Source organism: Heloderma suspectum, chromosome 7, assembly GCF_057233095.1.
Source record: "Heloderma suspectum isolate Gila_16-S chromosome 7, 16-S_ref, whole genome shotgun sequence".
NCBI lineage: Eukaryota > Metazoa > Chordata > Lepidosauria > Squamata > Helodermatidae > Heloderma > Heloderma suspectum.
The window spans coordinates 74,665,489-74,737,577 of record NC_139464.1 but is presented as its reverse complement, the minus strand read 5'-3'; the positions used below and the strand labels follow the sequence as shown (position 1 = coordinate 74,737,577).

The 72,089-nt window shown below is 42.4% G+C and overlaps 2 protein-coding genes across 11 annotated transcripts; one reads left to right on the top strand and one right to left on the bottom strand.

Annotated features, from left to right (window-relative positions):
- Positions 1–17,732: 17,732 nt before the first annotated feature.
- RPAP3 (RNA polymerase II associated protein 3) lies at positions 17,733–42,869 on the bottom strand. Of its 10 annotated transcripts, none has more exons than XM_084810623.1 (18): positions 40,855–41,190; positions 40,023–40,133; positions 39,580–39,732; positions 37,019–37,159; positions 35,452–35,559; positions 32,763–32,890; positions 30,960–31,081; positions 30,014–30,084; positions 29,793–29,924; positions 29,132–29,259; positions 27,952–28,073; positions 27,058–27,128; positions 26,808–26,924; positions 25,776–26,005; positions 24,098–24,302; positions 23,115–23,212; positions 19,560–19,660; positions 17,733–18,360 (listed from the first exon to the last, which is right to left on the bottom strand). In XM_084810623.1, exons 3-18 carry the CDS (start codon positions 39,730–39,732, stop codon positions 18,275–18,277), a joined length of 2,013 nt encoding a protein of 670 aa, XP_084666749.1. In that variant the 5' UTR covers positions 40,023–40,133; positions 40,855–41,190; the 3' UTR covers positions 17,733–18,274. The 10 variants fall into 10 exon arrangements, with proteins under 10 accessions (XP_084666749.1, XP_084666752.1, XP_084666747.1 ...); XM_084810626.1 differs by having other exon boundaries at positions 41,055–41,190; XM_084810621.1 differs by having other exon boundaries at positions 41,106–41,190.
- Positions 42,466–49,972, top strand: ATP23 (ATP23 metallopeptidase and ATP synthase assembly factor homolog). The gene is made up of 6 exons (XM_084810630.1): positions 42,466–42,731; positions 43,917–43,962; positions 44,067–44,148; positions 46,024–46,161; positions 48,482–48,565; positions 49,491–49,972. The coding sequence occupies exons 1-6, from the start codon at positions 42,545–42,547 to the stop codon at positions 49,692–49,694; spliced, it is 741 nt and encodes a 246-aa protein (XP_084666756.1). The 5' UTR covers positions 42,466–42,544; the 3' UTR covers positions 49,695–49,972.
- Positions 49,973–72,089: the final 22,117 nt, after the last annotated feature.

The following is a 72,089-nucleotide window of genomic DNA, read 5'->3' as shown; positions in this document are numbered from 1 at the left end:
CTGGCCATGGAGGATTCTGGGGGGGAGGAACGGATTGCCTCCCCCCCGTCGAGGATTCCGGGGGGAGGGACGGAACACCTCCCCCCCCATCAACATAATCCGCGAAAGGTAAGTGACTTTCGTACATCCCTAGATAAATCCTACATCTTCAACACTGGGGGAACCAACCACTGAAGTTTGAGTGCTGTGTGGGATGTGGTTGTTACTGTGAATATCAAAGGCATCGATTGCTAGTTTCCATGACATCACTAATAACGAACAACACAACCCCTTGCCTCAAGCTTGCCGCGCTGTAACTCTAACGTCATGTATTAGTGCTGTACCAAAAGTTTCTCCAACATATTTTTCGACCATTCTCATTCAATTTGCTAGAAAAGAAATTGCTTTCAAAAAGAACTGCAAAGGAGAAGAAATGTTGGAGAAATTCTCATGGGTTTGGTTCAGGGTTCTTGTGCTGACCTTACTTATGAGGTGGCCAAAGAGTGTGCGCAAGTGTTCTGTCTTTCATTGTACAATAATCTCTCTGGCAGCCTGTAGCTGCTTTGGCTTTCCACACTTCCCGCTCAGGGGAAGACATCCTGTGGTAATTCCTCCCATAGGGCTTTTTCAGTTCAGGAAGTGCAGGCTGCCTGGGAGACTGTAGATTAATGGAGAGATGTGTAACTGAAAGAAAAACACAGTACCCTCGGCCACCTCACAATGGTTAGGTAAGGTCACCACCAAAAGAAATTCAAAATAAATTATAAAATGCCCTGAGAATGAGGGAGAACAATGGAAGACTCTTTCATGGGGGAAGGAAACTTTCAGGCACTAGCTCAGAGCTCCAGGTCTTCCGTGGAGCTGGATGCAACATTGCCTCCCCTCACACGCACTACAGGGCTTTCAGGGAAGGAGCCGTATTACCAGCACCTGCAATAGAGACAATATATATCTATAATCACCCTTCAGAAATTTAACATTTGGAAGACCCTGGGGAAGATGCTGAACCCTGAAGAATGACAACTAAAGCTGAACCAAAATTTCTCAGGAGACGTTTTTCTCAGAAAAGTCCTGAGATTTTTCATTTCTTACCCCCACTTCTGCCACTTTGCAGAAGTTTCTCCCAATTTTCTTCACCATTATTTTTTGTGGTGGCCGCATTCCCCTCCCCACTTGCCAGTGCCTTGGAATGATGCTAGGTATGGGGTATTGTGGAGGATGCAAAATGGGGACCAGTCTGCCAATGCAGCTGATGCTGTTGCCACTTGCAGTAAAGTGCAAAACAACAACAACAACAAACCCTTAGGAAAAAGAGAAAAAGCTGTGCTACAACCCTTCCCAATGGCGAGCTCCACCTGTGAGAAAGTGTAGGAAGCTGAGAAGGCCACAGGCGGCCAGAGAGATGATTCTACAATGAAAACCAGGACACTTGTGCTCACTCCTTGGCCACCTCCCAAGTAAGGTAAGCCCAAGAAACCCAAACCCAACCCTTGAGAATTAATCCAAAATTTCTTCACCACAGAATTTCTTTTTGGAAGCAATTCTCTTCTATCATATTGAATGAGAATGCTGGGAAAAAATGTGGGAGAAATTTTCAGCACAACACTCATCAAGACAAGTGAGACCTGCAACAAGAGGAGCCCTCCTGCTTAGGCTTCCAGCTAATCCTCCTCCAGGATTCTGTAGGGCAGAGGTGGGGAGCCTTTTTCAGCCCAAGGGCTGGTTTGCCGCTGGAACCTGGAGCTCACATAGTTCATTTCTCCGTAGTTAACTGAAACTAGTGGGGGAAGGAATTTAAAAAGACAGAACTGCTGGAGCAAAGAGTGGCAGATTGTCGCAACAGTCCTCAAGCCCACCAGCCCTGTTAGCAGTGCTCTGTCTTGCTGCCAAATGACCATGCTCCCTTGCCCTCTCTGCCAACAACACAGTAACTCCTGGCAATGTCTAAAAATGCCTGCCTGTCAAGTGTAGAGCATTTATGTCTCTCCAGCAAGCCGCTGAGAAAAACACAGGGTTGGCTGACATGTCTCAGCTAAGCGTTCTAGGAGCTTGAAATTTTTGAAGTGGCTGGGTGTCAGATAAGGTGTCACAATGCCAATTTTCTAATCACCTCCATCTGTTTTTGAACCCAGCAGTCTTTGGCTGAAAGGAACTAAGGTAAGTGAGAGTAAAGGGGCCCAGAGGACAACATGTCAGATGAGGCCTTGGCTCAGTTTCTAGCGTGGGCAAGCAATTCTTGTCACTTTCAGCCCATCCTTATAATTGGAATAGTGACCCAACCATCTAATAAACTTTTTACAAGGATAAAGAATGCCTTCCAGACTGTTTTTTAAACTTTGTCTCAGAGCTTTAAAAATCCCCCCCTCTACATATCTGACATAATATATGGAAGGAAAAGGGGGCAATCCTAGTACTCAGATTTCATAATATCCACCATCCGTGATTTGCTATATAAAACATCATAAAAATAGATCAATAACATCAGCAGACAGGTCCTAAGACACTGAAAGCAAAAGAACCTCACAATCTCAATAAAAGCCCCCAACACCTCTTAAAAAGCTTGAGAGAATAGAAGTCTTTGCCTTGCACTGAAAAGAATGCAAAATAGGCCCCATGGCCACATGTCCTCTTTCACAGGGGGCAGTCCTCTGTTTGAAGGGCTGCCAGAGGGCTGTCCTCTATTTTGAAGACATCTTCTATTTGAAAGGCTGTCTGGTTCAAGTCCAATTTAAAGATAAAGCAGACTGATCGGGCACACAGGTCACCTGGTCACAGTCTTCCAGCCTATTGTGAGATGTATTTCTACTTAAATTATAATGTCTAAATTTGCCTTTATACATATAAATTAGCATATGAAAATCTGTGTCCTTCCTTTTTGGTGTTTATTTCCTCTTTTGTGATGATTCATAAGTGGCCACCCTACATACAACACATTATAGCAACCTAAACACAAGTTTAGCAGAGCACGCATAATTGGAGCCAGGCTATCCGTGGCTGGGAGGGATCGCCGTTGGTTTATCAGCCAGATACGATAAAAGGCACTCCTAGCCACCAAGCTGGCTCTGTTAAATAAGAACCCCCCAAACAAGTATCTCCTCCAAACATATGCCAAAGTTTTGTGCTAGTTCTGTGCTCTTTTGTGCCACAAATCCTGTTTTGTCCTGCCACCAAAAGTGGGAAAATGACATACAGTTGGTGGGGCATGGTGAATGCTAAAAAATGCCACATTCCCATATCTCCCCTGAACCTACGCTAAAGTTTTGTGCTGACAAAACTGGCACAAAACATTGGGATATATTTGGAGGAGTTACTAGTTTGGGGGGTTCATAGTTAACAGAGCCCACTGAGACCCCCTGTGCCTTTAGTGACCAAGTGTGACACATTAAAGGCAAACAGCATTGGCTTTCATTGCCTAGAGCCCACTTTATGTAATGCATGAAGTGTATTCATAATAGGAATATATCTGTATCTCTACACACTCTCTCACACACACATTAAAAAGTGGGGCCAAAAGGACATTGAACACAACCACCAAAGCCTGTAACATTCCTGTGCCAAACTCAAATAAGATAAATATAGGGATTATTCTCAACAGTAGTAACTGGCGATAACTTGATCTTCCAGTGTTAGATAAAAAGTTCTTGCTTCTGGTTTAGAAGAAAAGGATGCCAGGCAGGCAGCAGTGGATCCAACACTATTTTATTGAAACGTTTTGCAAAATGGGTGCAGAGCACTCTGGACCCCGAGACACGTGTGCAAAAGCCTTTTATACCATTTTGTTGTTCAGTCGTTCAGTCGTGTCCGACTCTTCGTGACCCCATGGACCATAGCACGCCAGGCCTTCCTGTCCTGCGCTCTCTCCCGGATCGTGCTCAAGTTCATATTCATTGCATCGGTGATGCTATCTAGCCATCTCATCCTCATACCACTTCTATTGTTCTTGCCAGTAACCAATGAAACAGTCAGTACATCAGCTTACCAAGTCAATAGCCAATAAACAGTCAGTATCAGCTTACCAAGCCGTTAGTCATGAGCGCGTCATTATGGTTCTCCTTTTGGCTCCGCCCACATTTTTCCCGCCACTCGGGCTCCTATGTAACTGAGGCGCCAACAGTTATGGAGTCTCTTTTTCTAACAATTCCCTCCTTTAAGTCTTTACTCACGTCTTAAAGCGTTTAAAATGGAGCCTCTTTATTGGTACAATAAAGCAAGAGCATCTGTTTTGACAGAGCGGTTTCTATCGATCGCTGGGATAAGCCTCTAACACAGGGGATAATGCAGCAACCAAATAATACCAGAACTCCTACTATCACTACAAGCGAGATAAGGATTGAGGCTGCTAGGTGTTTCCATTTTCCAAACCACTTTTCTAACCAGGCGGTCACGGGGTTGTTAATTTCTGAATTCTCAGCTAACTCCTCGGATAAGGCGGTGAGGCCCCGCAAGGACCTTGTTACTGTGCCGTCTGGAGCAGTGTTGTTAGGGATGAAGGTGCAACGTCGCCCACCTAGCATAACACATACCCCTCCTTTTTCTGCTAACATCATATCAAGAACACGCCGATTTTCCTAGGCCATTTGGCTAGTGGCATCTAGTTGCTCAGCCAATCCCTTTACAGCATCACGGGTATAGTTTATTGAGAGTCTGGCACTCCTCTTCTCCCCATGCGTTAGGGTGCTGGAACAAACGGATCACACAGGTGAGGAGGGAGGGAGTGTCCCATCCCAGAGGAAAAGGCAGTACCCTTGCTACCGATCTTCCTGCAGCACAAATAAAACAGTCAGACTTATTTAAGGAATTCACGGTGTACTTTACCCATTCTAGCCACACGTTATCAGTTTCTTCTGTTATTGGGACCCCTAATCTGGCTTTCCAGGGATGCTTTTCCACCTCAGGAATTTGCACCAAAGGTGGTTTGGGAGACTCAGGTGGTCAAGGGTCTCTTTTGATGGGGATTAGTTTACCTTCTTTTTCTTTTGCCTTCCGTATTAGCTGATTGATGGTTTGGTGAACCTGTGATGGACTCCACTCACCTAACCCCCATTGAGGAATAGTCCTCACACTCCCTGGTTCTGGTAGCTCCCCTCTGCGGAGGCAAACTCTGCTACTTACTGGTAGAGTGCCTCTCTTTTCACCAGTGTAAAGTGGCTTAATCAATTGTACTTCATAAACCCCTATCCCATTACAAGTGGTGGATTTCTTGGACTTATAGTACTCCGCTCCCAAAAAGGACCTATAGAATGCCTCTCCCCAGTGCCCATTTTCTTGGCAACAGTTCCTTGTTGCCCCAGCTGTTATGCAGGAGAGCAACATCAGGATCCATAGCCACTTTATTTTAACAATAGTGGTTATGTTATCAAGCCCGATTGAGTCGGATCCTGGCCTTTCTTAGGTGTTGAGATTTATAAACAAGAGGCGATTGTGGCTCCTGGATGGCTTCTTCGCCTGTGTCCCTGGCAGCTTCCGGTGGGGTGCCAGGGAGCAGAGGACCGTTGCCCGTGTCCTCCTGTTCTCTCCGGGTGACAGGAGGAGGCAGGGGTCGTCTAAATGGCTGTAATCGACTGCAATGTGTCTATTTGCTAGAACCTACAAGTTTTATACATGAATGGCTGGTTGGTCCCACTAGGTAGGGCCCTTCCCACCCTTCCTTTAAAGCTTCTTTATTTTACTTTTTCAGCAATGCTTCATCTCCCAGTTGGAAGAGATGAATGGGGGCATGCAGCGGCAATCTCTGGAACGGGACAGAGTAGGCTCGTAGCTGTGAAAGAACAGACTGTAGAGAAGTCAACTGGCCCCTTAACATTTGATCTCCCATCTCCCATTTGACCTCCTCCCTCTTTCTGTAGTGTACCCGAGGCGGGAATCCAAACATTCGCTCAAAGGGGGACAGCTTTATGTCTTTTCTTGGCATTTTTCGAAACTTTGTTAGGGCTATTGGCAGAGCCTCAACCCAAGTGAGTCTTACCCCTTGCTGGAACTTGGTTAGAGTTTCCTTGAGACTCTGATTGGTTCTTTCAACCTGCCCACTCGCCTGGGGTCTCCAGGGGCAGTGTAAGTGCCACTCTACCCCCAGGGCTCGTGCCAACCCTTGCGTAACAGCTGAGGTGAAATGTGAGCCCTGGTCGGATTCTATAACTTCAGGCAAGGAGAACCAGGGCACCACCTCCTGTAACAACTTAGCAACTACAGTTTTTGCTTGACAGTTTCTGCATGGGAACGCTTCTACCCACCCCGTCACTATTACAAGCAAATACCTGTAACCCCTACACGGTGACATTTCAGCAAAATCAATCTGTACCCTCTGGAAGGGATAGTACGCCCATGGTCACCCTCCTTTTGGTGGAGAGGGTACCCTGGGTGAGTTAGTTTTCTGGCAGACCTCACAGGTTGCGGCTAGTCGATAGGCGCGTACAGTTAGGCCAGGAGAGACAAATAGCCTCTTGCAATAGTCCATCATGGCTGATGCCCCAGGGTGTCTAAGAGAATGATGCACTTGTTCTAGGATAGCTCCCTGCAGGGTCTGCGGGAGAAGCAGTCTTCCATCCGTCATCTGGATCCATTCATCGTTGCGGGGACTCACTTTGTGTTCTTGTGCCATTTGCAACTCAGAGGGGGAGTATGTGGGGCGCTCTTCCCTTCTGGGTAAGACAAGGAATGTCCCTTGGATTCCTTCCTTGGCTGCTCTCTTTGCGGCCTCATCTGCCCTTTGATTTCCCCACTTCCACTTTTCTTCTCTCTCACTTCCATGGGCTCGGACATGGATAACAGCTACTTGCAAGGGTAGTTGGAGGGCATCTAGAAGGTCCACTATTAAGCCGCCATTGGCTACCGGGGATCCATTTGCTGTAAGGAATCCCCTCTCCTTCTACAGTTGCCTGCACAACGGCAAAGGCGTTTTTGCTGTTGGTGTACTCGCTTCCCTTTGCCTGCCTGCAGGGCTCTTGTTAAGGCTACCAACTCAGCGGATTGGGCGGAGAAATGAGGAGGCAGTCGTTCTTCGTGTACACTCTCGTCTTGGGTAACGACAGCCGCTCCTGTGTAACGCTTTCCATCTAACATGTAACTAGACCCGCCTACAAACAGATCTTCGGCTCCCTCTATTGGTTCATCTTCAAGATCTGGCCGGCCTTTGGTGTCTAGGTCTAGTACTTCAAGGCAATCATGATCTGGGAGCCCCGGTCTACTTGTGCCCTGTATTGTCAGCAGCAGTGTGGCGATATCGACTTGGATTTGGTATGGCCAGGGCAGGTGGTGACACAAGGGCAGCTTTGAGACTGAGGAAAGACTTATTTATTTCTTTTTAGTCCATTTTCATTTATTTAATTTATCTTTTTGCAGCACCTCATATAGCAGTCGCGCCGTCTCCCCATCCATGTAGACAAGAGGGTGGGCAGCTGGCTGGGGTTGAGGCACATGGAGATCCACCCAGGAGGAGATTTTACATCTCACAGAGTTGCGTCAGGGCAGGGCCCCTAGAGGTCTTCATCACCAATGCCCTCAAAGGCGTAGTTGCCATGGAAGTTGTTGGCCCCAATGTCAGCAGAAGAGCTGGAATGGCTGATGGCACGCAGACTGACGGAGCCCAGTTTGCTCGAGACCTTTGCAATAGACTCCCTGCTTGCATCAGGAGAATCCAAAAGAGATAAATAAAAAGTAAAAAAAAACACGCCCCCGTGATAGGCTACGTGACGATTAACGTAGCCTATCACAGCTAGAACTGCAAAGTCAGCCGTGATAGGCTACGTAACCTTTACGTAGACTACAGCGACCAAATAAGGAACGTGAATGGCGGCTCCCTATGGGGGCCGCCATTAGCTGTATGCGCTTTTTTTTTTTTAAAGTCGCCCGTGATAGGCTACGTGACGATTTACGCAGCCTATCATGGCTGACTTTGCAAATCTAGCCGTGATAGGCTACGTTAATCATCACGTAGCCTATCACGGGGGCGGGGTTTTTTAAAAAACTTTTATTGGAATGGCGGCGGCGGCAGCCGGTCAAAAGACCGGCTGCCGCCTCTGCCCCTGTCGAAGACCTGACAACCCGCCGCCGGGACCCGCCGCCGGGAGGGACATTCAGGAAAGGTAAGTCCCATCCCGGGGGGGGGGGGTTCGGAGAATTTCTCCCCGAAACTACTTTGGGGGGCCAAACACGTTGACACTCGGCCCCCCAAAGTTTCGGGGAGAAATTCTCCCCCATCCGTACGTGAGAATCCTTAAATTATTTGGGTCATTCAAGTCAACATCAGTATATTTGGCGAAGGCTTCCCTTAGCCTTCAGAGGAACACGGCAGGAGACTCGTTTTTGTCTTGTTTTAAAGTCAGAACTTTTTGCAAATTGGGGGCCCTCCACGCGGCTTGTCTCATGCCTGCTAAAATGAGCCGAAAATACGGCATGCCTCTGCCTTTGTGCAGCGGTGGCTAGTCTCCGATCAGGCTGTCTTAAAGGCAACACCGCTGCTATCTCATCTTCGGTCACAAGGGGGAGCTCCTCCCTAAGCTTGGCGCGTGCGCCGGCAAGAATAGTCGGTTTCTGACTAAGGAAACAAGTGTTTAACAACATCTGTGTGTCGTCCCAGGTAGGATTGTTTGTGAGCCTCACATTTTCTATTAAGGACAACAATGGACCGGGGTCCTCCTCAAAGGGAGGATTGAACTGTTTCCAATTGTACAGATCAGACATCGTAAAGGGGACGTAAACAAACATTGCCCCCTGAGGGTGTTGGGCAGTAGGATCGGGGACCTCTCTAATAGGGAAGGTCAATTTTACTGGTGGCTGAGGGTCCTTTCGTAAATTGTAATTAGGTCCTCCTTTGGTTTCCCCCTCTTTATCAGGCGCCTTTTCCTGGGTTCGAGGCCCCCAAGCACCCTTCATCTCTTTAAAATCTTTCTCGAGGGTGTCCAAACGATCTTGGAGAGTGTCCTCGAACTCAGTCATAGACCCAATCTCGGGAATTTTTAACGGTTGCAACTCTTGGGCAGGCTCCCTTGGGGGAAATGGAGGCTGGGACGGGCATGGTCCCCTCCCGACAGCTGTCCTGTAGGGAGGAGGAAGCAACGGATCCTCGGGGGCCGTAGCTACCACCCTAGGTGTTCCCTTCCTTGTCAATTTTTTTCTCAGTTATCACAGGGAGGGCCAAAGACATACATTTAACTACCCACGGGGCGGGTCTGCCGCCGAGGGGTACGCAAGTTGCCCATGAATCAATATAGGGGAACTGATCCCAACTTCCCCTCTGTGTTACTATTATACGCACAGCAGATACCAGGGTTGGGTCAAAAGACCCCTCGGGTGGCCATTTGGGTTCTAATACCGGCCATTCCCGGGCGCAAAGAAGGACAAGTTGATCCTTCGTCATCTTAGTTCCATAATCCTGCTTAAAATGTGACCAGTTGCACAAACAACACTCCAAGGGCGTATGGGACTCTTCCGTGAGCCTGGATTGGGACCCGCCCATGATGGTGGGATGTCACTCAACAAATCTCGTGCTTCGCCCTCCTCTGACCCAGCCCGTCGCCAAGACAAGGAAATGCAGATCGGGGCTCCTCACTCGCTTTGCCCGTAGGCGTCTCACACAATCACAAACACACCACCGTCCCGCGTGTATCCCCTAAAGTAAGCTGTTTCACTTACCCCGAGGCCTCCTCTGTCCCACCCGCAGCCGCGTCCAGCTGCCTATTGATCCACTGCCGGTGCCAAAAAGGAGTGATCACATCTCCCTCTCCCTCTGGCGTTGGTCCCCAAGCGCCTCCACCGCCGCCGTCGTGAGGAGAAGGCAGTGTAAAACAACCGCCTGTGGCCATTTCTCCTCCGCGGCCCCTCGGCTCAGTGCGAAGGGGACGCGCCCCGAAGCAGGATCCGAGTCACGGCACCAAATTGTTAGATAAAAACTTCTTGCTTCCGGTTTAGAAGAAAAGGATGCCAGGCAGGCAGCAGTGGATCCAACACTATTTTATTGAAATGTTTTGCAAAACGGGTGCAGAGCAGTCTGGACCCTGAGACACGTGTGCAAAAGCCTTTTATACCATATCACTTCTATTGTTCTTGCCAGTAACCAATGAAACAGTCAGTACGTCAGCTTACCAAGTCAATAGCCAATAAACAGTCAGTATCAGCTTACCAAGCCGTTAGTCATGAGCGCGTCATTATGGTTCTCCTTTTGGCTCCGCCCACATTTTTCCCGCCACTCAGGCTCCTACGTAACTGAGGCGCCAACGGTTATGGAGTCTCTTTTTCTAACACCAGCAATAGCACAATTCTTATTATCAATTAGTGTTCTCTCTCTCTCTGCTGTGGATCCTGGGGTGAGGGTGAGGAAGAAGTCCTTGAATATCATAAGGGACAGTGTAGATTTGGGCCTTAAGCCTAGGCAGCCATTAGTGCGGATAAATAAAAAATATTTATGCCAGGTCATTTCCATCCCCCACCCCCATGAGAACAGATTGTTCTGACTGGACAGGTTAGAAAAGGGTATAAATTATGAAACACAAAAGTCAGGGAGGGTGCAATCCTATTGGGATAGGTGGCCACCTCCAAACTCAGACGCGACTGCCTATCCAATGCAGGGCAGGAGCAGCGGAGGGGATTGTCCCCTCCACGCTTCAGCCACACTGCATTTGCTGCTAGACATCCAATTTCAGGGAAGGCTGAGCATGGGAAACGGCTGCCAGATGACACATTCGATATGTCATACAGGCATTTCTGCCTTCCTTGCCCTGGAACACCCCATTTTTGCCGCTCCTTGCTCTTCTTCTGAGCGTGGAGCCGTTCCGAGATGCCTGCGAGGCAGCACGCGGGGTGGGGGGAGGTCGGTTCTCAGGGAACCAACCTTGGAACATGGGCTCTGGGGTCGGTTCCCTGGAAACCAATGTATCCTATGGCTGTCTAGCCGCTGACTAGCGGCCACAGGATTGTCAAATTATCTAGTAAACAGAACTGAAGTTTGGGGCTAGACCACTGTACTGTACCACACCCTGATATTAAGAGAGGGGTGAAAACTTGATGAATCTGTATATCTGCTGAGTGTTGTGCTGATTTTTTTAAAAAAACAGATTCCCTGTACCTCATCCTGATTCTACCTGAATGGGAATCTAGGGGCCTTATTGAAACTCTGGGTCCCATGAAGCAGGACAGAAGTCTTTAGGGCACAGATGCATCAGTGGTGTTATGAGCTCACATTGGTGTCTTGTGGTGTCCACATTGGTTTTGACTGCGCAATACAGAGTGGGGCCCTCTCTGCTACACCCACTCAGTGCAGGACCTTATTGCGATAATATTTAACTTCCAGCAAGCGGCTGCAAATTGCCAGCAGAAGTTGGGAGCCAATGTCCTATGTGGGCATTCTGCCTACACAAGTGAGGGTGGAAAGTGTGGTGGGGGCAAAGGTATGCACCCAAAGCCTGTCCCTGACATCCCCACACTGCCTTGTCCATAGATATTTCATGGACTGCCCAGTCCAGGTCTGGTTTCAAGTCAAAGAACCACAAGCAGGGGCCGTGAAGTTTCCCACCCACAGTTGGCACCGGGGCAGCAAACTGGGCAGGGACACAAGTCAGCTGGTCAGCCCTCCCCACTATGGTGGGATATCTTTTATTTCTATTGAAATTATCATTATGTCTACATTTGCACCTATGCATATACATTTGCATATACAAATTGGTATCTTTTATCCTCCTTTTTTTGGCAATGCATACACGGCCACCCTAGCCTGGGGACGTGTGCAGCCTCACTCCCACTCCACTTTTAGCCTTCACATGCGCAGGCCAAATGCCTGCCCAGGGATTTCACATACAGCCCAGAGCAGGGGCCTCCAACCTTTTTGGGCCCGTGGGCCCATTTGGCATTTTGAAAGCTCCGTTATTGCTCCTTTGGCTTGTTTAGGGGGTGAAAAAGTCCCTGCGCTAAGAATCAGCTGGAGCGGGAGGAGGCCCATCCCGCACCAAGGGTCCTGTTGCCTCAATGGTCCTTGGTGGGGGATACACTTCAGCCCCTCCAGCCATCCGTCTGCAAGGACCTCATCCCGCCACTCCCCTGTACAAGTGAACAGAGAAATTGCTCCTCTCACTTGAAGCGGGGGGAAACAGCTTGATGGGTGCCTCAGCCCGGCCTTGCAGATGGCAGTGGACCCCCGTGGGGTGCAGCACTGGTGACCCCTGGCCCTGAGCCTATGGGACACTTTCCAACATAGCCCAGCACTTGCGTTTAGAAGTTTCCCAGGAGGCCAAAGAGCCCAAGTGCTGCTTTGAAGGACAAAACGTCCCTCTGTCCAATCTCTTTCCAATGCCAACATGTTTTTTTTTCAAATACTTTTTACCACTTAGGATTTTTAATACAATTTTTATGCTAGAAAGACAGAAAAATGTTAAAAAAATCACACCACCTAAACAATTATCTGAAGAGTGGTATGAACCACTTTTTAATTCTCTGGCTCTACAAAACAAACAACCCCCTAAATGGAACTTAGGCTACTATAGCAACCCTAATGTGCGTGAGCATTCAAGGATTAATGTCAAGTCTTATGATGTTGATATACAGGGGCTAAAAGAATTTTATAGTTTTGCCATTATTTTATTCCTTACTTTTTCTTTTTCTTTTGCTATAGAACATTTACCTCATTCTGTGTCTAGGTTGTATTGTACTTGCTGCAATGAAGCTTCTGACACAGATCAGCTGAGCATGGATTCCCTGAGCTTGTTCAGGGAATTGAAACAGTCTGCAGTCCATCTTCCATTTAGGTTGAGCATGTAATAATTACATGATGTTCAGGCAACCCCTGTCTAATGTATTGAAAGAACATGTGAAGGGGTTGCAGGGCTGCACAGGCCAGCCACACCTCAGTTCACACTGTGGCCACACACACCGCCGTCCACGCATCTGGCCAACATGAGAAGATGTACTACACATTTCTCTACATTAATACGTCTTGCACATATATTGTTTCTGTACAGAGGAAATTAGATGCCTGCAGCCAGTGTTTTGGCTGGTAAATTCCAATAAGTAATCTTCATTGCTAAGGTCCTAATCAATGGAATTTAGGGACATATTTTCTCTCCATCTTGTCTCTCCTCTCCTTTGCATGCAATTGCTCAGTGTCATCCATCCCTTTCTGTTCTCCACCCAACCTTCTTTCCTGTGTCTGACTCACGTGCACACACTATCTAAAAGAACATAAATATCTATCTAATCTAGCATCCTATTTCCAACAGTGGCCAGATAGATGCTTCCAGGAAGCCACCAAGCAGGGCGTAAAGGTGACAATCCCCTCTTGTATTACTCTGACCTGCATATTGTGTGCCTTGTATCTCTTCTTTGTCTTCCCATGCAACACTGTCTCTTGGATTACCAGTTTCTCTCTGGCCCAGGGATAGGACAAGGACACCTTTTGGGGCTGCAGGCACATTTCGCAATTTGAGAAACTGTCCTAGGCACCACAACAAAATGGCTGCCATGGCAAAGGTCAAGTAATCTGGCAAAAAGACCTAGTACAAAGCAGAAGTGGGATCTCAGCTCCAATGCACTAAGCAACTCCTTTGAACCCAGTTTTAAGCATCAACAGAAACCTATTTCACAGCAATCCCAGCTGCTAAGAAAATGGGTTAATTAAAAAGAAGTGGGAGGGTTAGGGCACCTTGGTAGACACGAAGTGTCCGGGGGCGCGTTGGTGCCCGCAGGTACCACATTGCCTACCCCTACTCTAGCCTTATTCAGGCATTCAATCTGGTTAGAAAATAAGCTTGTAAGAAGGAGCCCTCTAGCCCCAACCCCTCCTTGCACATTTCCATTGCCCTCCACAAGTAAAGGGCAGCGTGAAACACGTGAAGGGATGGGGCTGGTCTGGTGCACCCCCTCTCCTTGCATGTTTACTTTCTAACCAGACTGAATGCCTGAATAGGGCTTCTGTCTAGTGCCACTATCTCCTTACCTCCCCACCAGTCTGTGGCTCTCTTTATCTTAAGACTGATATATGCATTGCTCATAGCAAGACTTCACAGCCCCAGGCACAATACAGTATAAAATCATGAAGGCCTGCCATAGCTTGAGTTCCAAGCAAGTCTCCTATTAGTTATGTGAAGCCTAAAAACATGTCATTCAGGAATAAATGCTGGCCCATCCAAGACAGGTATTTTCTTAACCCGTCATCTGTCCATCAGCATAACAGATCAGTGAGTTTCTATTCATCTGACTAGGGATGGATGAATCTGTCAAGCTCAATTCCACTGGTTCTCATTTTTACAACATTAAGTTTGTTCTGCCATTTCTGCACTTTTTTCTAGAGTCAGCATGAAAATTCCTAGATATTTTTGTGTGCATTTCTTCTAATATATGCATTTTTTTTCCAAATATTGATATTTTCCACAAACAATTTTCCCCAATCTAATGTGGATTTTGCATTAATATATACACATTTTGGGGTGAACGTCCCTCTAATATATGCATTTTGTGTGAACTTTTCTTGTAATAACTGCTGTGCCTTAGATTATATGTACCAATACCCACATTTCTAGCTCATGAGGAAGATGGTCTAACAATAAATCAGAGTAACTGATGTCAATAGCAAACATTCCTGCTCATTTGAATGGATCTGGATTACATCCAATGTGTTTGGAAGAGTCAAACCAAACTTAAACATGATTGTCAACAAGGACACAATACAGTTTAATTATTGGCAAGTTACCCTCAGCACATGGAATGTAAACTTAGAAATAGTGTAAATAAAGCTTTGAAACCAGTGTCCATATGAGCCAAGGGAGCAACAATTTACTCTTATCTACTCCAGGCACAGTTTGTCTATTTAAGCATTTACTGAACTATATAGCTGACATTTTCAAATATACATTTATATTTACAGTCAGCCAACATGAACAGCTGTGATTTTGAATGTCAAATGTATTTTGCTTGACTGAAGATATATTGCTTTATGCAAAAATTCCCAATAATTTAAATTGCTCATTTTTCTGCATTCGTATAACTGATGTTCATGCTCATTTTAGCATTTATACCAGTGTTGGATTGGATGATAGTCTGAAAATTACTATTCTGGAGATAAGTCTGCGATATTAATAAAATAGCAATGAAAATGAATCACTGCACCTAAAAACCTGAGTTCTCATGAAGGAAAAAACATCTTTAATGAGTTACCACTGGTCCATTGCTGCAGCCTTACAATCTTGAGTAACCAAAAAGCTAAACATTGACTTTCAGAGGACCAATTTTAGCCAGTTGTTGAATCCAGTTGTGCTTACTTCTGAGCATTCATGTACAAGGTCGCAGTCATTCTGTTGTCAGAGTTTGAAATGGGGTCTGTAAAAATTTTATGCCACAACTCCTATGAGAGCACAAGGCACAAATTAGTTAGACCTTTGTTACCACAGGACTGTGTTGTTTTTACGGTAACACAAAATATAGAGACATTTCTCTACTCTAAAACACCTGCTTAGCAACAAGGGTGGACTGCTCAAGAAGGAAACAGGCAAAGTGATATCTTGTTATATCTTGGGCAGAGTACTTGCACCCGCTGAGATGGTCCAATAGAAGTAGAAACAGAAACCATGGAACAGTATATTATGCTGTTACTACCACTACTACTAAAAAAATGCAACTTTCAAGTTACATGTTCTTTGCTCAGCATTAGAATTCAGAACAAAAATGAAACAAGTTGTTAAGTGACTGCCTATTCTGTGAGATGAAGGTAGAACATCTACTATTAATACTATCTTAACTGTATTCAGACTTCTCCTTTCGGCTATTGAATCATTGGCCCATTATGATGAATTTGTCACGTCTTGCAAATCGAATTGCTCATATTCAGTTCAACATAGTTTAACTAAACTAAAAAACTGAAGTATTAGCGGTGCAGTGTCTATAAGGTATCTGTTTTGTGGATTTTATCCATTGTTATGAGGATTTGCTTAAGGTTGGTGTGATAGTGACATGAGTATGACTATTTGCTTGATGATATTTCATATTATGAAACTGACATAAAAGAAGCTGGGTCCATTGCTGGCTGAGATTATCAACACCTCCTTTAGTGAGGAGACAGAATAGCCCCAAAGCTGCACTGTAGGAAAAATAATCTTGATGCATAACTTGCCTTTAGTAATAATGCCCTCCTTAGCCATCCCTTAGGGCAGGGGTGGGGAACCTATAGTCTTAACAACATCTGGAGGGCCACAATTCCCCTGCCTATTGACCATGCTGGCCAGGGCTAATAGAGCCTGTAGTCCAACAATTAGAGGACCACCGGATCCACAACCCTGCCTTAGGGAAAGGTCATTGAGAAAGTAGCCACACTGTATCTTTAAGCTGTTCCTCCTAGTCAGTTTCTTGGATCCTGGTAGTGCACTGACACCAATTCTGTTTCATCTCTTTCTACCTGACTTCAACCCTATAATCTCAAGGCTTTCCTTGAGAATGGGACTGAACACAGGAGAACATACTGAAGCTGGAGCCTGACATGATCCTGGATCTTAAGGTGCAATAGACAACACTTTTTGCCAACTCCACCAGCTGAGAAAGATAAAGCTCATTCTTATACCCCCCCTCCCCTCCCCAAGGCTTCATAGCTGCCGTTTATGCATTAATAATGTCAAGGTTAAATCAATGTAATGTGCTGTATATATGGTTTGCTGTTTGGAATTTCAGCTGGTACAGAATGCAGTGACCCACATCTTATGGCTTGTCAGATGCCCCTTAAACAGTAGTTCAGCATCAGTACTGCCTCAGCATTGATGTCTGAGCACATTTTGATTTTAATCCTTAACATTCAAAATGGCTCAAGATTTGAATACCATGTCAATTTGAATGGCTCAAGAGTTGAATAGAACAGAGATAAGGACCCTGGTGCCTCTATATGTTTTAGACTACAACTCCTATAATCCCTGACCACTGAGCTGGGGTTTATGGGAGTTGCAAGCAAAACATCTGGAGGGCACCAGATTGCCTGCCCCTGCCTTACAGCTTGCTTTCTTCCTCTGTCCCATTACACTCTTTTAGATCTGCCAGTAGTGCCCTCTGCCTTATTCTATCCATGCAGCATGTTCAGAAAGCAATCAAATACAGAAGTGCTTATCAGTGGCTACAGTACAGTGATGGAACCCTCTTCCATAAGAAACACCTCAGAGCAACCTGGAAACAGTGCAGAAAGGGGGCAAACAAAATGACAAATGGGTTGGAACAACGTATTTATGAGGAAAGGCTGAAATGCTTGAGGCATTTTAGTCTATGGGGAAAAACGATGACTACAGGATACAAGAGTGGAAAAATATGCACAGTGTAGAAAAATGGAGAAAAGTTTCTCCAATAATACTAGAATTTAGGAGTTACCCAGCGGATGGGCTCTTGTCTTTATGCTCTGCTTATGGGCTTCCTAGGAGGTATCTTGTTGCCCACTGGGTGAGAGAAGATTCTGTAGTAGATGGACCCTTAGCTTTAGGACCTGCTTATTTTGGCTGGCCTAATAAGCCTAATACAAAACAACGAACTGTAGATGATAGCTCATCTAGTCTCAAAAAGATGAGGTTGATCATTACTTTAGTGATACTAATAGTTCCTTCAGCAGCAGAAGAATGTTGTTAAGACTACAGGTTCATGGAATTTAGCAAGAGTTAATTATCAAAACAGGGAGAAAATTAGACAAGGTGGGAACCGTTTGTTTTTTTAAAAGGATTTTCACTTGTCTGGGCCTGAAAGTCAGCCAAGAGGTATCACAATGAACTTGGAATCAGTAAGGAAACAAAACAAAATTTGGAACACTGGAATTAAACATTTGTAGATTTATTTATAAGAACAAAAATACAGAATAATTTTTAACAAGCAAATTAATTCATACACACAAAAATAAAATTTATAAAATACTTGGACAGCTCATTATCAGCCTTGATTCTATACTATGACCAAAGGATAAAATGGTTTGAACCAAGTGTAGCCACACTAAATCCTGAGGTACCCTGCTAAACTGGAGGATCAAACTTTGCCATCACCTCTTCCACATAAACATACTTTACTTGTTTTCATTGGTTTTGATCCAAAGGATTGTGTATGGAACACTACATTTGCAACAGGGCTTTCCTCCCCCAACCCCCACAAGATGCCATTACTGAAAGTGGAGGGATTTTCTAGGATGGCATATGAGACATGGGGTAGGGGTGGGGTGGGAAGATGAGACTGAAGAATTTCCTATGCAAAAGTGAAAGGCACTTTGGATCCTCCTAGCCATAGTCCCTCATCATCTGGAACTGCCTTTCTGAAAAGGTGCATAATCAACTGTATTTCTATATACAGATAGAGAAAGCCATTTGTCTCAAACACTGTATCTTATCTTGAGATGTTTAATGGAAGAATCTTTCAATCCTGAATGTTCCAAATGACCAAATAGTGAACGTGCAGCTATAAGGAGAGAGAGAGAGATTACTACATTTCTCAAGCTTTTTATCAGCTGTTATATATATACTGTCTTAACCAAATTTGTTTCAGAATACATATTTGAACACTTACTGCATAATAATGAAGATACATCCTTCATTCTGTATTAAAAATTCAGTAATTTCAAAGTGCAAAGGGCCATAATATGATACAGTCTCACATAGCACATCACATATGAGAGGCATCATGTCTCATCAGAACATTTTTAATTGAACTGAATGACGAAGTGCCACAATTAAACAAGCAGGAAGGAACAAAATATAGCAGCTGCCATGATTTCCATCTACTCTAACATGAGGGAAAAAAACTCATCCTGTCAACTTTTTGGAGCCCTTACAGGATATGACCTTGGCTTACTGATCCACGCAACCCAATTCCATGTAGAGTTAACCATGCCTAATACTCCATAGGATTAGGTTGTAATTCTCTTATGTCTGATGGACACCTTACCAGGTGCACATTTATATCTGTGTATCTCTTTGTTGTCCTTAGCGCCATTTCTCTCCAATTTCCTCCTCCAACAGAAACAAACAGGAGTAGGAAGTGACCCAAATATTTGTCTTATTTTTGTTTTATTTGATGTCCTTTTGGTGTGTGTGTGTGTGTGTGTGTGTGTATATATATATATATATATTAATTCAGGAGTTTTAATGTTTTAACTATAACTTTTGTCATTACTTCTGTATTTTGTTAGCTGCCTTGAGTGCTATTTTAGTAGAAATTTAATTAATAAAGAATAAAATTAAAATGAGCAGTGAGAACTGTCCCATAGTCTAGATAGGTCATTTTCTGGTACACACCCAGAAGCTATTTTAAAGTGACCCCAGGGACAGAAGTGAGACAGCTGCCCATAGAAATGAATGGTGAAATCCAAAATTTTAATGTGGCTGACACTGGATACCAGTATTTCATTCTAGTCCCCCTTCCCTCCCCCGCAAAGTAGCAGCTACATTATCTTGATTTCTAATTGGAGGAGGGGGTGATGAAAAATATTCTGACTTTATCCAGCAACTATGCTGAATAGTAATTAATTTTTAAAAGAAAGAAACAACACTTTCAGGATTCTGCTACAGCATGTTCTGTGCTCTGATTGTATTCAAGGCATTCTCTAAACATACTGACTACTAGATTCCCAGAGAGATCCAAAAATGCATTTTACTTACTTTTTTTCTCTGAATCTGACATAAACATTACTGCCATATCAAATCTTTTTGATTCCGACAGCTTCTGTAGAATTTCTAAGATAAGTGAAGGCTCCTCTTTCCTACAAGATAGAGAGGGATTAACAAGTAGCTATAAATAACTCTTTCTGATTAAGAACATCCAAGAACATAGCATTATCAAACTCAATTACAAAGTGAAAAATAGAATACATGGTTACAAAAAGACTTGCATGTGAATATGTAAAATATGTATAGCAGCAATTAACCTGAAGGTCCACTCTACAAGCAGCAACAAACCAAATATACAACGGCTGATAATCTGAATATCAGGTTATATGAAGAAAAGCAGAAGCATCTTGAGGAACTTTTCTTATTTAGTTCCAAAATCCTACGTATAAAAGAACATGGAATTACTCCCTTTTAAAGAACAACTATGCCATTTCATTTTGTTCAAAGTAGCATAGCTGCTGTCATTTTTGTTATGGAAATTATCCTGTTTAATACCATTTCAGACTACTTTCATGAAAATTGATGTGTTCTGGGACTTCCGGTTGGAACCAATGTCACTCTGGTAGCATCCCATGGGCTCTCCGTGGGAGCTTTCTCAAACAGCTTTTTAAAAGGTTGAAAAACCTTTTCATTCCCCCCTGGAATTAAAAGGGAGGGGGTAAGGCAACATCTGGATAACATCTTGGAGAAAAGTACCCCCCTCGAGATAGTGGGGGGGCTGGATTCCAGGATTATCTCTCCAGAGCTTTATCAACGCAAAAAGCTGTACTGAGACTCCTATTTCATAGGAGAAAACAGGGCCGACATGTTCCATAATAATATATGCTTTAAGAAATATCAACAACTTCTGAGGGATGATTTAAGAAATGTTAACAATATTTGAGAACATCTGAGGACCTGCAAGGTCTGTTTGAGAGAAACATGAATGCACCGAGGAGAAGGAGCTGGCATCAACTCCCCCCGCACCCCCTGTGTCAAACGTTTCGGGAACAGAAGATATAGTGGAATTATTTACTCTGATAAAGACTTTATCTTCGCAATTTACGGAGCAAGCCAAAAGGTTGGATTTAATCCAAAATTCCATCACCACCCTGCAAGGAGCTGTAGATTTAATTAATGCGTCATGGCAAAAAATGGAGATGAAAATTAATGAGCTAGAAGAGGCAGGAAATGAAACTACGACACAAATTTGTTTTAAAAATGCCTCAGATAGAATTTCTCAACTGGAGGCCTTCACAAGGAGATCCAATGTACATATTATTTGGATTAAAAATCTGTTTAATGATGTAAAATTGCCTATTTTTGTGGATAAACTTTCGCATGAGATACTCCCTATCCCATCTGATTATTTACTTGATATTGAGCAGGCATTTTGTGTACCAAATGCTAAAGGGACTGACTGACTATACGATCATAGTCCAATTTGCAAAAGTCTCCACAAAGAACTATATCCTGCGTTTGGCAAGAGAAGGTGGAAGCCTTTCCTGGAAACAAGATAAAGTTATGTTATTTCCAGACTACATCAAAGAGGTGGTGAATAAAAGAAGGCAATTTATCAAAGCAAAAAATGTGGCAAAACAAATGAACTTACAATATTACTTAAAATATTCTGCTACACTTTGTATTGTGTCTGAAGGTCAGATGAAGAAGTTTCTAAATCATGAAATGGTGGAGGCATGGCTGAACGTAAAAATGAGTGAGATTTCTGTTACAACCCCATGACCTGGAATCTTTAGGCAAGCTTTGTTAACTGTTTGTGTTTAGTCTACATGATCCGGGCTAGCTCAGAAGATAAATGATTACACATATATTCGTTTATTCTCTTTCATCTTTTGTTTTTTCTTGTTTTTCTTTATATTTTTTATTTCAAAATATATATGGTATGCTGTATTTCAATTTATTGTTTGAGGGTATATTGTGTACTTATATATCTAGTATAAAATATATTACTGACTGTTGAAGGTTTATATTAAGTTTTATTATTATATAACACTATATTTATGATGATGATGATGATGAATATAGGCTGCTGGGAATGAATTGACCTGTTTCTTTGATATAAGATTGATGATAGGATATTGAAATGTAAGGTTGTTTATTAAACTGTAAGATTGTTAAGGTTATAGATATAGTTTTTAAAACAGAATGGCATCGGAGGCTGGGGTGTATTGGAGTTTAAACTTAATTCTTTAAAGGGGAGAGAAGGGGAAGGAATCTTCTTTTTTCTTCACTTCCTTTCCTGCTCCCTTTTCCTTTTCCTTTTTTTTTCTTTTTCCTTCTCTTTTTGTTATTGTGGTGTCCTCATCAGAATATTGTATTGTTGGGAAATTGTAGTATCGATCAGGTTGTTGGTAATTTTGGTATTATTTCATTTATAAAGATAAAATAAATAAAAATATATTAAAAAAAAGAAAATGGATGTGTTCTGTTTACTTGCCTCCCACCAACATTACGTTTAATAGATACTCATCTAGTCTTTATTTCCTCATTCTTGAGGAACTTTATCTTATCTTGATGGTACTCCCTCTCCCTTCTCTGTGTGTGGCATAACTACGGGGTGTAAATAAACAACAACAAGCGTATCACACATACTCTTAAGAACAACAAAATGCCCCAAAGACACTGGCTAAAGTTCACATAGCTCAGTAGCAGAGGACAGACTTTGGTTATGCTATCATGGGTAGCAGGTGCTGAGATTTTAGGAACTTGACTTTATTTGGTCCTGAGATTCTAGAATGTTGCTTTTATTTAAAATGAATCACTGGTCTTATAACTAAGAAATTTTGGCTGGCCTTGGTAGAAAGGCATTACTTGTGGCTCCCATCAATCCTGCCTTGGCCGAGTTCTTTAGCACGCAGAGAATTTGGTGTAGGAAAAGAATCTTGTCTAGAAGTTTGCACGTGTGCTTCAGATACACTGAATATGTCCAAAGTACACTGCAAAATCAGAGACTGAATTACATTTCCCATTAACCTGGAACCTGGGTGAAAGGTGGCATCTTGTTGACTTTGTGTCATGCTTTGTAGATATTCAGAATGCTTCTGAAGCACAGCATGAAGTCAAAGATGAGATGCTTTCCCTTCCCCAGTCTGGGAAAGTTCTCATTTTGGACTTCCAAGCTGTTCTTCAGAGATTCTGGGTACCTCTGAAGGGCAGCATGAAATCAGAATGAGTGATTTCTTTCAGAAATAAATAATTGTCATGGTGACCGTATTTACGGGCTGTAGCACAGTGAGCCATCTTTGGATTTTTATCAAAGTACTCTGTCATACAGACAGCAAAATGTTTCAGCTCTAGGAAATAGTTTTGCTGAGGTTTTCCCAGACTTTTAAGGTTTCTTACATTGCCTAATAAAATATCTTAAGCAGTATTCATTTCAGATACTGGAATATTACTAGTATCAGACAGAACAAATTTGTCTCCGACTGCAGCCAGACATATACTATGGAAAATATCAAATTGCATTTCAGTCAGGAGTTCAAGCCAACTAAAAAGCACAAATGTTTAACAGTAAATGAGTCTAAAAAGCCATGGGTTTAAACTTACCCAATATAAAAATCCTGTAGAATTTTCAAAATTTGGCTAAATACATCTGGATCCAAGGATTTTTGGAACAGATTAAGGTAAAGTGAAGGATCAATTTGCTTTGGGAGAACAAAAATATTTACACGTATAAAAATTAGAGAAGATATTAAACACTACCAGAATACATTTTCTTGGACACTGCCTATCAGAAAGAATTCTTTGGTGGTATGGAATCAAAGGTTTTATTATATCAATAGTTTTAAACTGTTCTAGGAAATGCTGGATTTCCTTGGTAGCTTATCAGCATTCTTCAAAAAGGTCATTAATGGCAGAGAAGCTTCCATGGAACACATAGCTTGTGCCCTTCAATATTGATTCCCCCTGCAACAGACAGCATAAGGAGAACATTGGACCTGTTCTCAGCCATACTCACAGTTCCTGGGGAGAGACAGTGAGGCTCAAAAGGCCTGGCCACTGCCCTACATGAACTGAATATATGCCTTAGAACATACTCCGAGATCTACCTGGATTCAAATCCCTGCTCAATCCTGAAGCTCATAATGGATGAGGCGATCTTGGGGTGATCATTTGCCCAGCGTAACCTAACTCACAGGGTTATGAGAAGATCAAAGTGGGAGGAAGACAGCTTAAGTCCCTTCAACTTCCTAAGTCATTGCGTAACTGCACTGCCAACACTGCAGCCCTCCCCACACCCAACTAGCACAGAGAGGGAGCATGGTACTCCCCAGACTGGTTTGGAAATAGCTGCTTTAACTGGGCATTTACTGACTGGAGCAGTAAGGCTGCTCTAGTGATTTAATATGATCAGTTCTGCTCTTCAAAAGATACTATTCATACGCAATGCAAAAATATGGAATGAACTTAATAGAAGTTTGAAATTTCATCCTAAAGTGTTGTAAGAGCCTGCTCTGTGGAATTACACATCTAGTAGAATCAAACTTGACAGAAACCAAACATCATCTATAAAGAATCACTTATCTTACCTTCAAGTATGTGTACAACTGATCTGGGAAACCTTTTAATTTTCTGAAATCTGATTCAAGCTGGAAAGAATTCACAGGGACTGGAGGCACAGGAAATGCAGACACATAGGGGAGTGTTTGGTTTTCTGTCTCAGCTTGTTTTTTCATAGCAATAGACTGCAGGATAGGTGATGGTTTCTCTTTGACACTACCCTTGGTAAGAGATCTAAAAACATTAAGGCAGACACGATGCAAAAGATTACTTGGCTTCTATGTGGAGGCAAGTTTTAGGAAACACATTCCCAGTCCCTGATTTAGAGTGCAGGACACCATGCCCTACTATTGCACAGTTTCTTTGGGATTTGTTCAGGAGTACCAAAAATGTCCCACCTAAATGAATGGATACCTTAAAGCAATTACTGATAGATTGCCCACTAGATCTTGGGCTATGCCCACCTATGATCGCTTTTATAAAAATTTACCAGCAAGTGCTTCATTGGCCCAAAAATCTGTTTGTGGTTCCTGGACATACATTTACCCCACCCAGAACTGCATGCTGAACTTGTACAACTGCACCTGTGTATCATATACCATGTTAGAAGAAGAATAGAAAAAATAAAATAACAGGGGCAAGAGACTCCCCACTGCCAAAACAGAGTGCTACAGTGAAGGAGGAGGATAATGGCCATGATGAAGTACAACAATGCAAGATCCAGTTCGCACCAATCATGCAAAATGCTTATACCCCTTCAAATAATGCACACGATTTTGTACCATCATGTGGATGTTTCATGGGATGTTTTGCAAACACACCCTTTCCCCGCCAAAGATCTCAGTAGTGGGTTGCATGGAAAACTACTGTTGTGAACAGCACCTGGCACAATGCACACACATTTCAAAGTCTAATCATGTAAACAATAATTAGCTTTAAAATACATGATTAATCCTACACACTTCAACAAGACTACCTACGCATGAAGGGAAATGCATTTAGATCCACTTGCAATTTTTAAAGGGTTATAATGCTTCAGACAATCATGCAAAAGGCTTTCTGATGAATGTAAAAATTTAGACATCCAGATTTATTTTTAAAAAGGTTAAATTCAAAATGCCATGCACCAAGTATTTAAAAAAATATTGAGTTAGGCATCTTTATTCCACAAATATATTAAATTTGCTGAGGAAACAAGGAGTAAGAAAAAGTGAGGCACAACAAATCCTTATAGTCCTCCATAGAGAACTATAGTTTAAACATCAAAAGGGAATTTACACAACTACAAAAGTAAACACTTTGTCTTCAGTTTCATAATGCAAAGAAAAAGCATGTCAAATGTACCGGCATTCTCAGCACTGATTATAGTGTAGCCATTTGTTCTCCTGTAATTTATCTGTCATTCCATTTCGCTTATTTTCAAGGGCTGGAATTTTGCTAAAAGAATTTTGTTGAAAAGTACAGTTCACACTGTTTTTTCTAGCAACTATAAAGCTATGGATTTTTTTTTTTTAACTGCAATCCTTCCAAGCAACCATGATTTTTAGCATTAACTATCTTGAGCTAAATCATCAAAACCCATATATAATTAAAAGGCTAACTAAAAACATCACTAAAATTACATGTTTTCATTATGCAAAGTATTAATTTGAGCACAGAAACCTACAGCCTCCTTTTCATATTTGATCCTATATTTAGGATACTTACTCTGTGGCTACAGAATCACCTATTTCTTCGATTTTCAGTAACTTTGCTTTGGGAATATCAGATGGAGAAGAGAAGTCACCTTTGCTTGGATTCTTTGCAAACACTAAAGCTTGTGTCGCTTCTACACTTGCAGAATCAGACTCCTTAGGCTCTAGAGTGGTGGTAGCCACCACATTTGTGGTTAGCATCTCATGACCCACTTCTTCAATTATTACTCTTCTCAATGGTTTCTGAACAGAACACAATCATGAAGTGAGTTAATCGCTGCAGAGACACAGCCTAAACATACTGGTGAAAAACAGGATACACTCCTGACGAGTAGTCGTGTCTATCATAGCCAAAAATGAAAAGCTCTGTGGCATATTAAAGACCAACACATTCGCTGTGGCATGAACCTTTTCTGGCAATCAACAGGAAGACACTATCTCCTCTTTAGTACAAACATCTAATCGCATCTTCTAACGCCAAATATTTGCATTCTCAATGACTTCACTCACACGTAATGCTAAACCATAGTTTACTGCTGCATGCATGAGCAAAAAGGAGCCTGTGCAAAGCACTGGACTCAAGCGCTCCCCTGCTCCTCCTGTGCAGCCAGGAGGAATAGACCAGGATTCCATTTTGCTTGAGACAGTTCCTGGTTTGTCATTATGTGTAAACGAGGAATCACGGTATAAAATAAAATCTATGTTTTTTTAAACAAGACAACTAAACAATACAGAGTGTGTAGTTGGCTTGTCGTGATATAGTCCATGGGGTCACGAAGAGTCGGACACGACTGAACGACTGAACAACAACAACAGTTTATTTTAAACCATGACCTCTGGTTTGCACTTAATGACAAACCAGAAACTGGGCAAAATGAAACTAAAAACTGGCTTATTAATTCTCCCAGCCGTATTGGAAGAGAAAAGGGGAAGGGGGAGCCTGTGAGCCCAGGGCTTCACTCAAGTTCCTTTCTGCCTTTATACATGCAAAAAGTATTTACAGTGAAGTATTGAAGGAGTTATATCCTTCATCATTTGTACTTACCGTTGATCTAAGATGCAAAGGTTTATCGATGGGTTTCACCTGATTTTGTATTTCAATTTCATTCTGTGATAGTCCAGGACATTCCATGTCTGTCCAGAGCCCTTTTGCAATTAATTCCTTAAGAAGATTAGACAGATAACTATTCATGAAATTCTGAATTTTAAACTCACGAAATGAATAGATAAAATACCCTTTAATAAATTGAAGCTGCAAAATATGTATAGGAACACACATGCACCAACACACTTACATTCTTAAGTTTCATTATTTCGCTTATTGCTTGCTTATTTCCAGGTTCCAGCTTCAAGACAGTTTCAAAATCTGACCAACACACATAAGAAACACAAATGTAAAGTAAAACCATAATGGCCTCTTTTAATAAATTATTCATGTTAGATACTAATCCTCCAAAAGGTAACTCTTCAATAATCACAATTGTTAAGGCACAAGCCACCAAATCGTAAGCACTTGGGAGTCCCACTGAATCCAATAGTACTTCCAAGGGAGATTTCTCCCAAGCATGAGATTTGCTTAGAGATGGCATGATCATGTTTCTAAGTGTTAACAAGCTATTGAAAGGCAACCAAAATACTGGCTCAAATTTTACTAAAATATACACAACTGCAGAGAAATCTCAGAACTAAAAGCAAAGCATTTTTAATGTTTGGGCAATCAGAATTGTGGCAGTAGCAAGACACTGTACATTCTTACCTATGCAGTCTAAACAGCTTCCTTTCAGGCCCAAACATCTTGCTTTCTTTTGAATCAGCTGTACCATCCATGATTCCAATATAACAGGACAACTCAGAATGCCAAATTGACTAGACTCTCATTTGCAAGTCCAACAGGCTCTAGATTCTGCCATACCTTCTTTCACGTGGAAGTGAAAATCTCTTTATATATAAATAAAATTAAGGTTTCAATGCTTTCCTCTGGATAAGAGATTAAGTGGACAGGATCACACTCATGTGCCCTTGTACAGTGGTCCGACATCACGGTAGCCCAGAACAACAAGGTGTGAACAAGCCAGTTGCTATATGCATGGGCTTGTCTGCTGTCATACTGGACTAAGTCTATTTCATTGAGAGATTTGGATGGTGCAGAAGACAACATCAAAAACACACTCTTTCATTCAGAATCCCACCTTGCATAGCTTCTTTTAGCTTTCCCAGTGCGGCTCTAGCAGTCCCTCTTCTGGCATAGGCTTTAGAATATGAAGAATCTAGTAAAACAGCTTGAGTACAATCTTCTTCTGCCTTTTCATATCTTATCATCAAAAGAAAGTTTTGTTGAAAAGAGATTACTTATCACTGCATATCAAATCAAATATTGTTTTGGTTTCTTATAATATATTTGGACTAAACTTTTCATATCTAGAATTTACATATCAGTAATCATGAGAATTATATGCTACTACAATATATGTAACATCTTAGTAGTTGAAAATATTTCCTGTTCCTTTTCACAGCATTATGACATTAAGGGTGCAATCCTATGCATGTTTAGACAGAAAAAAGTCATACAATTCCCAACACAGCTAGCCATGCTAGCTGGGGCATGCTCGGAGTTGTAAGGCCTTTTTCTGTCTAAATACGCATAGGATTGCAACCTAAAAGTACTGCTTGCATTAATTATGACAAGACTAGTATGTCACTTGAAGTTACTTTAAGCTTTAAGTTACCTGAAAACTTCAAAATCTTCTAGTTGAATACGTTGTAAGAATAAAGTTAATGTAAACCTTTGTTAGACAAGATACATGATGCTGGAGATATTTAAATGTGCCTTGTCAGTTCTTGGAAGAATCCCAAGTATCTCAACTTTTCCTGGAGTTTCTTTCCATGGTTGATTACAACAAAAGATTAGGAAGATCAGAAACAAAACAATTACAGTCCAAATCTCAGAAATGAGTAACTACACTGGTGAAATAAGTAAACTTGATTAATTATATGCACCTAGAATATATATGAGGAGAACTTGGTGTTGTACTAATTTAAACCATTCATAGTGTCATACATGAAATAAGCTTGGGTTGGCTGCTTATTTATTCAACATTTATTTTCACATACAAACTGTTTCAACTCAGCCCAGTTTCCACAAGTTCTTAAGAAAAAGAAAGGCTAAGAGGACACAGTGAAGTGCATACAATTCAGGCTAGAATTTATTCTCCAGCCATTTATTTCAAAGATGTTGTAAGAGTTGAATTAATAACAAGATCATGCATTTTAAAGAAGATTGTAAGAATTAGTAAAAATTAGAAGTATAATTAAAACTGAATTCTAAGAAAATTGCAGACAATAAGGAACGGTAAATTCAACATCACTCACTTATGAATTTTCAGGTAGGCCATTGCCCTGTTTGCTGGAAGAAGTGCATTGGTGCCATCTGCTGCCATTCCGCGTGTGTAGCATTCAATTGCTACTTCATATTTACCTTCTTTGAAATATCCATTACCCTGTGATATTCGGCAAAAGGAAAAAGAAGGTATGGTATATATAAGCGATAAGGTGGGAAGTCTCAATATGTTCAAACAAGCGAGTAATACTTTAAAGACGTTATTCCATAATTCTTCTTGCAAGTGGAAGGGAAAGAAATGGTGATCATATGGGATGTTTTTCAGAGAACTGTGCAGAGCTCTGCGTGCTTCCGATAGGGCAACACAATGCATCATGTGGTGTTGGGCCAGGGCTAGGACCAGGTTATCACATGCCAAATTAGCTTAAAAAATCCAGTTCACTTCCCATTTAGTTTAACATCCGGCTGCATTTTTTAAAAAAAGATCTTGGGCTCACAATGTACAAATTAATCACTAGATGCTCATCCCATTTGTCACACACCCAAATTTAGGTTCTACTTCCGCATGGTGCATAGACAGAACTGCAGGCTTTTCTGGGTAAAAAAAAAATTGCATAAGGTATTTCTGGACTACGATAAAATCCCAACATCCCCCCAAAACATTTCTCTTAAATATTGTTTTGTTATATTTACCAAATCTTTTTCTGTAATAGCCTTTTGCTTAAGCTGCTGCTCTTCCATTTGTTTAACTTCCTGTTCTGTAATGTCCATGTTCTTGTAGACATCTGTTTCTTCAGGTTGGGAGGCTTCTTTTGACATGAGAGCCTGATATAAAAAATACAAGACATTTCTACTACATAGCTAAAAAGAAAATCATGTTCACAGGGGAAACTGGGTTAACTGAAGTTCTTTACCTGTTCAATTTTCTTAAGTTCACTTTTTGCTTCAAAGTTGTTTGGATCCAATTCCAAAACCTTTTCATAATCTTAACAACAAGACATGAAAATATAGTGTTTTTCAAAAACTATACAATATATGGCAAATAGTGTTATGGGGGGGGGAACGATGAACCATTAGAAAAACCTAAGATAGAATTTTCTAATCCTATCAGCAGTGCTTCTTATATAGGTAATGTGATGACATACTTCAGTTCAAAAACACACAAACTACATGATGACAGCGGACATAATGTATTGATCCTCTATAGTATTATAAATAAATACCCAATCAAAGACTTTTTGATTTTAAGGGAAGAGGTCAGGTCCCCTTACATCTCAAAAACTGGTGTTCTCTCATAAATTTTAATTAGATTTTTCCCTGGAAGATTTTCAGCTTCCACAAATTTAAATCTAAGAGAATATTTGGATTCTTCCAAAATTAAGGGTATAGTTCCCAAATTTGGGGGTGGGGGGGGTGGGGTTAAATTTTAAAAGGCCTTCCTAAAAAAGGAATAAAAACAAATAAATGACAAGTCACTTATAGAATCCTACAAACCAATAATGCCCAAGAAAATTTGAGGTGCAGCATATATTTTACTTGCAATCTAGTTTACTTGCAATCTGGTTTACTTGCAATCTGGTTTACTTGCAATCTGGTTCAATTAGGAAGTTACTCAGGCAGGAAGTGAGAATCCACACGTATTACTTCATTGGCTGGACCTTTTTATGCATCTTTCAGAGACAGGGGAAATGGAAGTAGCAATAGGTAGTTACATTGAAATTAGCATTTGACCATATCACTTGCTCAACCCATAAATCAAAAGGTCTGGATCAAGAGGCACAGCAATGAAGAAGTGAATAACTACTCAAAAGGAGGTATAAATTTCACACGCACACACACACTCAACAAAAACACATGTACCTTCTCTGGCACCTTCAAAATTTTGCAAAGCAAACCGAGCTGCTCCTCTTCTGGCATAAGCTTTTGTATAATTTTTATTTAGGGCAAGTGCTAAGTTACAATCAGATTCAGCCACAGAATACCTGAAACAATATTGTATGTTTATTATTGTAAATACGTGTTCATGGACTATGTACAAAGAGGAACACATGCAATTCTCAGAAATATGAGTCCAAATTAGTAGATCAGGGGTGAGCAATTTGTGGCCCTCCAAATACTTTGGCCTACAACTCTCATAATCTCTCCCCATTGGCTTTGCTGTCTAGGGCTGATGGGAGTTGTAGACCAAAACAACTGGAAGGCCACAAGTTGCCTATCCTTAGACTAGAGTGTTACATTGGTAATGAAGTGGAGAAAGGCCTCCAAAATTATCCAGCCTTGACTGTATTCTGTCCCCTATTATCTACCAAAGTAGTCAGAGGATTGGTGACCCACCTGCAAGGAGTTCACACTCAGAAAACATAACTCCCTATCCCTGTTACTTTTGAGCACCAACCAGCTTTTGAAAGGGCACTTGTATTCCAATTTCTTTGTTAATCAATCCCTCTTAATAGCAAAATCAGATGGTTAATTGCTAAAAGGGTTGGAGCCAAATGGGACTACAGGGAAACAAGAGGGAGGTATCACCATACTTAGAGGAACATCAAGGTTTTCAGAAGGTTTAAACTAAAAAGTCTTAAGGGGACACATCCTCACCTCAAAAGACCAAATGAAGATTAACCCTGCTCAATAACTACTGTATGTTGAAGCAGCTGGAAAACTGGAGGTGAGGAGAAGAGTGTAGAATCCATTGCTTAGAGAGAATGGCTGGCTAGAACCCAACAATATAACATTTTGTAGTAAGTTCCACTTACTATTCTTATAAGAAGAATTTAGTATCAATGGCTCTGTATGCAAAACATGGCCATTCTCTATCACCCTCCATCTGCTTGGATTTTGCCCACTCATCTGTCCAAGAGCTCCCATTACTACCTCCACCTAGGGATGTTGGATAATTTTATTTGGTCTGCATTTTAATTCACATTTCTCAGACTACTAAGTTTTCAGAGTGCAGACATCTCTGAATTTTGTGATGCAGTTCTCAGCTCAAAAATTCATATTTTAATGGGAAATGCATAGAAAAATGTTTATTTTAGGGGGGAATGCATATAACTTAAATGTGCATTATCACAGTTTTTAAAAATGCAGAAAACAGGATGGAACAGACTTATGACTGAAAACATACAAAACTGGCAAGGACCAGAAACAGACTGATCTATCCAGCTCCACCTATCCCAAATATAGGATTAAAGTCCAACAGCAGACAAATTAAAATCTAAATGTACCTGTAAAGTATTCTTAATTCTGTGTCACAAAAAATGTAAAACTTTTGAGATTTTCAGATCTCAGGAGATCTCAAAAGCTTGCACATTTTTGTGGCCTAATGAAGGTGTTACACTAATATGGATTTCGGAATTGTTCTTATGGCTAACACAACTACCTTTCCTTTTTATTCTGTGTCTTCTTCTATCTCCTACCCTAAATTATGTACCTTCTAGTTATGTTAATGTATGATCCCCTATTGGTTTTTACTCCATTCTTCTGTCACTAAAGGATTGATTGATGTGTTCACTCCCTACCCCCCTCAACAAAAATATTTATTTTTATCGAATAGAACAGAATCTATTTTTCACCTCTTTTAAGAGATGTGTTATAATCACGACACATTTCTTACTTAACATTATATGTGAAATGAGGCACAAAGGTATCCAATACAAGTCTTACTTTTTTAGTCGAAAAAAGGCAGATGACCTATTCGTAGGCAGAACTGCATTGTAAGGATCTGCATTCATTCCTTTTGTGTAACATTCTATTGCAGCATCATAATTTCCTTGTTTAAAATAATTATTACCCTATTAAAACAAAATATAGTAGTCAGTGATACGAATATACTACAAACTGAATTTCTTTCTTTTTTAAGAAGGTAACTCTTTTCTTTTCACATTTCTTTACATCAGTGCTCACCTATCTCTTAGGATCAACTGACCCATATTCAACTGTTATTCATACGGAGCCCTTGAAATTGATGTTTTCACAGAAGAGCCAGCAAGATTGTATGGAAGTTTAAAAACCACTCTGTTTACTCACTGTTTGCTTATTTTAGAAAAGGGCAAAATATTAAATCAGGAATTCAGCCACAATATCTTGCACCATAATGTGTTACATTGAAAAATAAACATAAAGAAAACAAAGTGTTATATTCTCCAATGCCTCGATAGATACACTTTATAGGATCAGACATTGTGATGGCAATGTGTGCCTATAAACCTGATTATATTAGATTTTGAAGTGTATAAATCTGAGCCCTCTTATTGAAAGGTAGCATAACATTTTGTAAGATGAATGAATGAAAAGGAGAAAAAAAAGAAGAACTAATCACCTAAAAAGAAAAATGTTCACTAGGTGATCTTTGGCCAGTCCCTTTCTCTTATCGTAACCTTACTCAAAAGATAGCTTGATGATAAAATGGGGAGGGCGGAGATAAAAATGGATAAAAGGTGGGATAAAAATGTGAATAAATGAATAATACAATTTGGGAAGGAGTCATTCATCAACTATCTGCTCCCAACTCGTATTTCAATTTCTAAACCTAACTTAGGGCACAATCCTATTCAGATAAGCGACTGCCTATCCAAAGCAGAGCAGGAGACGCACGGAGGGGATCATTCCCTTGGCGTTTCTCCTGCCCTGCATTTTCGGCTGTCTACCCGCGGGAGTGCTGAGCAGCGGAGGAGGCTACTGTATGATACACTGGATGTGTCTTACAGGCATTTCTGCCCTCCCCGCCCCGGAACACCCCTTATCGGCCGCTCCGCGCTCCTCTTGCAAGCGTGGATGGGGCCGTTCGGCGCTGCCTTTGAGGCAGCACGGAAGTGTGGGGAGGTCGGTTCCCAGAAAACCAGATATCCTATGGCCGTCTAGCTGCTGTCTAGTGGCCATAGGATTGCTCCCTCCAACATCCACATATTCTATCAGTTTTCACAACCTACTCCAGGTGATGGAATGGCATATGGGAGAGAGATTATCCTGGAGTCTGGACCTCTCAGTGGCTTTCAAAACCATTCTGAACATTTGTTTAATGGAATGGTAGGACATAATTTCAAGTAGATAAATAAATACCAGCAGTCATGGCATTCTTCTGAACTGCCTACCTGGGCTGGAGACTGTTTTCTGATGGTACTGCTCCTTCCTAAGGGCTGTTTGCAGACTGTGAGGCTGTTGTTCCACTCCCTGCTAGGAACTATTCTAGGGTATGTGTCAAGGTTTAGTTTTTGTCTCCCATCTTTTTATTTATTCATTTATTTATTTATAAGCTGCCTTTTAGAGCTGCCCTCTCAAAGCAATGTATAAAAATAAGTGAGAGACAAGGTACAATTTAAAGGTGATCATATCAGCACAGATTTCCAGAATTATTTTGTGAAACTGCTCTGCCAACATAAGCCATGGTATTAATCAAAGGCAGCCTTGGAGACAGAAAAGTCTTCAAGGCCCTGCTGAATGCCAGAATAGAAGGGGAAAGGCATAGGTCTATTGGAACAGAGTTCCAAAGACTTGGGGCCACCACTGAGTAGTCCCTGTCTGTAGTGCACACCACTTAAGTTCACTGAACTTAAAAGGTGGGTGTTCTAGAAGGATCCCCAAAGTAAATCTTCACATGCAGGTAGGATTGTATGGCTGAAGGCCGTACATCACATAACCTGGTCCCAAGCTGTTAACAGCTTTAAAAGTTAAGCCCAGCACTTTGAATTAGGCTCAGAAATATACTAGTAGCCAGTGCAACTATTGCAAGATTGAAGCTATGTGCTCAAGCTTCCTGTCCAGCTAGCTGTATTTTGCACCAGTTGTAGGTTTCAGACGATCTTTACGGGCAGTCCCATGTAAAGTACACTGTAGTAGTCTAGTCTGGAGGTAACCTGAACACAGGTTACCGTGGCCATGTCCAACTGCTCCAGAGAGGGACCTGGCCACTGTCATTCATGTCTTGGTGACGTCTAGAATACAATTTTATAATATAGTCTATACGGGGCTTCCCTTGAAGATAGTCTAGAAACTTCTGTCGGTTAGAACAATACCCCACATATTAGCCAGTTTTTGAAAAAAGTCAAAAGATATTCAATATTACACAGACACAGGGATATAAAAACACAACTTTGTTTGTAACATGGCTAAAACATTAGAAAAGGAATAAAGAATAGTAAAACATGTAAAAATGTCTGTAGCGACCCTCCTAGTGGACTAAGAGGACTTCGTTTCAAGAGTTAATTTTTATGGCAACCAGGCATCAAAACGTGTGGCTTCATTCTGAATTACAAATGAATTACCAATGTAAATATTTGTAAAGGTTCACGAGTCATGCAACTTAATGGGCATTAGGAGAAAAGAAGTGTTCCTCTTTTGAAAAGACCAAAATAACCTTTTCTTTCTCAACAAGAGCCTTTTCTGTATCTATGTGAATTCCGTCTTCTTCAGAATCTGAGTCATGGGTGCTATCTTCCTTATCAAGTTCTTCAAGGATCTTATCCTGAAATAACATATATTTAAAGATACTTTTGAGTTCAAGACAGCACACGTTTAAAGAACAAATAAATACAGTAGCAAGATAACGTAAAGGTAAATGCACAAATAGTGTACAAAGAGAACCCTGAAGGAAAAAAAAAGATATACATGAGCAATCGGTATTAATGCTAGATTCTGTAGCCTTTCATGCCAATTTCCAAGCATTCTATCCAGACAATCAAGGCAATACTCTTCCTTCATACTTTATTGGAAAACAAGGCCCAGCCGATGCAAGAGTAAGGCAAAAGCGTAGGTCTATGGAATTCTACCACCTCATTGTACATAATGTACAGAACAGTTCTAATGCAACTATGCTATAGCCCAAATCAGAGAAACACCTCCATGGAAGTAAATCCAATTGTCTTCACTGTAATGTACTTCAGCTAGAATCTTAGGATAGGGTGGAAGAATGCAATCTAGGCAGTAGTGCTCCTGTCCAATCACTATTCATTTCAATTGGATTTACACCAAACCAAGTTGGCTAATCTAACTTCTCCTCCTTAACTAGCTCATGAATTAAGGGTGCAATCCCATGGTCACTTGACAGTGGCTAGATGGCCGTAGCATTTTTTGGGAACTGAGCTTGGAGCCCACACTCCAACGTCGGTTCCCAGAAAACCGTCCCCCCACCTCATAAGTGGCGTGGTTTGTCCCGGGCTCTGCACTCGTAAGAGCAGCACAGAGTGGGGGAAAAGGGGGCATTCCTAGGGGTGGGGATGGCGGAAGCGTCATTACGACGCTTCCTATGTGCCATCAGTCTGGCTCCCCCCCGCTGCTCCAAACCATTGCAGGTAGACACCCAAAACTGGCTGTCTAGCTGCTATTGCAGGGTGGCTGGAGTGTGGAGGAGAAGATCCCCTCCATGCTCCGCCCATCCTGCATTGGATAGGCAGTCGCCTATTCCCATAGGATTGCTCCCTAAGTTGCAATTTAAAAGATGCCATTTAAGCAATGAAATCTCTATTCTTCAGGAACTAAATGAATGAGAACTGAAAAAAATAATTATAAGAATTATTCCTAAAGAGTAGAAATGTCTGTCCTTAAATTAAAATTATAGAAATATAACTACCTATTAAAATCAGGATTGGCCATGTTAGATAAAACCTGAATTTGACCAACACAAATAAAAGGAAAAATTCTACATTAAATTCACAAAACACATGAATGGAGATGGCATGTTTTGCTAAAACAGGGCATTTATTTTCTGTGTTGACAATTTTTTCAGCAATGATCCATAACATTTTAAATCAGAACTTCTGGTGTTATTAGAAAGTTGAACCCTATTTTGATGAAACCTAAAAGGTATTTATTTACAAATGTGACAATAATATATGATTTCAATTGTCGAAAGCTTAATATGTTGTGTCTAAATTTCACAAAACCCTGTAATTTCGCCTAGCATTTTAACAACTAGATTAACTTACCACATCAAGCTTTCCCCATGCCTCATAATCATAGGATTTTATTTTGTTCTTTTTGTTTTCTTCAGTAGTCTTCTTAGAGACTGCTTTAACTTTGCTTTTCTTCTTTTTCTTATATGCTTCATTTCGAACTGGTGGTAAATCCTAAATACCAGAAAAGGTTGCAATTTGCTTTCAGAGAACCTCTAACCATTAAGATATCATTTAGTTTTATAAAACTAGTAGACAGCTGTGTAAAATCAGTATTGACCCTGATATAGTTGTCATTGTTTGCACAACAACTATTTGCTGTCCATGGGGAGGTGAGTCCTATCTGCACACCGCTTCAGTGTGACCCAATTAATTATGTATGTATATCATATGTAGTTCCATTACTCTTTTCTCCAAACGCTCTGTTTTCTCAGATAAAGTAACTGAGGGTGGCTTCATAATGGCTGGAGAAATGGTATGGAGGCTGTTTAACCTGAGCACAGAATCATGGAACACATAGTTCCACAGAAAATTTTCCATTTCATAAGCTTATTATCAACAATAAATGGATGCCAATTGCAAACACAGATCGGGTTCGCACAATCAAAATAAGCCACCATGGCTTACTGAAATTGCGGCACGTGCAGGGCACGATTTCCATAACCACTGCCCAGGTGCGACTTCTTGTGTCATCCAAACCCAGGCAGCATGGCTTGTTAGAGGGGGAAACAACCCTACAATAGCCCATGAGTTATTGTAGGGTTGTTTTCTCTCCAACGAGCCATGCTTCCTGGTTTCAGACAACTTGACAACCCACCCCCAGGCAGTGATTATGGAAATTATGCTCTACATGTGCTGCAATTTAAATAAGCCACTTAAATAAGCTCATTTTGAACATGTGAACCAGCCCACAGTATTAGGCAAGCCTGTCAGTTTAAAAGTTGTAATTAATGTTTTTCAGGTGATTATCCCTAGCAAATTGTTGAGAGAATACATATATGTCATTGGAATACACACACGTCTCAGAGTGAAATAGAACTAATAGTGACAGTGAAATTGGTGCTCTGACAAGCTCAGTAGAAGAGCAAAATGTAACATTAAAATCACATTAAGACACAATCCTATGGCCACTAAATAGTGGCTAGGCAGCCATAGGATTGGTCAGTTCCCAAAGAACCGCCTCCCTGCCCCCTCCCTCTCACAGGCAGCATGGAACATCCCTGGGCTCCTTGTTGGTAAGAGCAGCGAACAGTGGGGCAAAAGGGGGTGTTCTTGGGGACGGAAGGGATGCCAGAGAAATCCACCACGGACCCCAGCGAGGCCGGATTCTACTGAATCCAGCCTCATTGCGGTCCATGGCTAGCCTATCGCATGAAAAACCACAGGCACAAATGGTGTAGCCATTTACGGCTGCATTTAGCTTAATTTAAGAGCTTGATAGCCGCAAATGGTATAGTGGACACCATTTGCATCCGGAGTCAGCCTCAGCCAGAGATACGGCACGCCAATGGCGGATGTATCACTGGCCCTCCGAAGCCAGCCAGCGGCTCTGCGGAACTGCCGCGGAGCGAAGCCAGCCGGCAAGGATTCCGGGGGAAGGGACGGATCGCCTCCCCGCAAGGGCGGATTCCCCAGCGGAGAAGCAGGTAGGGAATCTGCCCATCCCTAGGGGGCGGGGAGTGCAAAAGTGCCGGTACCATGCTTCCTATGTGTTGTCTGGCCTCCCCTTGCCCCCAAGTCTGAGGCCCCACAGCTAGACAGCCAAAATTGGCCGTCTAGCCACAAATGCAGGGCGGCCAGAGTGCGGAGAAGATCCCCTCTGCGCTCCACCCGCCTTGTATTGGATAGGCGGTAGCCTCCAAGTTCGGAGGTGGCTGCCTATCCTGGTAGGATTGCTCCCTCTGTGTGCTTTAATATGTTTCCTCAGATATTTCAAATTCAATATTCACGGTGTGTTGGAACTAAAAAAAATTAACATGGGCTACTTTTTAAAAGCGTTACTGTTTACTAAATGTAAGTAAATCAAACATGCTAAATGAGATCTCTCTAGGCCAGGAGTGGGCAACTTATGACCCACCAAATGTTTTGGCCTATGGGTCCCATCAGCCCTAGTCAGCATAGCCAATGGTGAGAGATGATGGGAGTTGTAGGCCAAAACATTTGGAAGGCCATATGTTGCCCACCTCTGCCCTAGGGCATCAGAACATTTTCCAATGCAAACTGAAAATTTTCCTACGTAAGTGTACCTAATTTTCCGGAAAACCCACATCAGTGGCTAAACATTACCATCTGTTGACAGCATAGAGACTATAGTCTAAATATGTTCCAATGTTTGCATAGAGCTTCCTTGCTTTTCTGTAAGTACTAGAGTGCCATGAAAACATATGGGCGAGTTCTCTTTCTAAGAGGAATCCTCAACGCAGTTTCAGCTTCAGATATCCCATATTACCAAACTGAAATGCTAAACAAAAGATGGAAAAACTAAATGGATGATAATGTTTGTAGTTCCATTTGAGATCAAAAGAACTACCAAACAGTGCATATTTCTACTTTAAGAATTTCTGTCAATCCTGATATCTGAGTAGTAAACTTACCTTTTCTTGGATTCCACTCTGCTGTCTTAAATCATAATCCTTTTCTTTAATATCCTTTTCCCAGCTTTCTAAGTCTTTCACAAAATCTTGCAGCTCCTCAGCATTTTGTCGTATTTGCAACTGTAGCTCAATCGCTTTATTTGGAGAAGTCATCTGGTGATTGGATATATTGGGGGCAAAGTCAGGCCATTAACAAGCATTTGCAAGTACTAGATTAAGAAAAAGAAAGTGATGCATTATACAGTATTATGCATCTAATACTGTAATAAACAAGATCATACGGTGATCTGATTTATTGGGGAAATCAGATTACAATCAATTATTTGAGAAACATTTTATGAACAAAAATAATGCACAGACTGAATTACACAGGGCCAAAGCAAATGGAACCACTAATCATATGTCCAGCTCACTCATATATAATGTTGGAGGTGGAGTCTTACTTCCAGAGTAACAGGATCATACAGCAGAGGGATGCAATGTCCTTCCTCCTTCTACATCTCTCTTCTCTCCCCCCCACTCCCAATCCTCCAGTCACATTCTCCTTTTCTGAGCTGGAAACAGAGAAAATCACCATGGGCAAATTACTAGACAGGAAAGGAGGTGATTCAGCATCCCTCTCACCCTTTTTATTGTTAATTTACTGTCCACTGGGACGGGCAACTTGTGGCCCTCCAGATGTTTTGGCTTTGGCCTACAACTCCATCACCTTCACCATTGGCTACACTGGCTAGAGCTGATGGGAGTTGTAGGCCAAAACATCTGGAGTGTCACAAGTTGCCGCCCCTTGATGCAAGACCATCACCCTCCTCCTTTATATGTGAATGGGGCAAAGACATGAACAAAGGCACGTGTTTACTATCCTGCAGTGGAGGCTGGTGGCTCTGATTTTGGTGGGGCTGTGCATTCAGGGTTTCCGTCAGAACCAGCCAGAACTCTTAACGGAGCTCTCCAAGGCACTGAACCCTATCCCCAAAACAGGTTAATGGCCTTGGGCAGCTCTTCTAGAGTTCTGGCGGCTTCTGACTGAAACCCTGAATGGATTCACCATTCGGGGCCACCATCCTCCACTGCCATCCTGTATACTTTGGGCCTTAGTAGGCCAGGCCAGGCATACAAACCATGCCCCCCCCCCCACCCCCGTGAAATAAAGGCAGAGCTCGGCATGTTCAGGTTTAGAGGAAAAAATGTTCCAGAAGACCGAGATCTCTCTTGAGCGCGTGTGTGCGTGTCGCGACTCCCTCAGCAGTTATTCCCAAATCCTGGCTGTATTACACAATAAGGGGGCGAAGAAAGCAAACTTCCGCTTGCTCCGTCTGAGAGAGGAAACACGCGCGAGCCTCCTCAGCGTCAGGGGGGCACCGAAGGGTCCGCAATGGGCCCCCCGCTAACGGCCCCCGGGCAGAAACGAAGCGCCTTCGCCGCGGGCCGGCTTCGAGGGCCCCCCTTCGCAGCCGCCTCGCCAGGCTCCCCACCCGCGACACCGGCGCCCGGCCACACCGGCGGGGCGACACCCGCGCCCTCACCTGCGTGGACAAGGCCCCGCCCTCTCGCTTTTTAGCCGCCACTCCGGCCGCGCGCCGCTCTCCCTTCCCAGCACACCACGCGCGCGACGGGGGTGGTGGCGGCAGTGACGTATAGACCCTGCACAGGAGCATCCCTGCAGTGACCATAGAGATAGAAAACAGTCTGCGACGGGGGGGGTGAGCAGTGACGTATAGACCCTGCACAGGAGCATCTCTGCAGTGACCATAGAGATAGAAAAGAGTCTGCGACGGGGGGGGTGAGCAGTGACGTATAGACCCTGCACAGGAGCATCTCTGCAGTGACCATAGAGATAGAAAAGAGTCTGCGACGGGGGGGGGGGTGAGCAGTGACGTATAGACCCTGCACAGGAGCATCTCTGCAGTGACCATAGAGATAGAAAAGAGTCTGCGACGGGGGGGGGGGTGAGCAGTGACGTATAGACCCTGCACAGGAGTACCTCTGCAGTGACCATAGAGATACAAAAGAGTCTGCGACGGGGGGGGGGGTGAGCAGTGACGTATAGACCCTGCACAGGAGCATCTCTGCAGTGACCATAGAGATAGAAAAGAGTCTGCGACGGGGGGGGGGGTGAGCAGTGACGTATAGACCCTGCACAGGAGCATCTCTGCAGTGACCATGGAGATAGAAAAGAGTCTGCGACGGGGGGGGGGGGTGAGCAGTGACGTATAGACCCTGACCAGAAGTACCTCTGCAGTAACTATAGAGATAGAAAAGATTCTGCACGCTTAAGAGGAGTAGACCAGGAACGTCGAAAATTATGCGCAATCCGCATGCGCGCCGTGTTCAGTCCCAGCCTTTGGTATCATGGATACGGTGCGGTTTCCCCCTCCACACTTCCGCTCTCTCTTCCCCGGCTGCGTAAACAGCGCGTTAGTGAGAAGCGAGCGGGGAGGAGCAGAGTTTGTTTTTCTCCCGTTACCTCTTTGGAAGGGAGACTTAGGGTGCATTTTATGTGGGTTTAGACAGAAAAAAGGCCTACAACTCCCAGCAGGGCCCGGCTAAGCTGGCTGGGGAATGCTGGGAGCTGTAGGCCTTTTTCTGTCTAAACCTCCATAGGATTGCGCCCTTAGGGCGCAGTCCTATGCGGGTCTGGGCAGATAAACGTCCTACGACTCCCAGCATGCCCCAGCCGGGCATGCTGGGACTTGTAGGACGTTTATCTGTCCAGACCCGCATAGAACTGCTCCCGAAGAAACAACAGTTCTTTGGTAGGCATGGCATAAGCTTTCGCGCCCCGGAGTTCACTTCATCAAATACCTGTAGTGTTATCCATCCGCACACGCTATCTCTGCGGTCTGGGCACGAAGCGACCTTTGCCCGGCTTCGCGGCTGGCGTACGGTGGCCGGCGAGGTGAGGAAGAAGGCGAGGGCATGCCGCTCTTCCCGACGCGCTTGGACGCGTGAGAGAGACGCCCCGATGGCTTCGGAGCAGCCTCGGCAGCCGGAGAGCCGCGCCTCGGGCGAAGAGGAGGATGACTTCGGGTACGGCCTGTTTCCGGAGCGACGCCGCGGCGGGGCGAAGAAGCCGCAGACCTTCCTCTTCAAAAGCCTTTTCACCTTCAACCACAAATGCCAGCTTATGCTCAGGTTCGCCCTGGACACCAGTAAGTGCCCGGCGGCTGCGGCGGGGACTGGCCAGAGCCGTAGGAGCCTCCCTGGCGTGGAAATACTTCTGGCCACGGAGTGGCGGATAATCCTCTGCCCGAGGGGAGCTTGCTCCCCCCCCCCCGCCTCCTAGACACGCATACACACACACACACACACACACACACTATGTATACATATATACGGGGAGAAAGAAAAGAGTAGGGCTTGCATACTTTTTTGTCGTCAAAAGTTCAGTCTTAATTTACCCCTCTCTGGTTTGCCCCTTGAAATTGTTTGGGTTAGGAACCTGTCTGTTTGCTGAGGCTACTCTATAAAGCTTCATGTACGCTGGTGGCGCTCTGTAACGAAAAGCTACTTTTTTAATCTACTGATACCTGCTTTTTATCTCTTGCCTGAGGCGCAGTTTGGAGTTTATAACAGGTCATGAAAGTGACTTCGGCTGCAGCCCTCTTCAGAAGCCATTCTCTGGGTGCCCCTGCCAAATGAGGTGCAGTGGGTCTAAGGGGAGGGCCTTTGCAGTGGTGACACCCTGGTTGTGGGATGTCCTCCTCAGAGAGGCTCGTGTAGGGCCTATGTGGTGGTCTTTTTGGTTCCAGGTGATGACTGCTCTATTCAACCATAGGTTTTAGATCTTCAGTTTCCCCCCAAAATGTGTTAGTGTGTTTAAAGATGTTGTGGATATCAGCTCCCATCAGCCCCAATCGGAATAGCCAGTGATCAGGAATCTTGGGATGTGTAGGCCAAAACATCTAGAGGACACTAAGTTAGGGAAGGCTGGCATTAAGCTACGTGGACTTGGTTTGGCTTGGTCTAAGGCAACCTCTTATGTTGCTCTGTGTATTGTTAGGTATGCAGGTTGTAATCCTATGCATGCTTACTTGGGAGTAAGCCTCATTGAACTCAGTGAGACTTCCTTCTGGGTAAACTTGCACAGGATTGCACTGGCAAATAAGTAGCTGATAGCAATGCATAAACTGGCTAAGTCTGGGATTGTCATGGGAATGGTGACATCTGTAAGCTGTTTGTTAATAAAGTGATATTTCAACTGGATAAATGATGCACTCTGACAGTAACTGATTTTTATTTTTTTTTTTGACACTCAAAAATATGTGGCCTGTAGCTTTTTTCTCTCTATGCAAGGAGATTTGCTTAGGAATCAATGATTGTACTGTTTGTTCTAGATCCATATGCTAAATTACTACTTGATGCCATGAAGAATTCTGGCTGGTAAGGGTTTTTTTTTTTACTTATTGTATGTTTACTTATTTATATTCCTGTTGAAGCTGGCAGTTATACTTAAGTCTTACCTATATCATTCTTTGACCTTTTAGCACTGTTTTCAAAGACCGACATTTCTCATGTGAAGATTGCGATGGGTGTGTCAGTGGAGGATTTGATTCTTCAACATCACAGGTATATATTCAGCAATATTGATGTTGCCAGCATCAGACCAAATCATGATATGCTCTGTGATGTTAGCAGAATAAAATTGTTGCATAAAGATGCAGCATAAGATGTTTAATGTTCAGCATTTGGGGGTAGTCATGATTTCTCTAAACTGATATTTACTGTTTCTTTGTGTTATTATAGTAATTAATACAGCCATTAACAGAACAATCAAATGGGAGAATCCATGGCAAAAGAACCACCACCCATGCTGACCAGACCAGAAGGGGGGTGGGGGATAGTGTTTATATTTCCCTGCTTTTTCATTGGTTCCAGTTCTTCCTTTTGATTTCCCTCTGATTGGTTTCAATGGGAGCAAAACATAATACCAGCTAAAGGATTATGTAGCTTTCCGCATGTTTCAGGTGAGTGTTCAGGGAAGGATGGCGTTCCCCCCATCTTCCCCTTGTATGTTCCCTGGGATACCCCGATTTTGCCCTAACTGCCACCGGAGCACCACCAGCAGGGCAGCCACTGTGATAGAAAACTTCCAGAAAGGATTTCCATGGGCAGAACTACCTCTTTGCTAGTGAACTTCCCTCTCCGCCCTCGGAGGGAGGGCTCCACAGCATCTTATGGCCCTTGGGACACCCTGCCAGGTAGGATTTCATCCGAAGGGTAAAACTGTTCTAGTAATGGAATGGTTTCAATGAGAAGAATCTGCCACAAGTCAGAAGAATTCAATTAAAGTGGAGCATTCCATCAAACAATATTCAAATATTCATACCGCCTACAGCTAGGGATGTATGAGAATTTTGTTTTTGGTCACAAAACATGCGAGCATGCCCTGCTTGAAGCCCTGACCACGAACATGTGTCCACTGAAAATGTTTGCGGATCGCTGGACATATGCTCATGTTTGATTTGCACAACTTTTCCAGTTTTGCAGATATTTCCCTCTGCAGACTGAAAGCCTCGCTTTAGTCTGTGGAGGAAAACTGTGCAAATTTCACTTTTGATTGCTGCTCGATTCATGCAATTTTCCTGTTCATGCAAAGCGATCAGAAAAGTGAACAGGAACTGGGCACAAAACACACCACGAGATGACATTTGGAAAATCCTAGCAATGATGAACACTGCTTGTACATTCATCCCTACCTACAGCAAATTATAATTGTGTGCCCTGGAGATTATTTTCCAGGTTCCTTCTGGTGCTGATTCCAAGTTTCAGCATACATATAAAAGAGTAAAAAATTATGGCATGTCCATAATTTATCTACGCCAACTTTGGCTGTATTTGGTGTGGCCAGGGGACAGCAAGGGCATCAGTGCCTCTAACAGTTCCTGGGCATGGAGAGGCAAACCCACAGAGCCCCTCTCTATTGCCAGATACGATGCCTCCCGTTAAGTGGATTAGTAGAGGAGGAAGGCTTATTTTGCACCAGACAGCACAGTGACCTGAAAAGCCACAGGCCTTCTACCTCCAGGAAATGGATAATAAAGGCAGAGGTGGAAAAGGGGGATGAGGGCAACATACTGCATCCTTTTGTTTACAGTGCAGTGCAAGGGGTGTGGCTGGCTGTGAAGCACCCCCCCCCCCCCTGCAGCCAACAATAGCAAATATGTGTAAGGGAGGGGAACGTGATTGACACCTGTGATGAGGCTGATTGTACCTGGCAGAGGAAGGATTTGGAGAGAAGAAAGCCAGATGATGGCAGTCCCCAATGTTCCTCGCTTTTCAAATTCAGTGGATAGTTGAGCAGTGCTGTATGAAGAACAGGAAAAACCTGAAAGCAAAGTATGTTGTGTGGGGTTTTAAAACAAAAATGCATACAACTTAGAGGTTAACATATTTTCTGAATGATCTTGTGAATGTTTCTCCCCACCCCTTACTGCTTTGTAGATTGTTCTGTGCCAAAACAATATTCATTATCAATCTCATATGAATAGAGTGGTTATACATGAACTTATCCATGCATTCGATCATTGCCGCGCACATGTGGACTGGTTCAATAATGTCAAGCATTTAGCTTGTTCAGAGGTAAGTTACAATGCTTAATTCTCACTGATGTGGATTAATAAGGCTGCAAAGAACGCATTTAATACCTAGCCTAAAAATACTCTTTATCAATACAATTCCATTTGTCTTTTCTTTGCTTTACTTCGAATCTGCTTTTGTCAATAGGAGCAATACAGCTGGTTCACATAGGCACCATCTGCAAATTCCATACACGCAGAGAGACACTGGACCATTCTAACAGCCCTGTGATTTCATTAGTTCTAATTTAGAATTGATCAACAAGATAAATCTTTTTAAAATGTACTTGTTACTTTAGGAAGTACTCTTAACAAGAGAGTTAAACTGATTGAGATGTTCTTTTCCTCTTGATAAAAAGGGGACAGACGGCCATGAATGGAAAATTTAAGAGACTGGTCTTTAAAATATTATATATACAAAAATATATGAAGTAGCAAGGCATTGAAGGGAAAGGAAAACAGTCATCACAAAGCCAGAAATCTTAAAAGACAGTAAGCCAGTGCTTCACCAAAATTTTGCAGTGTGGTGCACAATTCTTGAGCACGCTCCGGGAGAGAGCGCAGGACAGGAAGGCCTGGCGTGCTATGGTCCATGGGGTCACGAAGAGTCGGACACGACTGAACGACTGAACAACAACAAGCACAATTCTTTTCTGGATTAATCTTCAGGCACATGATTGATTCTGTGCTTTAAAAAAAAGATACATGTGTTTTCTCAATCAGCTCCTACAACAGTTCTTCTTGCAACTATGGGATAGATCTGCTAATATTTTTTTAGTTTTCTGGCCAGTTAGACATCAGGGCAACCTTGTTTTCTGGGCAATAGAGATGCTTTATGTATCCTCCTGTGCCTGTCAGCTGTAGTGAGGATTGAGTCATGGCATCCTGGTGTACCATAAGAAAGGGACATCCCTCCCTTGAGACAATGTAACTGCCCATATGAAGGGAAGGAGGAGAATTACTGCTGCTCAGGGCCCTCCCTGGTCTGATGGGGATAGAGTAGAAGATGCCTCCAAAGTGGTAGCTTAATTTTTCAAGGCATGTTTGACCCTCATACAATACACAACTCCTTTGCTCTGATATTAGAGTAAATAAGATATTGGCATCAAGAAAGATGGGAGAGGCACAAGAGTGGTCAGGGGATGACATGAGGAGTTTGTTTATGATTTTTTTAAAAAATCAAGTCATATGTACATTTCATCTTCAGTGGAGACAGCAGTTGATAGCAAAATCAGTTTGTCTCTTTTGTCCCCTCTTGCATTCTAATTCTGTCGGCCTGGTTTCCTCTAGCTATAGAAAAACTACTGTTAGATCTAACAATACAGCAAACTGTGGTTGGAACAACCTGGGAAGGGAACAATCAGTGCATGGTGAGGGAGGAAGTATCAAGTGGATCTGTTGCATGTTCTGAATCCTCCACACCATGATTTGGAGAATTGTCTGACTTGAGCAGTATCTCTCCCCCTCTCCCTCCATAACTGAACTTTTAAACACAAATGTGTGAAGATAAAACAATACTTCCACTTGGTTCACTAAATAAATACAATAATAAATGATGTAAACAATTATGTATTTAAACAACTCCAAACATCGTATCAGCTGCACTTAAACTAACATATTTTTCAGAGGGGTAGTTGTGGTAATCTATTTCAGGAAAAAGCAACACAAACCTTAAAGACTAACAGAATTATTATGGCACAAGTTTTTGTGTACTATAGGTCACCTCAGTCCACCAAAGCTTATGCCATAATATATCTTTAAGGTGGCATGAGGCACTTGGTTGTTTTAGCTTAATTTTAACATGGATGGTTAACAATTACATCTTTTCTTGGCTCCAGTGGTATGGAAAGAGCAAGCTGTCTGAAATTGTTCAGTGGAAAGCTTTAAAGATTGCGGAACAAAGTGAACTGGCTATCATGCAAAACAGGAAAAAATGGATTGCTGCTTCGGTCAAACCCAGCACAAAGCATGGTTTTCATAAGCTAGAATGCAATGCACATGAAATCAAGAAGACCATCTTCTAGCAGTATAGGTGAACTGGTACTGTTGAGAAATTTCTGTATGAACAGCCATTCAGATCCAGTAATTCTTAAGTATTCCATTATTACAACAGTTAGGAATCTGTTTTACAGCATTTATGCAACAAATTGGAAAGGGAGTGCAGAGCCGTTAGACAGAAGATTCAGTGACATGACTTATAGTACTCACTGACCCTTAGCTAGTGACACCTCAACCAGAGAACTCTAGGAAACTTTGTATAAGTTAGGAATTGCTGTGCTTCTCTGACTGTTCTCTTCACTTTTGATGGTTTGTTATTCTTATAGATTCGAGCTGCTAATCTCAGTGGAGATTGCTCCCTCTTAAATGAAATGGCCCGATTTAAATTTGGATTGAAACAGCATCATCAAGTAAGTTGACTCATAAAAGAAGACAAGGCTCACATTTACAAACTGTGTCACCATTTGGCATGTTTACTGTGATTTGAGGTTCAGTAAACTTCAAGGGGGAAAAGTACCTGTGAGGGAAAGGGTTATCTCTAGGAATGATAGAACATGGGAACCTGTTGTGATGCTGTATATCAGTAGTCTTGTTGCTCCCATCATTCTGCAGCTAGTCTGCTCTCTCACAGTATATCTAGGACAGGGTAGACCAGAGGCAGGGAACCTATGGTTTACAGGCCAGATCCAGTTCCTTGACTGATTTCATCCAGCCCATGGATGGCCTTTCCCAGTCTTAACATGCTCATTCCAGTTTGGGGGAATACCGTTGTGGTGTCTGGAAGGAGTGAGAATGTCTCCTACTTTCTTGTCTGGACAGCTGGTCTTTACCTTAGACAAGTGGAAGAATTGCTCATTGCGCTTTGGAGGAAATAATATATTCAGATAAAGAGAAGTATTTTACATAGGCTTGTATTAGCAACAGGCTACATTAAGTCAACACTTCCTGAATTCATATTGTCAGAAAATCCAGATATTGGAGGTTCAAATAATGGGCATTCTGGTGAGTATAATGAACAGTCAGAAGCTGGGCTTTTTGGCTGAACAAAGATTGCTGTAACTGCTAGTAGGACCACTTATTGCAGCTATTCTTCAAGGAGTGGCAGAGCTAACAGACGACTCTCATAAACAATTTGATATTGGCTGTTAAGATGAGCATCTTGGTGTCTTTCCAAGATTGTGCTTAATGTGGAAAATTGAAAGTCGTCTTTTCTTTTAGTTAGCAATACGTTTTGAAACGGTTCTTGTGGCTTATAATTTTTTTTACTGTAAATCTGTGTAAATTGCCTAGATTTTGTAACTTGGGTCCTGACTCTGTTTTTCTCACCTTTGTCAGACTTGTGTAAGAGACAGAGCTGTTCGCTCCATCTTGGCTGTTAGAAAAGTTAGCAAAGACATGGCAGAGAAAGCTGTGGATGAAGTCTTTGAATCCTGTTTCAATGATCATGAACCATTTGGCAGAGTGCCTCACAGCAGTTCAGATGCAAAATATGCATACAGAGAGTTTGAGAACCGTGACCGATACTATACAAATTTATAGACTGCTCATCTCTAGCTCTACAGTACACCATTTGAGGACAGCTTTCAGAAGATTAATTGTGAAGATGACTGGAGTCCATGAGGAGCAAATACCCACGTTGTTCAATCCAAGTTTCATTCAGCATAAGAATTTATCAAACAACTTTTTTTTTTCCAGTGATCACATGAAAATGTATATATGAGAATTGTACTGGGAATTAGCTTGCAAATGTTTGGTTTTCATCTTTGGATTAATAAATGCAGTTTTGTTAATGATGTACATGCATATATGGAATATATAAATGTGTGTATATATATGAATATCTATAAAACATACACACTGACTAGATTTGGACAATCAGTGGGGGAAACAACGCAGCATAGGTTGTTTCCCTACCCCTGTGCCTGCCAGTTGCATGGCCGGGATTACCCTAATTGCCCGCGTCGTGGGTTGCCATGTTGTCTGAACCTAGCGCACAGCCATTTTGACTTTTCACCCACCTTACAACCCATGGCTTGCAGTAGGGGTTGTAGGGTGGGTGAAAAGTCACCAGGGCCACGCCATGTGCCGGGTTCAGACAACATGGCAACCCACTGTGTGGGTAATTAGAATAATCCCAGTGACAACCTACGCTGCAATGTTTCCCCTGCTGATTGTCTGAACCCAGTCAGTGTGTGTGTGTGTGTGTGTGTGTGTGTGTGTGTATATATGAAACGTATGTATTATACACATTCATGACATGACAACCCACGGCACAGGTAATTGTGATAATATTGGATGTGTAGGGGAAACAACTGATGCTGCGCTGTTTCCCCTGCTGTCCGTCTGAACACCCCCACTCTTTGAAGGGGCTGGCTGGCTGGACAATGTGTTGATACAATTTAATAATGTATGGCTGGAACAAAGCTGCAGATTGCCTAGTCCAACTGTGCCCCAAGTCAGAATCTTCCACAAACAGTCTTAACAGTTACCCTATATGAAAGGTAGGCCACATGGTGCCTGCATGCACCAATGAGCTCCCCAACATCTGGCATCCAACCTCAGCCTAATTTCAAAAGCCCTCTGCATGTGATCAGCCTGCTGCATGGAAAAGAACAGGGACAGAGAAAAGGGGATGGCAGAAGGAGAACAATTGGCTCTGGCCCTGGTCACTGCTGATATGTGGCCCCTGACCAGTTCACCCCAAGGGAGCGTGGCTCTTGACAGAAAAAAAGTTGCCCATCCTTGGCTTAGAGGATATATCTGCTATGCATGATATATGAGGCAAACTGTGATGTCTGCTACAGGTGCATGCTGAAGTGCATCAGTAGGTTTAGGAGCATTTGAGTGGGCAGCTAATCAGGAACCCCAACCCACCACAGGGTGGAGGGTGCTCAGGGGAGAAGACACAGAGGTCCCATTCCAATAGTGGTATCCTTCCTTGTGTGGAATGAGTTCTTTGTAACCCAAGGCTACTGTCTGACATCCTGTGTATGATTATTCAGAAGTAAACCCAGTGTGTTCATTGGGCCTTATTACCAGATAATCATGCATAGAAGTGCAGCTTTAGGCTTGAACGCAGTGAGACTTCAGAGTAAACAGTTTTAGGATTGGCAGTTAGTAGTTCACCATGAAAGTACCATCCCTTTGCTAAGGCTCCTGAAGACATTTGCTTATGGGGGCCGCGGTGGCTTAGTGGTTAAGATGCTGAACTGCAGACCAGAAGGTCGGCAGGACAGCAGTTCGAGACCCGAGTGCCGCGTGACAAAGTTAGCTCCTGTCTTCAGTCCCAGCTCCTGCCAACCTAGCAGTTTGAAAGCAAGAAATTGCAAGTAGATAAATAGGTACCGCTTCGGCAGGAAAGGTAACAGCGTTCCGTGCACCTCGGTGTTCAGTCATGCCGGCCACATGACCACGGAAACGTCTTCGGACAGCGCTGGCTCTTTGGCTTAGAAATGGAGATGAGCACCACTCCCTAGAATCGGACACGACTGGCTGGGGACACCTTTACCTTTTATGTAGTTCACCATGAAAGTACCATCCCTTCACTAAGGCTCCTGAAGACATTTGCATAGCCCTCTTTCTATTTTTTTTCTGAGTGTGCCTGCTTTTTTGAGATCATAAATGAGTATCTCTAAATAGGCATACTTTATTAATTGGTAGGTACATAGCCTCCTTGTGCAACTGGGATATATAGAAATATACACTGAAATAGTCTCATGTATAAATAGGGCTATGGATAACAGCTGATAGATATTCCTAAGGTGGGTTTATCATACACGTCTAATAAGTTAACAGGGTACAAACTGAAAATAGAAAAAAAATAGGATCTTTAGAATTTATTACAGTTCTATACTGCCCAGTACCTGAAGCTCTCTGGGTGGTTAGATTACCTAGGCATTTATTTAACCTCAGTTATGACCTTCATAATGGAACAAGGTATAGCAGGTAAATGTGGGGAGTCCAATTACTTCCACTGATGGAATTGCTTCTGTCAGTGGAAGTGTGGGGGGATGATTCCCACTCCCCCATGGAGCCTCCTGAGCAGGTTTTTGAGGGGTGTGTGGGGTTGCGGGGAGGAGGGGAGGAGGTCCTTTCATAAGCAGAGTTCTGCCCAAATTTCCAAGCAATACTCATTCAGAAAAAAAAAGATCCAGTCGTTTCGAGTGTCTAAATGTGAGTTCAGACAACCATTTTCTCTAGAAAAAGTTATCTGCTTGTTTCAGTGATTTGAAAATGATATTCCCACTCCATTCAAGAGCTTGGATCCACATGAATTTTGCAGAAATGGTTTCTAGGATCTTGTCAAAATGTCTTTGGCACATGTTCTGAATGTGTGAAACTAGCTATGAGAATGGAATGCACATGGCTATGTATGGAGGAGGGGGGAAGTCACATGGTATCAGAAACACCCATGGAGGCCTTTTTGGTATGGTAACATTTTAATAGATATTTTGCTTAGCCTTTAACAAGGGAAATAGGTTTCTCCCTTCTCAGTTGCAAAAGTTTGGAGTCCTCAATGGCTATTGCATATTAAATGTATGACAAACTAACAGCACAAGTAGCACTGAGTAGCTCTACTCAGAAGTAAGTCCCATCGAATTAAATGGGACTTACTCCCAGGTACATGTAATAGAATTGCAGTCTTAATTGGGAAGGCTGTTATTTATACAGTGGCACCAGTATACATAGTGTTTTTACATAATAACATAAAGAGAAATGATAACTCCCAAGTCCTGTTGAAATGACATTCTAAATTATGACAGATGGGGAGAGGGCATCTGTCTTACTGCTGAGCACCCCTAACAAGGCTGTGCTGAATATACAGTGTGACTTGATTATAAAATATCCAGAAGCATTCTGGGAGAAAAAAATATGCTGCCATTACCCATAGCTATCTATGTTTGCAAGGGTAAGTAGCAGAGTATTTGTTATATTTGTCACTTTATAAAATACAATTCCCTAAGCAACATACAAGATCAAATAAAACAAAGAAAATTAAAACTATAGAAAACCCAGTTAATAAAAATCCAATTCTCATGCAAAAGGATAACATAAATGCCAGTGCCAGCAAGAGTCAGTTAATCACATAAAGCTAAAGGTGATGACCATCAACACAGAGTAATAATAAAATCATGTTAGTATGGTGTTAAAAGGTTGGGGAGAACAAAAGTGGCACAGCCTGGTGCCCAAAGGACGTTAGAGAGCATGCCAGGCCAGCTTCTCACAGTAAAGCATCTCACAAGAGGGGACCATTGCCAAAAAGGCCCTTTCCCTCATGACCACCCTCTGGACTTCAGATTGAGAGGACACTTGTGAAGACTTCCACTGATGATCCTCGTGTACAGGTAAGTACATATGGGAAAATGCATTCTTTTACATCAGCTTTTCCCAACCTGGTGCTCCTCAGGTGTTTTGGACTACAACTTCCAGCATTCCCGACCATTGGCCATGATGGCTGAAGCTGATGGAAACTGAAGTCCACAACATCTGGAGGGTACCAGATTGGGGAAGGCTGCTTCAGGTATGTGGGTTCCAAGCCGTGTAAGGCTTTATAGGTCAAAACCAGAACTTTGAAATGGGTCTGGAAATTAATTGTAATTCAGAGGATGTAAGCTTCTCAAGACTGCAGTGGCTAACTAGGAAAGGGATCTTGGGGTTCTGGTGGATAGTTAAAAGAAAATGTCAATCTAATGTGCAGTAGCTGTGGAAAAGGTGAATTCCACATTGGGGATCATTAGAAAAGGAGCTGAAAATAAAATTTCCAATATAATGAGTTTATACAAATCTATGGTGCGACAACACATGGAATACTACGTACACTTCTAGACAATGCACCTCAAAAAGAGCTGGAAAAGTTGCAGAAAGGAGTAACTAAAATGACCAAGGGGCTGGAGCAACTCTCCTATGGGAAAAGCTTACAACATTTGGGGCTCTTTAGCTTGGTGGGCCCCTTCATGGATCACTGCTTTGTTGTGGCGAAGGGGCTTGCGTAACTCAGTGAAGCCATAAGCTATGCCGTGCAGGGCCACCCAAGACGGACAGGTCATGGCAGAGAGTTCTGACAAAATGTGGTCCACTGGAGAAGGAAATGGAAACCCACTCCAGTATTCTTGCCAAGAAAACCCCATGGAACGTATCACAAGGCTAAAAGAGATGACGCCGGAAGATGAGCCCCTCAGGTCGGAAGGTGTCCAATATGCTACTGGGGAAGAGCAGAGGGTATTTCCAAGTAGCGCCAGAAAGAGTGAAGCGGCTGGGCCAAAGCCGAAAGGACACTCAGCTGTGGATGTGTCTGGTGGTGAAAAGAAAATCCGATGCTGTAAAGAACAATATTGTTTAGGAACCTGGAATGTCAGATCAATGAATCAAGGTAAGCTGGAGGTGGTCAAACATGAGATGGCAAGATTGAACATCGACATCTTGGGAATCAGCGAACTCAAATGGACAGGCATGGGCGAATTTAATTCAGGTGACCATCATATCTACTACTGTGGGCAAGAATCCCTTAGAAGAAATGGAGTAGCACTCATAGTCAACAAAAGGGTGGGAAAAGCAGTACTGGGGTACAATCTTAAAAATGATGGAATGATCTCAGTACGAATCCAAGGCAAACCATTCAACATCACAGTAATTCAAGTCTATGCCCCAACCACTGAGGCCGAAGAAGCTGAGGTTGATCGGTTCTATGATGACCTACAACACCTTCTAGAACTAACACCAAAAAAAGATGTCCTCTTCATCATAGGGGATTGGAATGCTAAAGTAGGAAGTCAAGAAATCACTGGGATAACAGGCAGGCATGGCCTTGGTGTACAAAATGAAGCAGGACAAAAGCTAATCGAGTTTTGCCAAGAGAACATGCTGATCATAGCAAACACTCTTTTCCAACAGCACAAGAGGCGACTCTACACATGGACGTCACCAGATGGTCAATATCGAAATCAGATTGATTATGTCCTTTGCAGCCAAAGATGGAGAAGCTCCATACAGTCAGTAAAAACAAGACCTGGAGCTGACTGTGGCTCAGATTATGAGCTGCTTCTTGCAAAATTTCGGCTTAAATTGAAGAACGTCGGGAAAACCACTAAACCATTCAGGTATGACCTAAATCATATCCCTGATGAATATACAGTGGAGGTGAGGAATAGATTTCAGGGATTAGACCTGATAGACAGAGTGCCTGAGGAACTATGGACGGAGGTCCGTAACATTGTTCAGGAGGCAGCAACGAAATCCATCCCCAAGAAAAAGAAATGCAAGAAAGCCAAGTGGCTGTCTGATGAGGCTTTACAAGTAGCTGAGGAAAGAAGGGAAGCGAAAAGCAAGGGAGAAAGGGGAAGATATACCCAACTGAATGCAGAGTTCCAGAGAATAGCAAGGAGAGACAAGAAGGCCTTCTTAAATGAACAATGCAAAGAAATCGAGGAAAACAACAGAATGGGAAAGACTAGAGATCTCTTCAAGAAAATTGGAGATCTCAAGGGAACGTTTTGTGCAAAGACGGGCATGATAAAGGACAAAGAAGGCAGGGACCTAACAGAAGCAGATGAGATTAAGAAGAGGTGGCAAGAATACACAGAAAAACTATACAGGAAAGATCTGAATGTCCCTGATAGCCATGATAGTGCGGTCACTGAACTTGAGCCGGACATCCTCGAGAGTGAAGTCAAGTGGGCCTTAGGAAGCATTAGTAACAACAAAGCTAGCGGAGATGACAGTATTCCAGCCGAGCTATTTAAAATCCTAAAAGATGATGCTGTTAAAGTGCTGCATTCAATATGCCAACAAATCTGGAACACTCAACAGTGGCCACAAGACTGGAAAAGATCAGTTTACATTCCAATTCCAAAGAAGGGCAACGCCAAAGAGTGTTCAAACTACCACACCATTGCGCTCATTTCACATGCCAGCAAGGTGATGCTCAAAATCCTACAAGCTAGGCTTCAGCAGTATGCGAACCGAGAACTACCGGAAGTACAAGCTGGGTTTCGAAGAGGCAGAGGAACTAGAGATCAAATCGCCAACATTCGCTGCATCATGGAGAAAGCAAGAGAATTCCAGAAAAACGTCTATTTCTGCTTCATTGACTACGCTAAAGCCTTTGATTGTGTGGATCACAACAAACTGTGGCAAATTCTTAAAGTGATGGGAGTACCAGACCACCTTACCTGTCTACTGAGAAACCTGTATGAGGGTCAAGAAGCAACAGTAAGAACCAGACATGGAACAACCGATTGGTTCAAAATTGGGAAAGGAGTACGACAAGGCTGCATATTGTCACCCTGCTTATTTAACTTATATGCAGAGTACATCATGAGAAATGCCGGGTTGGATGAATCAGAGGTCGGAATTAAGATTGCTGGGAGAATTATCAACAACCTCTGATATGCAGACGATACCACCCTAATGGCAGAAAGCGAAGAGGATCTCAAGAGCCTCTTGTTGAGGGTGAAAGAGGAGAGTGCAAAAGCTGGTTTGAAACTCAACATTAAAAAAACGAAGATCATGGCATCTGGCCCCATCACTTCCTGGCATATAGAAGGGGAAGAAATGGAAGCAATGACAGATTTTACTTTCTTGGGCTCCAAGATCACCGCAGACGGTGACTGTAGCCATGAAATTAAAAGACGCTTGCTCCTTGGGAGGAAAGCTATGGCCAACCTAGACAGCATAGTAAGAAGCAGAGACATCACCTTGCCGGCAAAGGTCCGTCTAATCAAAGCTATGGTTTTCCCAGTAGTAATGTATGGCTGTGAGAGCTGGACTATAAGGAAGGCTGAGCGCCGAAGAATTGATGCTTTCGAACTGTGGTGCTGGAGAAGACTCTTACGAGTCCCCTGGACTGCAAGGAGGTCAAATCAGTCCATCCTAAAGGAAATCAACCCTGAGTGCTCATTGGAAGGACAGATAATGAAGCTGAAGCTCCAATATTTTGGCCACCTAATGCGAAGAGAAAACTCCCTGGAAAAGACCCTGATGCTGGGAAAGACTGAAGGCAAAAGGAGAAGGGGACGGCAGAGGATGAGATGGCTAGATAGCATCACGGATGCAATGAATATAAACTTGAGCACGCTCCGGGAGAGAGCGCAGGACAGGAAGGCCTGGCGTGCTATGGTCCATGGGGTCACGAAGAGTCGGACACGACTGAACGACTGAACAACAACAAGCTTGGTGGGGGTGGGCAGTGAGTAAGAGGGGACATGATAGAGGAGTATAAAGCCATGCATGCTGTGGAGAAAGCGTACAGGGAGATGTTTCCCCTTCTCAGCAAAATGGTCAGCGATTCAGGACAAACAAAAGGAAATGCTTCTTTACACAGTACATTGTTAAAGTATGGAATTTGCTACTACAAGAGCTAGTGATGGCTGTCACCCTAGATGGCTTTAAAAGGGAATTAGACAACTGCATGGTGGATAAGGCTATCTAATGGCTAATAGTCATGATGGCTATATATCACCTCCAGTACGTCTTTGTATGCCTGATGCTAGGGAACACAAACAGGCTCATGTTCTGCTTCTGGGCTTCCTATTGAGCATGTGGTTAGCCACTTTTGGAACAGAGTTCTGGACTAGATAGGCCTTTGGTCTGTTCCAGCACAGCTCTTCTTATGTTTTAATGCAGTGATTAAAATTTGGTAGGTCCTTGGAAGGTCACACAAAATCACTCTGGCTATCTCTGCCTCAGTGGATTACAGCACAGAATACTCTGTGTACAGAATGAAGATTAGTGCTGATCTGCACTTGCAAAGGTCTAATGGGGTAACGGAGTATAAGAAAGTATGTCAGTTATCATTGCAGGGGTAATTTAGGTAGGTGGAATGTAATTGCTTGATGTTGCTACGCTTCTGAAATTTCTCCACCATAATGCTATTATTGATTCAGGTAAAAGAATTCCAGCTAATGAACAGATCTATGATAACTGCATTGCTATTATTTTGGAGAATTGGAGGGGGTGCACTTTGAAGGGTGGTGGTGGTAAAAGTGAGAACGAATGTAGGGAAATCTTCTAAAAGTGAGTTTAACTGTAATTTGTCAGTGCCGGTTAACGTCACCTTTTTAACAAATGCGATGTGAATCACTTCGATCCAGGGCTGATACCAACTTTGGGGGATCAGGTTTCTTACAGTTCAACCCTATACATGTTTATTCTGAAGTAAGCCCCACTTTGTTCAATGGAGCTTACTCCCAGGTAAGTCAACATTGGATTGCAGCCTTAGTTAACTTGCCAAACACTGTTTCACATTTCCCCCACCTATATTTCAAATGGAGAATTTTCTAATCTTGTTTTCAAGAGGTAATTTTATCAGCAACCCACTGTTGCATAGCTGCTGGCTGTAAAGTGACTGACTATCAGAACAAAAGCAGTTAGAAAAATACTTTCTACACCTATAGAGAAAATTGCACACTAAATTCTAAAAGTTTCCTCCTTTGATGTAATCTAGCTGACAGTCTGCATTTTCTAAATTCCCTGGGGATCAGCTTAGTCTTGCAGCGGCCTAATCTTGCCTGTTAATATTTCTTTAACCTTTGCTTCTTTTCCAGGTCCCCATTTTAGATGATGTTTTACATAATTAGACTGCATGTTCAAGAGCCACACAAAAGTCATGCATCTAATACCTTTTCCTCTATCTGACACCTTGTGTAATACCGTTGCAGCTTAAGTTTATGCTGAACGATTGCACTCAGATTTTCATATTCGAAGAGACTCCCCTTTTGTCAGCTATACGGGCAGAAAGAGTTTCACTCAGACATTAACTCCAGGGTAGACAATGTGGTGCTCTCCAGATGTTTTGGATTACAACTTCCATCAACCCTACACAGAATAGCCAGTGTTCAGGGGCTACAGAAGTTGTAGTCCAAAACATCTGGAGGTTGCCAGGTTGCCTAGCCCTGCATTAATTCCATCTGCCATAACTTGTAATGGAAATCCCCCTTGCAAGAACATATCAAAGAAAAGTATAGAACAGGGGTAGGCAGCCTGATGCTCACCAGGTGTTTTGGACTGCAACTCCCATAAGCTTCAATCAGCATGGCCACAATAGTAAGGGATTATGGGATTTGTAGTCCCAAATATTTGGAGTGCACTAGGTTGCCTACCCACTGGTATAGGTGAAGCCCTGAGGGCTCATGCAATTTCTGTGCATGATCTAGGGCCCCATCTATACTGAGACACTTTCTGAGGTGATTTTGTTTAAATCCAGGTTTTCCTGAATTTGGGTTTGCTCCTTCCATGGTAGACGTGGCCAGTGAAGTGTACATTTTTTTTAAAACCTGTTTTCATGGGGCAAACGGCACGTGAAACTGTATTAGTTCGGGTTGGGTGGGCGGAGTCCCATGAGTAGAACTGAATGTCATCGACAATCTAGGTATGGGGCAGCGAATGAGCGGAGGCTTGCTCCCTGCCCCGCTCCTCACTCCCGTGCTCACTAAAGTTCAATGAATGTCAATGAGTTATTTCCAAGTAGATATGTTAAGCCAACACCCCTCCTTGTGTCCACCCTTTCATGACACAACTTTCCCTTCTGCCTATCAGTGCTGCTCCCCCCAGCCCATGTCAAAGCCAACTGAGGTCACAGACTCCCAAACCACACTGAAGCCACCACAATGGAAAAATCCGGTGCAAAATGACTTTGCAAAAAAATGGCTTTTTAGGCAGAAAAACCTGCAGTTGATGCAGAGTGGGGGGTAACGTCATCTGCCACAATCATCTGTGAGGCACAGTAGAACACAGTAAATCCCCTATGTAGATAGGGCCTGGGACTCTGGCTTACAGCCACGATGTGGCATATGTTCTACTGAAATGAAAGGGGTTTAATTCAACATATCGGCCACAATCCAGAGGAGTTTATATGACACCAGTGCATAGATTACTGTTCTTCCTTTCTTTTTTTGAATGATGACCAATTTCCAAGCTGTTCTTGAAGCTCAGTGCGGTTTCAAGGGACTGATGATCAAGCATGGTGAGACTCCAGCTCCAAAGAAGTGTGTTTTGCTGTGCTTATGTTATTCATACCTAATGGGATGTAAAAGTGCAAACCTAAAGTATAGAAGTCTGTAGGTGTTTTGTCATTGATTTGAAAATGGGATGAAGATTGCACTCATTACACATACATACATGTTATCACTACCATTTATTATGTATATTTCACCGAATCCTACACTATACAAAAGCTACGACGTAGGACCTTACCAGCAAGCTTACAGCATAATAAAATAAAACATGACCCACAAGGGGAAGCAGTCAGGAGGAAAGAGGGGTAGTGCACCAAATATCAATGAGGAATAAAACAAGAAGGATAATACAGGAAATAATGCCCTAAAGAAAGGAAGAAAAATAGATTGATAGTGGGAAGAGTGTTCTAAGTGTACAAAGAAGGAACATAAAAACAACTGAATTGTAAATACACTTGTTCTTCAAGTCTGTGCTGGATTCATTTAATGGTGTTGACTTGATTTGTTATATTTTTTCTTATATATTTATAAGCATATATCTATACTTAATAAGTTTTTAAAAACCCCACAAAGCTGAGAAATAGAGTGTGAGAGACTTGGTTTAAAAAGAAAATTGTTGCCTGATTTTATGTATGTACATTTGGAAGTCATTCCCTCTTGAAGTAAGCTTCATTGAACACAGTGGGGCTTACTTTTCAGTAAGTATGCACCGGATCCACATATAAGATTCCATCAATAGTCTCTGCAGTATGAATGGTTATATAAAAAGAATGCAATGACAAAATATAGCAAAGAGTAAGAAATGAAAAGACAAAAGTGAATAAGAGAAGCTTGAACTGTATATGGTACAGAAGAGGAAGCCAAGGCAAAGATGTATATAAAGGAGAAAGCCAAAAAAGCAGAAAGAAAAAATGAAATGAACCAAATAATTTGTCAGATACTAAAGGCTTAAAAGAAGAAACAAGAAATCTAAGCAAAAGAAAACTGCAGTAATTAATTTGACAGACTGAATAAATGTTTTAACAGAATGAGGGTGCAATCCTATGCATGTTTAGACAGAAAAAAACTCCTACAACTCCCAGCATTTCCTGGGGAATGCTGGGAGTTGTATGACTTTTTTTGTCTAAACATGCATAGGATTGCACCCTAAGTGGTTAAAAACGGCTGGATCTTGGAAATATTGGTCTGGATCCAGACTTAGACATATTTAGAATACAGTCAGTTCAATGGATGTACTCTAAGTATGAGTAAGTCTGGATCCAACCCATTATGGAAGCAATACAGAGAAGTTTTGCCAAGCGATCTGAGATGTGAAAGAAAGAACTATCAAAAAATTAATCAATGTTATGGATATTCTTGGTAAAATGAATTATAAAGCCAACCAGAGACAGTGAGATAGACAAAGAATAAAGGAGCTGTTTATGGGGGCAGGAAACAATTCAGCAGGTCTATATAGAATCTCGTATAGTGACTTTGGTCATGTAGCGCTTGACCATAATTGCAAAAAGTGGTTTGTATCCAAAGAAGTCCACTCATGCATAGGGATAGATGAGTCAGTCAGTTTTGGTTTCTATTAGTTTCTGATTATTCCAATCTAAAATTTACTTTGCCCCAAACTTTAAGAATTTTCCATTCTTAAATTTGGTTCATCCAGAACACTGACTTTTTTTTTAAGTTTGTATGAAAATTTCTTTGCATTGTACCTGCATTTTTGTACACAATTGTCCCCAATACACACATTTTTGCCAGTATTTTTCCTAATACAATACCTTTTAAAACATTATTTCCCACAATATACACATATCTGTGTGCACGTCCTCTAATGTGCACATTGTTGTGCTCATTTCTTGATTGGAGAACTCCATTGAAACATTTGGAGAAATGCAAATTTTGAGGACTACTGAGTTTTGCTTCAAATATTGTTTCAAAAGTGTGAACTTCGAGAAGTTCACATTAAAATGCAAACCAAACAAATTTCTCCCCCATACTTACTAATGCAAAGGGGGTTTATTTCCGTCTTTCCCACTGCAGCCAGTTTGTGTCTGCCAAAAGGGCTTTTCTGAGGGAAATGTGGAAAATCACCTGTCCATTTCCCAGAACACATCTATGCAAATATCCATCACCTGTGTTCTGGCCTTTATGTGCAGAATGGGGAAGCAGGGGACCAGCATGGCCTGAAGCACCCTGGAACAGTGACCAACATCCTCTGAAAAGCATGTATCTTGATGTTCCTATTGACACAGAATATGTCCTTCAGTCACACAGAGGAATGCAGATTGTGCTGATGGCCTTTTTGCCTTAATCTGAAAAGACAAGCGGACAGTAATAACCAGCATCTCATACTGTTTATCATTCGAAGGAGTTAGTTCATTGCTTTATATATAATAATCAACTTCATCTTTTTTCTCATGACTACTAAGGGAGGAAAAGCCCAGGAAAAACTTAATTCCTGCCCTTACACATCTTATGGAGAGACATCGGTACAGCAGAGGGAGCTGGCGTACCACTGAAAAGCGTGCTGCGGTGAACAGTAAGTCTGACATGACTTCAGCATGCATTTCCATTTTTATTCAAATCTGCATTTTAATCAAATTTACATAACTCTAATGTTAAAATAGATTAGAAATTAAACACACTTCCACTGCATTGTTCAGCTCCTAGAGAGTTGGAAAAAATGAAATATTTACTTCCTCACAATAATGATCTGGAGAATGCAAGTGGAATATATTTTGCTAGCTGCTGCTGCTGTATTTGCAGTGAGGATGTGTTTATTAGGAAGGCAAGATGCTCCAGGGTGATCCAAAGAACTTTGTGTTGGTCTCTCTCAGGCCGTTTCCCATTTGCAAAATGGGAACTGGAATGGCCTACATTTTGGGATTGCTGTGAGGTCAATCAGATTGAAGAATGTAATAATCATCCTGCCAAAACAAAATACTTCCAGATTACAATATAAGCACCTTGTAAAGTTTTCCATTTAAATCAGTGGAACATATAACATGGTCCTAAGCATGTTTACTTCATTCAGCAGGCCTTACTCCATCGAAAGAGTGCTTAAGAACTTGACCTAAAATGTGCTTAGCTTTGGCTGGATCTCAGCATCAGGTCTCAGCATTTCTAACTGTGAGATATACAGTGGACCACTTCTCAAGCTACTTTTTTCTCCCAACACCATAGATGAAAATACAACACATTTCCAATTGTATGTCAAGAAAATAAGGCCCTTTGTTAGTATATCTATGACACCTACTTTTGCTGTAGGTGCGCGGATTGCCACCGGTGTCAAGATGCTTGTGCCACTACTCGAACATTACCTCCCCCTGCCAATATGTGAAGTCCTTGTGCCTCTGAACATGGAATGTATGCTTCTGCTTGTAAGGGGTAGTATTTATCTGAACTTTATATATTAGTTATCATCATCCCAGCAAATGCTATGGAATTCTGTAACTTATCTACAGAGCTTTTTTACATAAGGCATTTATTGTTCGCTCATCATTCCCTACTCACAGTTGTTTATGGGTTCTTTAGATGTTGTCATGACCCTCTAGTTTTGCTTCTGTGTTTAAACAACACTTTTGGCCAGTTTTTTTAGAGCAGAGAAAATGTGGTATTATTTGTGAAGATAAAAGAAAACACTTCTTCCACTTCTGTAATTGTGCTATTCTGCTACACTGCAGTGCCACCTACAGGTTATGTAACGGACAAGCAGGAAAGGAAAAACTGTAGTGCTTGGATCTCAATTCTGCAATGAAACTGAAAATAGATACAGTGGGTGAACAGCCTCGTGTTGAAAAGCTCATTGTGTGAAGTATTTTCTTTAGTTTATAAGAAACCCGCCGCCTGTCCATTTTACTGGATGCTGCCCCCCACCCACAACATTTTTTGCATTTAGTGAGTTGGAAGGCAACATACAGCATTATACAAGCACACACCTGCTCATGCAATGAGACTTTCCTTTCCCCTCCTCCCCAGCCCAAATCTGCTCTGGATGCTCCCCCAATCTGTTCCAGAAACTATATTCATTCCACTGGCAGATGGACGCTACTGGATGCAATATCTTCGGCTACAAGAGCCAGTGTGGTGTAGTGGCTAGAGTGTTGGACTGGGAGCCAGGAGATCTGGGTTCTAGGCCCCACTTGGCCATGGAAGCTCACTGGGTGACTTTGGGCCAGTCACAGACTCTCAGCCCAACCTACCTCACAGGGTTGTTGTGAGGATAAAATGGAGAGGAGGAGGATAATGTAAGCCACCTTGGGTTCCTTGCAAGAGGAAAAAAGGCGGGATATAAATGCAATAAATAAATAAATATTGGGTAGTACAGAAATGTAATAAAACCCTGGATAATTTTCAATTTTATGAATTTCGACCATGTCTGATTTCATATAACTATTTCACAATAGTTCTGATGTAATCTGTAGACAGAATTCAACCACAGCCCATTAAACTCAATGGCAAAATTTAGATCTGCACCTCCGTGTTCCATATAACAGAGGCATGGATACCTGGTCTATATACGGCTGTATGCAGGCATGGAATCAACACCCGGCAGGGAGGGTGGGGCAAATGCTGGGAGCAGGGCCACTGGGACTGATGTCAGCTTTGCTTTGAATTAAAAACAAACAGTGTGAAGCAGCTGCAGCTGCCACAACCTTCATTTCTCCAGAATGCCTCTGGGGCCCAACATAAGGCCCAGAACATTCTGGGGGAAAGATGAAAGCAGTGGCTGCAGCTGATTCACCCAGTGCATATCTTAGGAACATCAGAACATAAGAAGAGCAGTGCTGGATCAGACAAAGGGTCCATCTAGTCCAGCATTCTGTTCACACCATGGCCAACCAGCTGCCCACGGGAAACCCACAAGCAGGACTTGAGTGCAACAGCAGCCTTGCACCCATGTTCCCCAGCAACTGGTGTACATAGGCATAGTGAGTCTTATACTGGAGGTAGCATATAGCCATCAGGACTATAACCACTGATAGCCTTCTCCTCCAGGAATTTGTCTAACTCCTTTTTTAAGCCATCCAAATTGGTGGCCATCACTACGTCTTGAGGTAGCAAATTCCATAGTTTAACTATGCGCTGTGTGAAGAATTGCTTCCTTTTACGTGTCCTGAATCTCCCACCAATCAGCTTCATGGGATGACCCTGGGTTCTATTATTATGAGAGAGGGAGAAAAATGTCTCCCTATCCACATTCTCCACACCAGGCATAATTTTGTACATTATGTCTCCTCTTACTCGCCTTTTTTCCAAGCTAAACAATCCCAGCTGTTGGAACCTTCCCTCATAGGGGAGATGCTCTAGCCCCTTGATCATTTTAGTTGCCCTTTCTGCACTTTTTCCAACTCTACAATTTCTTTTTTTAGGTGTGGTGACCAGAACTGTACACAGTATTCCAAGTGTGGTCGCACCATAGATTTGTATAAGGGGACCATGATGTCGGCAGTTTTATTCTCAGTTCCTTTCCTAATTATGCCTAACATGGAATTTATCTTTTTCATAGCAGCTGCACACTGGGTACTTATTAGCACTGGGCTGCCCTGCTGTGGTACCTCCACCCCACCCCACCCCTGCCCCAAGGTAAGCTCATGGGGGAGGGGGCAGAATGTACCTCATCCAGGGTCCCCTCAAAATTGGCACTAGCTCTGTATAATTAGGTCAATGTGCTGGTTGTTCTTTTCCTCAAACTATAATATTTGTTTCTGTTCTAGCTAAACAAACTCAAAGTAATGATGCCTTGCTGGAAAAAAAATAATAACTTCAATTTGCTATGGGTTGAAAATGAGAATTTCAATATATGGACTGTTGTTAGTGAAGGACAGATGACATATTGGTGACTTCCCCCTTCCCCCAGCAAACTTTCATTACTTAGTTCTCACTCTTAGGTGTAAAAACACATGTCATAAGAGAATCACAAAGCCTGTACATTATTTTCATTTCAGTACTAAAACATCTAAAAAGAAATGCATAGAAAAACAAATTAATAACAAAGAACTAAAATGGCATTGTCATTGAAATACAGCAGTGTACTGTGTATATATGTGCATGTGTGTGTACACACACAAATACAGTTTGCATTATGCAAGTTTTAGGTACGATCCTGGCTACCACAGGACCCCCCCCCCCATTTACTCTGTCCAATAGTTATCAAAACATACACGCTCCACACACGTGTGGTTTGTCTCCTTTATAAATGTGCATTCCTGGCTGCCATACAAGTTCATCCCCACTCCCAATCTCCCATTCCCAATAGTATGAAACTCCCACCAGTCTGACCTTTCATTTGTTGAATGCTCATTGCAATTGTGGGTAGACTTCATGTCCCAGGTTTTGAAAAAGACTAGGTATAAAGACTCTGAGGGCTTCTCCACACGAACAATTTATTGCACACTCATGATTGGCCACTCACGGAAATTTGCGGGTCCTTTACACAACATCATCAACCTCCAGGACGTCTCCTGCCCCTTCCCCTTGGAATCTCGCTTTAAAAATGATCGGCGATAATGCACTATTTACCATTATCACTGGATATCCCCCGTGTGTAAAGTCAGCGCTGGGCTATAAAACAGCCACTAGATGGCACTATTTCATTGACTCTTATGGAGCATTGCCTAGAGGGAAAGTTTTCAATTACAAATCACACGGTTGCTGTTGGTCACCATCTAAAGGATCCCATAGTGAATGCAGAAAGACTCCAGAAGAAGAAAGTCTGGTAAGGGTGCGGACTTTTTCTTTAATGTAGAGATGCCCTGAAACTGCTCCAACAACTTTCAGGAAGTCACTTCATCACTTCCCCAGGTTGTGTTAAGGCTAGCGATGTATGAAAGTCACTTACCTTTTCGACGGGGTGATTTGCGGTGGGGGGGAGGCACTCCGCACCTCCCCCCGAAATCCTAACCCGGCCGGCTCCGCTCCGCGGCAACTCCGTGGAGCCACTGGCCGGGTGCATTCGCAGGCTGCGGCTATGGCGGCCACCATTTGCGTTCCTGTTTTTTGGCCGTGATAGGCTACGTAAATATTTACGTAGCCTATCACGGCCTCCGCAGGAACGCAAATGGCATCCCTGCGTTAGCCGTGATAGGCTACGTAAGTATTTATGTAGCCTATCATGGCAAAAATAGGGAAGCGAATGGCAGACGCCATTCGCAAAGTGCAAACGGCACCCGTTAAATGTCCCGTTTCATGCGCCTTTTGCGGGATGGAGGGCGGGGGGCTTTGTTCCGCCATGGATTTCCTCACCGAGATCTGTGGCGGAATTCTCTGACATCCCTAGTTAAGGCATTATTTTGAAGGGCTTGTCCAAAGAGAAACTTGCATAGAAATGTTGTGCATGCTGTATTTTCATTTATAGCCTGAGCTGCTTTCCTATGCAATTTCCATGTGCAATGTTTGCAATTATAAACAAGCACTGTGCTATCAGATGACTACAGAGGAGTCTGGTGGTATTTGTCTGTAACCTCTGAAGATGCCGTCTATAGCATGTGAGAGTATTACTCCAAAAAATATTTTATCTATTTTGTGAGTGATAAAAGCCATAAAAGTCTGGAATGATCTATAACAAGGCTGGGTCATCCAGCTGTTGTTAGTCTGGACAACTCCAATCATCCAATTCGCCATGCTTGCTGGGGCTGATGGGAGTTGAAGTCTGACATCTGGATGTCCACAGATTCCTCACCTCTGATCTGTAAGGTACTTCATTATGGTACTGGTTCTGAACTTTTGTAGCCGAGTAACCACTTACTTCTCCTTGGTAAATGTCACAGTTTTTCACCTCCTACCCTGAAGAGGTGCACAATTTTTGCACAGTGTTATTAAATGTTGTTTCACAACAAAGGTTCCAGACTTTTAGCACTGGGTGGATGAAAAGATCTCTGTGTATAATTTGTTACATTTGCAAAGTACTTCAGGATCCCTTGGTGTGAAAGCCACTAAATAAATGTAAGATCATTATCATGGTAGCTTGATACTCAGGAGGAGAAATAGTGAGATATTCCCAACCAGCTCTCATAAATCTTTTCAGCATCTTCAACCTATTAGAGCCTTAGGCTTTATTCATTCAGGTCACAAATTACTGAACAGAAGTGGAAATAATGGGATACTGATAGAAAATTGTCTTTTTCCACACCATGACTATAAATAAGTTACCTACGCCAACTTTTCAGAAGCTGATTTCAGTCTAGTTATTTAAATCAAGAGCCAACGGAAGGAATAATATGGAAATGATTAATAAGCTTTGCCATCTTTTTATACAGATTATTTATCATATGCCACATACACAAATATTTTGAGGGAGAAAAGATTTATCTGGCTCTTTGACATTATTCTGTGGACAAACTTTTGCAGAAGGATGCCTGTTGGGAATTCAAAGAACAACAACAGTTATTAAGTAAGATGTATGGATTTATTTTTGTAAGCGTGGGAGACCTTTATTTCTTTCACTGTAATTTTAGTGTAATTTTATTTTTGCTATAATTTGTGTCTTCAGAAAAATGTTTGTGTATAACAAAATTGGATTTGTTATTATAAAATGATAGTTTAGGAAGTTATGTACACATTTTGCACTTTAGAAGAAATACGAAAGCTGCAATCCTAAGCATACTTTTAAGGCAGCAAGCGTCACTGGGTTCAACGCGACTTAGGCTACAATTCTATACTTACCAGGGAATAAGTCCCATTGAATGTAGTGGGATTTACTCCTGAGTAGACATGCATAGACTGTAGTCTTTCTTATGAATAAACATAAGGATTGCACTGAAAAGCTCATGTATATATTATTTCATTAATAATATTTTTATACCACTTAATATAATCAAATCTCTAGCAGCTCTATTGCCTATCCATACAAGTACACATGAGCAGAGGCTTCCACACTCTCTCAAGTGTCAAGGACTGAAGGGGAGGCTTCCTGAACACTGGAGAGAAAGAGGGTTCATATGGATGACAGTCCAGCTACTATTGTTCTTCGGCCTATTTGAAGTTTTAATCCCAAACCCCCCTGGTACTTTCCCCTTCCCATACAGAAACTGTACAGCTATCATTTTAACTACTTTATGTCAGCTCACACAACTGGTGACAGAGGCTTCACTGCCACAAGCACAATATTATATTGCTGTTGCTGTGTAGAATGTAGTCAGTGCACACTCCTGCTGTCTGGATTTGAAAAGTCCCCCTAACCCCCACGCTAGGGTTCCGCTCCAGAGTGGGCCACTGTAGAGTAAAAATGCAAAGAATAGGTAGCTGCTAAATACAGACTTAAAATAAAGTTGTATTGGCCCTTGGACAGGTGCTAAGCAGTGTGTTCATACTGGAGACAGAATGGTCTGTGTCAGTAGCATTTTTCTTCACTACCATTGATGCCCATGATGGTACTACACCACCAGTTTCTTTTCAGCATGTATGGCATCATTCTGCTTTGTGTGTTGTTAATCTTGTGAGAAGTCAGAGTGTATAATTCAAAGAGCATAGTAAGATGTAAGCCATGTGATGTATGGAATTGTGTCCTAAAGCCTGCTCTAAATTATATTAGTTACCCCTAGAATGGTTCCAAAGGAACGGCTGTTGTCAAGAGCCCCCTATAATGTGATGCTTCTCACTCTCTTTTAAACACACACGCATACACACTCCTACCTGCCCTTGGCATTCTTCTCTTTCACTTGTACAAAGAGGAAGAGCTAGTGACACAAACCTGCTGTGCTGCCTAAAGATTTGTGCCTGCCAGGTTGTGCTTCAGGTATCTATATGTGAGCTTCCCAGCTATAATTTACTGCTGTGGTAAGAGCACTAGAAGCCAAATCTGCCAATCTGCACACTGAATGTGTTCCTTCCTTTTGTACACTATTTTAAATTAGGTGCATAATGTATTAATTCTTAACACAGTTTAAAGCACAGAAGGACCTTACCTCTGAACTGCAACATTAACTCCCAGCATGACTGTGTCTTTGAAGCATACTACATTATTTCTCCGCTGTTTTTTTTTTTTTTAGCATTACCTACCACAGCCCAGCTGGTTTAAAAATTGGCAAAGATTTTAATTTCTCTTGTAAATTAGGACTCTTCTGTTAGTAAGATTATTGCTTTTTGCATAAGAAGGCCAGAATGTTAAGAAGCAAAGGGCCCTATGCACTAATGAGAAATAGACTCAATATTTGTATATCCCCCCCTTAAAAAATAAATAAATTGCATAGCAGTTCTGTGCCTAATTGAATGTCACAATACCAGTGAGTAATTGCACTGTCTATGAAAGGAATTTGTTCCAAAGTCAAAATGTCACCTTGCTGTCAAATAATCCCATAGATTACCATAAACAGAGCTGGAGAAATTGTACTGTGGCTGGAAAGATATGTGATGTGAATCCTAGTCATTACCCAAGACATGACTTCCATTGTAATTATCTGCCTATCACAGTAGCTTCCTTTTGCCATCTCTCCGCTTACCTGCTGCCACACACAAACTCATTAACATTTCTGTTGATGCAATACTATTTGTAGAGTTAACCTTTCCTGCAAAGTATGGTAAACTCCTTCATGCTGATGGATTCTGTAATGTCACATGCAACAACTTGCTCAAAGGACTCATATTTCTCTTTTATTTATTTATGGCTAAATTAGAAATTAGTTCTAACACCTGGCTTCCGTTAGGATGTGTTTGCACTGCCATGCTTTGCAAATATGACTTCCCATTGCCAAGTAGCTTCCCAGATTATTGCTTAAATAGGCATCTTATATATGTCTACTCAGAGGGAAACTCCATTGCGCTCAATGGGACTTACTCCCAGGTAAGTGTGTTTAGCCTACATGTGTTTTTGTCTATTATTTATTCAGAGATTTCAGATATAAAGTGTATGTACTGTCTGTTGTGTTTTTATGTAAATTGTTTTTTAAACTTTGTGTACTGCATCTTTAATGGTTTTTAATCTTAGTAAATTGTCCAGAGAGCTTCGGCTATAGGGCGGTGTAGAAATGTAATAAATAAATAACATCCCGTCTTTCTAAACAACGGTGGGCAACTTGTAGGTCAAAACATCTGGAGGGTCACAACTTGCCCACCCTTGTTCTAATGCATTCACATTACCTTGTCTCAGTTCCAAATCTGTAAAATGGGAGTCATGGGATCCTACTTCGCTGTCCATTGTGAGCATGAACAGATAACAGCCACAATCCAAAGATGTTGCATGTGTTTGTGTGTACACATGTATGCATGCACAAGGCAGAACATGTGTTTCCAGGTTTCCAAGGCACTGAAGCCCTGCACGAACTGGACAGCTCATTTCTGTGTGATGCTGTCAGCGGGGCTGGCCCTACCATTAGGCAGAGTGAGGTACTCACCTCAGGAAGTAGATGCTGGGAGGTAGCAGCAAAGTGTTGGAGAAGAGAGCTGTGGGCTATGCGGTCTGCCTTCCACCCCATAAGCTAGCCTGCAGCTTCCAGGTGTAGTGAAGGACCAAAGAAAAGTTCAGCTGCCAGTCCAGTTGGCTTTGTACCTGGAATGGGAGGAGAGCCCCATCTTGTACAGATGGTCCCTCAGACAGTAAAATGTCTTGGGCTGACAGAATGTCCTCCAGAATAGAATAGAACTGATATCGTTCAATAAAAGCTGTGACTGCATCCCGTGTGTCTTTTAACTTCCTTTAGGAACTTACCTTTGTAAGTAAAACCTAAGTAAAAGTCAGCTGTCTCTATTCTTATCATTGGCTGATGAAAAACCCTCCCTCCACATTGCGTATAAAGGGGTTTTCCAGTCCACCTTATCCCACCCCATCCGTGCTATTTTTGCCCACAGAAAGGGGCAAAATAGCTCTTGCTATTTTCCTAGCTCTTGCAGAATGGGTGAGTAGAACACATTACCCTCAAGAGAGTCTAGCACCCTCAACTTTCCAGTATCGATACTGAGGGAAGTGGAGCATTGTGCAAAGGAAGAAGAGCAAAGGACAGGGTATTGTTTTAGCAGCCAAATTGTTAAAAAGCCACAGTGGATCACAAACAGTCAG

Excerpts from the sequence above, each read along its gene's own strand:
- RPAP3 (XM_084810622.1), bottom strand. The coding sequence starts at position 39,732 with ATGACTTCTCCAAATAAAGCGATTGAGCTACAGTTGCAAATACGACAA. Across the intron at positions 29,925-30,013 it reads AACTTAAGAAAATTGAACAG|GCTCTCATGTCAAAAGAAGC; the intron begins GTAAAGAACTTC and ends TTTTTATATCAG. Across the intron at positions 29,260-29,792 it reads CTATTACAGAAAAAGATTTG|GGTAATGGATATTTCAAAGA; the intron begins GTAAATATAACA and ends CGAATATCACAG.
- ATP23 (XM_084810630.1), top strand. The coding sequence starts at position 42,545 with ATGGCTTCGGAGCAGCCTCGGCAGCCGGAGAGCCGCGCCTCGGGCGAA. Across the intron at positions 42,732-43,916 it reads CAGGTTCGCCCTGGACACCA|ATCCATATGCTAAATTACTA; the intron begins GTAAGTGCCCGG and ends TGTTTGTTCTAG. Across the intron at positions 48,566-49,490 it reads GATTGAAACAGCATCATCAA|ACTTGTGTAAGAGACAGAGC; the intron begins GTAAGTTGACTC and ends CACCTTTGTCAG.